This window comes from Panicum virgatum, chromosome 3N (assembly GCF_016808335.1).
Source record: "Panicum virgatum strain AP13 chromosome 3N, P.virgatum_v5, whole genome shotgun sequence".
In the NCBI taxonomy this organism is placed as follows: Eukaryota; Viridiplantae; Streptophyta; class Magnoliopsida; order Poales; family Poaceae; genus Panicum; species Panicum virgatum.
The window spans coordinates 26,579,220-26,645,059 of NC_053147.1; the positions used below are offsets into that span (position 1 = coordinate 26,579,220).

At 45.7% G+C, this 65,840-nt stretch overlaps 5 protein-coding genes and 1 long non-coding RNA gene across 7 annotated transcripts; 3 read left to right on the forward strand and 3 right to left on the reverse strand.

Annotated features, from left to right (window-relative positions):
- The first annotated feature begins 14,752 nt into the window (after positions 1-14,752).
- Positions 14,753-18,393, forward strand: LOC120665412 (bidirectional sugar transporter SWEET1b-like). Its single transcript, XM_039944975.1, has 6 exons — positions 14,753-14,988; positions 15,088-15,124; positions 15,598-15,693; positions 17,189-17,471; positions 17,580-17,699; positions 17,861-18,393. Exons 1-6 carry the CDS (start codon positions 14,952-14,954, stop codon positions 18,104-18,106), a joined length of 819 nt encoding a protein of 272 aa, XP_039800909.1. The 5' UTR covers positions 14,753-14,951; the 3' UTR covers positions 18,107-18,393.
- A 1,918-nt stretch (positions 18,394-20,311) lies between these two features.
- LOC120665413 lies at positions 20,312-27,602 on the forward strand. The gene is made up of 3 exons (XR_005671159.1): positions 20,312-20,599; positions 26,911-26,984; positions 27,267-27,602. It is a non-coding gene; the product is annotated as an uncharacterized LOC120665413 (long non-coding RNA).
- A 1,214-nt stretch (positions 27,603-28,816) lies between these two features.
- On the reverse strand, positions 28,817-32,451 carry LOC120665414 (scarecrow-like protein 1). Its single transcript, XM_039944976.1, has 4 exons — positions 32,323-32,451; positions 29,780-31,236; positions 29,453-29,608; positions 28,817-29,356 (listed from the first exon to the last, which is right to left on the reverse strand). The coding sequence occupies exons 2-4, from the start codon at positions 31,111-31,113 to the stop codon at positions 29,158-29,160; spliced, it is 1,689 nt and encodes a 562-aa protein (XP_039800910.1). The 5' UTR covers positions 31,114-31,236; positions 32,323-32,451; the 3' UTR covers positions 28,817-29,157.
- A 2,575-nt stretch (positions 32,452-35,026) lies between these two features.
- On the reverse strand, positions 35,027-39,778 carry LOC120665415 (F-box protein SKP2A-like). 2 transcript variants are annotated; one of them, XM_039944978.1, is made up of 5 exons: positions 39,562-39,778; positions 38,326-38,618; positions 36,897-37,245; positions 36,676-36,817; positions 35,027-35,763 (listed from the first exon to the last, which is right to left on the reverse strand). In XM_039944978.1, the coding sequence occupies exons 2-5, from the start codon at positions 38,583-38,585 to the stop codon at positions 35,405-35,407; spliced, it is 1,110 nt and encodes a 369-aa protein (XP_039800912.1). In that variant the 5' UTR covers positions 38,586-38,618; positions 39,562-39,778; the 3' UTR covers positions 35,027-35,404. The 2 variants fall into 2 exon arrangements, with proteins under 2 accessions (XP_039800912.1, XP_039800913.1); XM_039944979.1 differs by lacking the exon at positions 39,562-39,778 and adding an exon at positions 39,096-39,459.
- Positions 39,779-47,086: 7,308 nt separating this feature from the next.
- On the reverse strand, positions 47,087-48,104 carry LOC120667463 (protein FON2 SPARE1-like). The gene has a single exon (XM_039947530.1). The coding sequence runs from the start codon at positions 47,824-47,826 to the stop codon at positions 47,440-47,442; it is 387 nt and encodes a 128-aa protein (XP_039803464.1). The 5' UTR covers positions 47,827-48,104; the 3' UTR covers positions 47,087-47,439.
- A 10,394-nt stretch (positions 48,105-58,498) lies between these two features.
- LOC120667706 (atherin-like) lies at positions 58,499-58,915 on the forward strand. Its single transcript, XM_039947727.1, has one exon. It carries the CDS (start codon positions 58,499-58,501, stop codon positions 58,913-58,915), a length of 417 nt encoding a protein of 138 aa, XP_039803661.1.
- Positions 58,916-65,840: the final 6,925 nt, after the last annotated feature.

Consider the following 65,840-nt stretch of genomic DNA (forward strand, 5'->3'; position numbering starts at 1 on the left):
GGTTGATGTTCAGCTTGTACGTCGGGCACCGCCGTGGATGCACAACTGCTGCGTCACTGAGAGGCCGGGATTATCACAACATCCGGGTGCAACCCAGCAGTGCCCCTTTGGCTCAGAGCTAGAGCAATTGCCTCATTGACCCGAGCATCCATATGAGATTCCAAGGATGCAACCTTCCTGTTCATCTCTTCTTGTATGGCACGGAGTTTCTCTTATTGTTCGGCTTTGCTCTTTCGGTGAGTCTTGTAAGAGGAATCTCCGGCCCAAGCAACTTTCCATGGGACCACGCCGATGCCACGGGCTCGTCCAGGGTGTTCCGAATACTTTAATGCCCTTGTCAGCTCATCATTCTCCATTTGAGGCTGAAATGTTCCTTATTGGGCCTCATCTATTGCAGCGACCAGATCGCGGGACACTTCTTGTATATGTTCAGGCACGACCAAACTTCCATCCAACTGGTTTAGTGTCACGCCATTAGCAAATAACCACCACTTGGATATATCCGGCCAATCCCAAGTCGTCGGCCTGATGCCTCTGTCCATAAGGTCCTGCTCCATCTTCTGCCATTTTTTTATTGCTTTCTTGTACCCTCCAGCCCCAAGGTGGTGGGTGTACTTCTTATTTGCTGCATTCACCTTGGCCTGTTGGGATTTTTCTTGGGCTTCCTCTGAAATTTTGTATTGCTAGAACTCCTCCCAGTATGGTTTAACTTGAGGAAGATTGTCCCAGTTCGGCTCCTTATCCTTCTTGATGTAATTGTTGTACAACTTCTTCTCAAAACTTGCAAAGGCAAGGGCCATCTTTTTCAAGGCACATTTCTTCACAAGTTCTTGGTCAACTCCTTCAAGAAGAGTGAACATATCCTTGAGTTTTGTCCATAACATTTCCTTTTGATGTGGAGGCACGGCATGTTGCTGTTCTTCTGGTTTGCTCGATTTCCATAGTCTTGTGCTGATCGGAATTCTCGCCCGAACAATAACCCCACATTGGTTGACAAATTTCGTGCTAGCAGCCTCTGGAGCACTTGGACAGCCCTCCGCGTCCACTTCTGTGACGTCCTGTCTTCCCTCCATTTTATTGGTTGCCCGGCGTCTCCCTTTTGACTGGCTCAACGAAGTCGATGCGGAGGTCGACTAAATTACAGAAAAGATATGTTAATTGCAAAATTAATCTTCCAAAGTCACCATACATAATTAAGATATGTACTGGAACGTGCTGCTGATGGTTGGGCGGCGGCGGCGCAAAGTCATCATCTTCTTCTTCGGCATCTCCAGACATATTGAGGAATGAATCAGCTGTCCTAGCCTCTTCTTCACCGATTGGATGGGTGGTGTTGGCCCTCGTATCTTCGTTTATTGCATCCAACATGTATTGCCTGGCGGCCTCATCATCACCGAAGGGGTCCATCCTTAACTGAAGCCGTAAAAATGTGTTAGAGTATGTGTCCATCCTTAAATGAAGCAGGAGGATTCAATTCTTTGAACGAATATGTGTGTTTGAAAGAGAGAGAGAGAGAGAGAGTGTGTGTGTGTTAGATGGAGAGAGAGAGTGTGTGTGAGTGAGTGTGTGTATGTTAGAGGGAGAGAGAGAGAGAGTGTGTGTGTGTGTGAGTGTGTGTGTGTTTGTGTGTATGTTAGAGGGAGAGAGAGTGTGTGTTAGAGGGGGAGAGAGAGAGTGTGTGAGTGTGTGTATGTTCGAGGGAGAGAGAGAGTGTGTGTGTGTGTGAGTGTGTGTGTTTGTGTGTGTGAGTGAGTGTGTGTGTGTGTGAGAGAGAGAGAGAGTGTGTGTGTTTGTGTGTATGTTAGAGGGAGAGAGAGTGAGTGTGTGTGTGTGTGTGTGAGAGAGAGAGAGAGTGTGTGTATGTTAGAGGGAGAGAGCGAGATACCGAGCATGTGTTTGCGTGTTAACGTGAGTTTGCGACTGAGCGAGAGAAGTTTGTGTGTTAGTGCGAGTTTGCGACCGAGCGAGAGAAGTTTGTGTGTTAGCACGAGTTTGAGACCGAGCGAGATAAGTTTGTGTGTTAGCACGAGTTTGTGAACTCAAGAATTAAACATGATAAATACATGATTATGTGAGTCTAACCATTTAGTGCGTGAGTTACATAAATACATGATAAATATATAAATAAAAGCATTATTCACTCTCTATTTAAATACATGATTAAATAAAATTTTTGAATGACACAATTATACACTACATAAGACATAATAATAGAAATTCTCTCTAATAACGAAATTCTCTCCATTTCCTTCTCTATATCAAATAACTAAATTCTAGATAATATAAAATAATGAAAACAAGAATATGGGCTAGATAACTAAATTCTCTCTAAATTCTCTCCATTTCCTTCTCTATATCAAATAACTAAATTCTAGATAATATAAAATAATGGAAACAAGAATATGGGCTAGATAACTAAATTCTCTCCATTTCCTTCTCTATATGAAATAACTAAAATCTAGATAATATCAAACAATGGAAAAAATTATGGGCTACATAACTAAATTCTCTCTATATTCTCTATATAAATTCTCTCTATATTCTCTAACTAAATTCTCTCCATTTTCTTCTCTATATAAAATAATGAATTCTAGATAGTACTAAATAACTAAATTCTAGATAATAACTAAATTCTAGATAATAACTAAATTCTATAGCTAATAACATATATTGTACATACTAATGTATATAAACAAAATAATTATGGGAAAAAAGAAAAAGGGCTAGCGCACGTCGACGCCATTGCTTACGACGTCGATCGGCGCAGGGGAGACGGCACAGGGGAGATGGCGGCGCGGCGGTGCGCAGTGGAGAGGGTGGCGCAGACGAGGCAGAGAGGTGGCGGCGGCGACGGCGAAGACGAGGTGGAGGCGGAGGCGCGTCCACGGCAAAGACGAGGCGGAGGCGGCGTCGGCGACGGCGAAGACGAGGCGGAGGCGGCGGCGAAGACAAGGCGGCGGCGGGACTGGTGGCGGCGCGACGCAGTAGAGAGGGCATCGAGGCGGACCCTGGTGGCGGCGCTGTGGAGGCCGACCGGCGGTGGCGTCGAGGCGGAGCAGCGGTGGACGACCGGGCGCGGAGGAGGCGGCGGCGGAGGTCGACGATCAGAAGGAGTAAAGGAAGAGGAGGAACAGAGCACTGGGTTATATACCCCAAGCCCTTTGGTACCGGTTGAACAAATCAACCAGTGCCTTTGGGGCGCCTAAGGCACCAGTTGGTAAACCACCCGGTACCTTAGGCACCCATAGGCACCGGTTGGATATCGACCCGGTGCCTTTAGGCCCCAACGGGCGGGAAATGAAAAGGGACTATGGTACCGGTTAATGCTTCAAAACCGGTGCCTAAGGTTTTTGAGACCTGTCTATTTTTAGACTTTTGCCGCTCAAACGATTGAATTCACCAAGTAGCTCAATGGTAAGTCTAAATAGTATGGCCGCCGCGGCTCGAGTTCGACTCCTGCGCATGAATTTTTTTCTTCTCATGCCCTTTGGTATCGGTTGAAAATTTTAACCGGTACCAATAGGTTATTTACAAAATCGAATAATTGAATAGTGAATCATTTAAATGCATAATAACTCTATTAAATACATAATAAATCTTTTAAATACGTAATAAATCAGATAATTGCATAATATATCATTTAAATGCACAATAATTCTATTAATTACCTAATAAATCATTTAAATGTGTAATAAATCTAATAATTGCATAATAAATCATTTATATGCATAATAAATCATTTAAATGTACAATGACACTATTAATTGCCTTATAAATCATTTAAATGCATAAGAAGTCTGATAATTGTCATAACAATCAGAGATAATCATTAATAGCATGTTCACAGAAAATATTACAAGATATAATCATTCAACTAAGGGAATATTAACGATGGTTCGCTTTACAATCATCCCTTCATTATGATCATGACGTGTGTACGGAGCCTCCTCTTCAGCTAAAAGAATACTTGTGTCAACCTCCACAGCGAATGGAGTCATATCTTCAATCTTATTGTATTCTTCTTCATCAGTGACGTCGTCGACTCCCACAATTTCCTTTTGCCTGCCAGAACAATATGGCGCTTTGGCTCATCTCCGGCACCTGGAAAACTTGATTTATTCCTGGACTTGTCCTTTCTCGGTTTGCTAGACATGTCCTGCACATAGAAAACTTGAGTGACATCTTTAGCTAGGACGAATAGTTTGTCTCGATAGCCAAGCTCTTTGAGGTCTACCGTTGTCATTCCGTACTCGTCGATATCGACACATTTTCCTGTCAGTTTAACCCATTGGCAACGAAATAGAGGGATCTTCAATGGCCCATAGTCAAGTTCCCAGATCTCTTCAATGTAACCAAAATAAGAGTTCATTTGGCCACTAGAGTCAGTGGCATCAATACGGACACCACTATTTTGATTGGTGCTCTTGTTATCTTAGGCTCTTGTATAAAATGTGAAACCATTAATTTCATATCCTTGGTACATCAGGATTGAATTTGCTGGACCCCTAGCCAGCCAAGCTAGCTGCTCATGAATTTCATCGTTGATCATGACTTCCTTCTGCAACCAGGTGGCGAATGTATCGTTATGATGTTTTGTAATCCATGTCTCAGACTTCAAAGGGTACATGCTTCGCACAATTTGCATGTGCTCCTCCATGTATGAAGCCACCAAGGCTGATTGTTGCAGAATTGTGAGATGTGCTTTGCTCAACGTGGCATGATCTGTGGCATTTATTGATTTTCTTCCAAGTGTGCCCTTTCCAATTAGCCGCCCCTCATGACGTGATACTGGAATCCCAATTGGGCAGAGTTCTTCCACATAGTCAACACAAAACTCAATGACCTCCTCTGCGACGTAACCCTTCGCAATGCTTCCTTCTGGACGAGCCTGATTACGAACGTATTTCTTTAGGACTGCAAAGTATCGTTCAAAAAGGAACATATTATGAAGGAAAACAGGACCGAGAATACCAATCTCTTTGACCAGGTGAACTAGAAGATGTGTCATAATATTGAAGAATGATGGAGGAAATAGCATCTCAAGACTGACTAAACTTTGGACAACATCCTCTTGTAGCCTGCTTAAACTCAATGGATCGATTGCCTTCTGCGAAATTGTGTTGAGAAAGACGCATAGCTTTATGATTGTTGCTCGAACATTAGCTGGTAGAATACCTCTAAGTGCAACTAGAATCAATTGCGTCATCAACACGTGACAGTCATGCGACTTTACATGTGCGAATTTCTTCTCTTTCAGGTTCAGTAGCCTCTTTATGTTCGAAGAGTAGTATGATGGGACCTTGATACTGTTCAAACAGTAAAACATACTTTGCTTCTCTTCCTTACTAAGAGTGTAGCATGCAGGACTTAGGTAATGATGTCATTTATCCCTTTTTTCTGGATGTAGGGCGGCCCATTGTTTCATACGTTGAAGATCTTGCTGCTCTTCCAATGTATCCTTTGGCTTACCGTAGACACAAGAAAGTCTAGAAGGTTCACACAAAGATTCTTTGTTAGGTGCATCACATCAATGGCGTGTCGGACCACTAAGATTCCCAATAAGATAACTCCCAAAATATACTCTTCTTCTTCCACATAGTTGCACGACCATCATCACTCTGCACTGATCTACTGCCAGGTCCTTTTCCGAATACTACTTTTATATCTTTGACCATTTCAAACACCATTTTCCCACAACCGTGCCTAGGCTCGGTACGATGATCTGCCTTTCCATCGTAGTGAGCATGCTTCCTCCTTAATGGGTGCTTGATCGGAAGAAATCGACGATGACCCATATACACAATCTTCCTACAGTGCTTGAGGTACGTGCTGTCGGTTTCTTCTAAACAATGGGTGCATGCCCTATAACCCTTATTGGAATGTCCGGAGAGGTTCCTTAGTGCTGGCCAATCGTTGGTGGTTACGAAAAGTAATGCACGAAGGTTAAAATATTCCTCTGCGTGCGCATCCCACATACGAACACCCTCTTCTTTCCACAACAATAGAAGATCCTCAATCAGTGGTTTCAGATACACATCTATATCGTTACCAGGTTGCTTCGTGCCGGGGATAAGCACCGGCATCATAATGAATTTTCGCTTCATACACAACCAGGGAGGAAGGTTGTATATACAGAGTATCACAGGCCAGGTACTATGGCCACTGCTCTGCTCACCGAAAGAATTCATGACATCCGTACTTAAGCCGAACCTTATATTCCTCGCATCATTTGCAAATATTGGGAATGTTCTGTCCACCTTTCCCCACTGCGACCCATCAGCGGGGTGTCTCAACATATTGTCTTGGTTACGTTCTTCTTTGTGCTATCGCATCAATTTAGCATTTATTTTGTTCATGAACAAACGTTTCAGACGTGGTATTAGAGGGAAATATCACATCACCTTGGCAGGCACCCTCTTCTTGACACGCATCCCCTCAACGTCGCCTGGATCATCTCGAGGGATCTTATACCGGTATGCATTGCATACAGGGCATGAATCCAAATTTTCATTCTCACCTCGATATAGGATGCAGTCATTAGGACAAGCATGTATCTTCTGTGCCTCTAATTCTAAAGGACAAACAACCTTTTTTGCCTCGTATGTTGTCTATGGCAAGGTGTTACCCTTAGGGAGTAAGTTTTTTATAATTTTCAGCAACTCCTTGAATTCCTTGTCAGATAAACCATTTGATGCCTTACATTGCAACAATTCCAATATGGTACCCAACTTCTTTTGGCCTTGTTTGCAATCTGGGAACAACAATGTTTTGTAGTCCTCCAACATACACTTCAGATCTCTCGATTCCTTTTCTGTTTCGCAAACTTTCTCAGCTTCGCGCAGCATCTGACCCAGATCATCTTCTACAACGTGTCCTTCAGCATCTTCTTCAGGCTCACTCATTGCAGTGTCATCAAAAAAGGCACCGTAATTGGCTGCAAAGTCAGGAATCCTGTCTTCTTCTTCTTCATTATTATCCAGCATAATTCCTCTTTCTTCATGCTTCGTCCAAACATAGTAGTTCGGCATGAAACCACTATTGAACAAGTAATTGTGGATGGTTCTTGATGATGAGTAATCCTTCTCATTCATACAGAATTTACATGGACAACGAACGAAACCACCATACTTGTGTTTCTCGGCCACCTCTATGAATTTATGCACGCCATCAATGAACTCCTTTGAACGCCGGTCGGCCATGTACATCTATTGCCGACTCATCTGGGTCCACAATACATTTATATACATCATTGTAGTGTACAAATAGTTCATTCATACTACCAATTTATAACTAACATTGAATACGCTATTAATAAAACTTAACTACAAAATTATAACTAACATAATTAGAATATAAAAATAATAAATTAAATAACAATCTGGGTTCACAATTCATTTATATACATCATTAAAGTGTCAAAACAGCAGCTGGTACCTTTGGCTAGGACCTTTGGCCCGTTTTTTTTAGTGTTTGTAGTAATGTCTCATGAAGTTGATCAATTGATCAAGGCCACAAAAACTGCATTGCCAGTTGCCACTTGGAGCTACTCATCGCCCTGTTGCAAACTGCACGCTACTGCGGTACTGCCTGCGCGATCGTCAAATGAAGAGATCGAGCAAGGGACTGCACTGCAAGAAACGAGTGAGACATATCTATATCGCTCGCTGTCGCGAGACCGAAACGCCGCGGCAATTTGCAGCATACCACGCGCGCTCGATTCGTCCACGTGCATCCCCTCTGCTAACAGGTTTCTCTCAATGCAAGTGGCGCGGGAAACAGGAAGCAGTACTCGAAGTACTATAGCAGCAGTCTAGTTGATGGCGCGTGTTCGTGGCCAGAGTTAGCGCCCTTGATTGCATGGCAGTGTCAAGCTCCAGCGAAGTTCAGAGTCTCCGTCCTCCAGTGTTCAGTTTGTACTGATGACCATACTTCTGGATCAGCTAGTAACCCTTCGAATCAGGGTGCATTTATGGCCCTGTTTGGATTCGCGTTTCTTGCGTTGGCGACGGCGTTTGAGCGGGATAAGCGGAATAATCCCGCCGAACGCTCCACGGCGAACGCGCGACTCACAGTCACCCACGTTGTGCAGTGGGCAAAAATGAACTGGAGCCCCGCGTTTTGGAAAAGCGGCCGCTGGGGCTGCGTTCGCGTAAACGCCATGCGCGTTCCTGGCTCGCGGAGCCAAACAGGCCGTGTCTTGCTTGCTGAGTTATTATTAAGCTGCTTGCCTGCTTGCATATGTTCATTGCCATGATAGGCATGGAAGCAACGTTATAGGTCTGGAATTTTTCTTTCGGTCAAATATAGCCTAAGAACCTTGAACGAGCTTCGTTTTCCAATGATTCATGGAAAGTCCATATTATATCTAGTGTTGCAACGGATTGAAGGGATATGCGACTCCATAATAGATGCTAGTACATGCGTTTCTCTTCCAAGTGGAGCGCGATACAACCGAAGCAGTCATCAATTAGCAGTTCTCTTGCTTATTCAAAATGGAGTACTAATGATTCAACAAAGTGTATTACTCTTGTGGCTCTTGTAAACTAACCTTTGAGTCCATGGCATTGCAATTGACTGGAACCATGCAGCAGCAAGGCAGTTATACATCCATTTTTTTAAAAAGAAACAAAATATAATTAATATTGGCGATCCATGCAACGAGCAAACACCCTTGCTTATTTCTCGCAAAAAAAAAACACCCTTGCTTATTGGTGAGCCTGTTGTTTCCTCAAGTAAATTAAAAATAATGTAGTTAATCTCATGAATGTACATATTTCATTCAGTCGAACAAGTTTTTGTTGTAATTAGAAGGACATATGCATGCCTGGTCAACAATTTCTCTATTAATACAATTATAAGTAAAATATCATATAATACCATCAATTTGTCGGAAAAAAACTTATATGTGAATGAAGTAATTTTTTGCCAAAGCTTATCCCAACGAAACAAAATACATCTTCTCATAAAGATAAACACAGGTAGTAAGCTTCGTCTGGCAATCTTCTGAAGAGAAATGTTTTTTTTTCTTTTTTAGGTAGCAGAGGGAAAACGAGGCACATTTACTCCCAGCCGGCACATAGCCGGCGTACAGTCAAAGTAGCGAAGGATAATGATGTGCAGTCACGTCAGTGTAGCAGATGGATAGCGGCATGCAATCTTGGTGAGATGCCATACGAACCCTCCAGAGAATTCCTGCGGCGAAGAAAAGCCGCGGCCGTCGTTGCAGTCCAAGGTAGGCGCCAGAATTTGCCGCGCGCGATCTCAAAAGGCTCCCCCGCGCAGTGGTCACCTGTCACGTGTACACTGCGCGCGCGCCGAACTCCAGTTGCGGGCATGCACGATGCGCCTCACTTTTGTCGCGCTTCCTTCACGGCCAAATTATGCGCGGCCGGAATCTCTTTTGGATCTACCAGTTGTGCATTCCATGTCTAGTAGCGGAACTGAAAAAAATAACTGTAAATAAATTTAAAAGAAGGTCAAAACTGAATAAACTTCAATAATTTATTGGTACAAAATTTAAAAAAAATTGTATTAACTAGTGAGATGACCCGCTTATTTGCGCGGCTAGTATTGATATTCTAAATATATCTTGCATTTTTATCTAATTATTATTTATAAATTTAAATCTTTCTCATCACATGCTACTTGGTTCAGTAATCAAGAGTGCTTCTCTGCTGCTAGTGCAGTGGTCATCACATGCTACTTGGTTCAGTAATCAAGAGTGCTTCTCTGCTGCTAGTGCAGTGGTGCCTCCTTTTTAATTTTTTTTTGTCAGTAATGTGGCTGCCTGGCAAGCGCACAGCTATAATCCTGTCACGACTGCCTATCTTCTCGATCTTACCTACTACCATTTGCTAGTAGTAACATGTTTCTTATCTGCTAGTCCTTGCAGTAATATTGCCCACTGCTTAGTTCAACTGACTCAGTTATTCTTTTGTTAGTTTTTCTATTTTATAATTCTCTTGGTCGTATGTTGCTACTATGTTTAATTCTGTCGTCTGTTGTATGGCGTCATGCCTCCATGACCTAGTTTCTGTTGGGGGAACAATCGATCCAAGTTTCTTGCTTTTTGGAAGCCAACAAATCTCCATAGTGTAGACCACAAAATTTTGTTCAGAATTTCAGCAACCTATGTTCATGTTCAAACCTGATGAGCTTACTATACCAGTCATGGCCTGATCAATATTGTCCTGGTTCCCGATCTGCTTGTGGTGTTAATTGTGAGGTGAGGCAATGTATTGTAGCAATGTCGGCAACAAACCTTTGGATTAATGTCAAAGACCCTCCCTCGGCAAGGATAGGGATGCATGAGGATTGCGAAAAAGGGTTAGGTTGGACATGCAGTGGCCTTGTGCTTGCATTGGATCTACGGACATGGGCGTTCAAACATCACCAATAGACAGTAGGTGATGGACAGTCTTCAGACTCTACAGAGGATGAAGAAGCTGGCGGCGCAGCGCTTACCTTGCTCTTAGCCTCCAACTCTGTGATCCTCATCGCTGGTCCAACTTTGGTCACCTTCTCGTCATGATCACTGCAGGCCAGGTGGTAGTCTAATATAGTGCAAAACCTAAAAATATCTTATTTATTTTAACTAATAATAATATAATCATGAAGGTGCATTTGGAACTTTGATAATATGATAAGATATACGTGTGGTAAAACATGTTAATTACTTGTGTAGCTAGTATTCTATAGGTATGCACGATATGTAGCTTGATATGCAAAACAATGAATACATTTATATTTATGAATAGAAATATATTTTAATGGTGCTGGTGGGTAATTTATAAATATCTATATGGGTATTTTTAAGCATTTTTTTTGTAATGACAGTGGTAGGTAATTTTAATTTTTTTTTCTCTGATTAATGTGGGAATTTTTAGACCTTGAGAGCAAATGTGGAGACTCTGTTTGTTGGCCAAATAATAAGATAATAGATTTTCTATTGACCGCGCTAATATGTCTAGTCACGATATATATTATTTAATCATTCGATGACAATTCACAAAATAAAGTAGGAGCGGGAGTCAATATATCTTGTTCATTTTACTTTTTCCTTGGTTTCCTACAAAGATTAGGCTTAATTTAAAAAAAATCGATTCTATTATAGGATATGAAATCAACAATGCTTATAGAGCATACCGTATTAACAATAATATATTTATATAGGTTTAAATTGAAGAAGTATGGACAGAAACCATGGCTTTGATGCTATGCGATCGCATTAGTGGAACATGTGGGTTTGTTGTTACCATCCGTCTCAGCTGTGGCTGCCAGCCTGCTTGCCATCGGTGCCTTAATGTGCATTCGCGCAATGCCAATCGTGAGACGTGAGTCCGCTAGCACCCTTCATTGAGACACTGATGAGCTGTGACTAGCGAGCATCTACACACAGAGAATAGAGAGAACTTCCAAGGCTAGAGATCAGGGTGAATCGTGGACTTTCGAGAAACCGAATCATATTGTGGGTTGAAGTGGGTTAGGTTTGAGAGTTATTTAAAAACTTGAGCTAAAGTTAAGTTAAGATTAAAGGATACTTGAAACTTTAGCAAAGATTAATATGAGATTAAAGAATACTTAAAAACATAAACTAAGATTAAAGGGCACTTAACAAACAATATTTTGTGTGTGTGGGGGGGGGGGGGGAGGGGGGCATGGCCCCTGCTAGCCCCCCTCAGTTTTGCCAGTTTCCGTGTTCCTACTGGAGAAGTAGTTATGTGCATATCTATACATACTATAAAAGTTGTAGGAGTTGAAATCTTTCTCATCAAAATTAAGTTCACCGTACTCCCTACGGAGGTCTCACTTGATAACTCAAAGTTTGATGTAACAGGGTGGAAACTCACAAAATTGATATAAGAAAAACGGTACCACACAAAATTCATGTTTTTCTCACCAAAGCCTTCTACATACCAACATCATGTACCCGCCATATGGAGCACACTCACACGCACAATTAAGGAAAAAAATTGATCGCCACATATTTATTTCCTTATGCACAAATAGAAGATAAATTAGTATAAATGGAGAGGTATAAATTAAGTAGTATAAGTTCTTCCCATATTAAATAAATTGATATCATATCAAGGTGCTAATTGGAGGTTCCCTAATTGCCGCAGAAAACCTTTCGAAAAGCATGACGTCTCCTTATCTTTCATCAACGTACCTATAAAGCCATACACCTCTAACGTTAATCATTTACCTCATTGTTGCCACTGCCGTGCCAAAAAGAAGTTGTTACCATCTGATTTCTTCTTCCTAGATAGGATCTCTCCACCGATCAGAAGGGGGCTAAAGTTGCGCCAAACATCTGATGCCACAAGAGCAATAGGATGTAGGATGTCTATCCAACACCAAGATCTGCCTCCTGCCTACATGATAATTGTTTTATTTTGTTGGTTAGGAAGGAGGTGCTGCGTTGAAATCATATCTTGGGTCCCGGAATCCTACATCATTCGCGTTTCACTGGTCGTCGTCACCGGCGTTTCCCTGTTCTCTCCGTCCCTCCTATTGTCGCACATTGCATGGTCGTCGGCACCAGCACACATTATCCTAGAGGTCAGCAGCAGTCACCTATCCTAATCCCATCATGTTGTATTGATCATGATGGCTGATTACACATATTTTCACAAATATTTATTTAGTTATTTTACCAATCAATTTGGGTAATGGTGATACCCATGGTTTTATGAGTGCTAATTGGATCACACAAAAAAGATAGGGACAAGTCAGCCTGCGAAGGGAGCAGTTGTTTTTCCAAATCAGCATCCTTCAATCTCCGTGATTCATCTATATTTGGTTACTTTCCTTCCTCTATATTTATAGAATTGATTTCTTTCCTTCCTCTACATGAAATTAAGTATTGCCTACACGCATAGATTTGAGTGGCTCTAAATAAACTCATGTAAACTCTAATAGGTAACAAACCAGGCCAGGCATTCCTTCCTATTAAGTTGGCTCACCCCAATTTGTTGACTAACTAATTCTGTAAATAACCACGTGAAAATAATATGCTTCCATTTGCTTTTAACTTTTTAAACTAAAAAAAGTTATAAAAAGCTAGGATAGCTGAGCTTTTCAGTTATACATATAAACTCAGTTTTAGAGAGCTTTTAACTTTTTTAAAAACTACGCAAGAAATTTAGTGTTTGTTTGAACTTCTAGCTTTTTATACTAAAAAGCTAACCACAAGCTCAAATAAACAGAGCCACGAACCCTGTGTGCTGCCGGGCCACCCTTTCCCCGCTCTGCTAGTGCTTCCGCCTTCCAAACGATTCCATCCAAAGTTTGCTGCACCAACACTTTGGGACTGTAGAGATCTACAAATTTAGATTAGAAATTCTAAAAATCGATCTTAAAATGGAATGAGCTCATATTTTATTTTTTGAGCTATAAATAGTTAATGGCTGAATTGTCATTGGGGCCATGATCCATTCATAGGACACCCCTGCCTACACTGCCGTAAGTATATGACCTTTATTTTCGACAGAATTGGAAAACCCATGGACTCCTATTTGTCACGAACCAAAAAAAAAAGCCTGCAAAATGACAAAAATGGCAGGAACCCTGGACTGGATGGAGGCGATCGACATTCCGGAACGGATAGCATCGCCACATGGACCTGCGGCTGTGCCTTAGCCTACGATCTAGATACCGCAGATCCCCGTAGCCGTTGATGTCTCGGGCATTGCAGCAAGTATATCCTCTGTTCACTGCTGATGCATGCACGTATGGGTATGGCTCGCTATCGACGCGTCGTTCCGGCGCCGTTCGTGTCGATCGAGTTTGACCCCATCCTGACCGACCTCCTGTGCATGTAATGTGTGCCAGCATGGCGACATCAGAGACATTCAGACTTGTGTAATGCCGTGCTGGCGTTGCATGGCGGCGCCGTATTGGTCGCCCACGTACGTGGATCGACGTGCGTTGAATGGCCGTGTAGCAGGAGACTGATGATACACCAGCAGCAGAACACTACTACTCCAACCTGTACTGTGCCGGTTTACAGCTTTGACCCCCGTTAAATGTTACTAGCCGTTGGAACTGGATGCTCTCCGGAACCTGTTCCACATTGAATACTGAATCATTCATTCAGGAGTATCATGAGAAATCATCTTGATTGAGGTTTTAGGTATCATTCAAGTCATCAAGTGCCAATCCCAATCAACTGCGCCCAGAACACTCTGCTGCTCCGTCGATCGGTAGCTAGTGCCGGTCGGTATCTTCAGAAGCTTCAGAGGCTACGGATGGACACAACTGGGAAAATAGCATGATCGATAAAGCTAGCAACAGGTAGATTCTTCATTCTTCTTCCCTCCTTTTGTGAAACAAAAGCGCCTGCATGCTTAGATCCTTCCAAAGGCACCATTTGCACCAAGCAAACAAAAGCAGACAGCATTTACCACAAAAAAATTACAGACAAATCACACAGGGTTAAAAAGAAATTAAAGTGTGAAGTTCGTCAGTACGTTCCCTGAGCTAGTGGCCCGAGTGCTGGACGAACGTGATTCGAGAATTCTGTGATATCTGTGGTGGGAACACCGGGATCTGATGGCGCGGGAAGCCGCACTGCTCACTGTCCCGGCGCTCCACGTCTGTGCTTGGGGGACTCGTTTTCAGATGGTGGTCAAGATAAGAACGCAATCAATGGGCGCAGGCAGCGGGCACCCTACCCTCGCCTGCCACCAGAGAGAGGGAGAGATGCCCTCCTCCCTCCAACTCTTCCTATATATACATGCAGCCAACCGTCCATCCACACACACACAGACACACACCATTGTCATCTAGCTGTTCTTGTTGGGCAGCTGAACACCCTGCTGGGCACTGCGCATCTCCTGCTCTGGAGAACAATTCTCAGTTTGTCTTGCCTGGTTTTGCTCTAGTTGTTCAGAAGGAAAAGGTTTTACAGGTGCAAGAGCCAAGAGGTTGTTGAGATAGGGTTTGAAGACATGGAGGATGTGGTGAAGTTCATCTTTGGAATTTCTGGTGAGAACGTCGCATGCAGCTCCTCTTGTGTCGGCATATATTCGGGGATTTTTTTTATCTTGTGGGTTTCAACTTACAGTGTTCTGTTTTTTTTTTCAGGAAATGTCATTGCTTTCTTTCTCTTCCTATCCCCAGTGTAAGTACTGAAGTAACACCCCTTCTTTTTTTTATCAATTTTTGCTATGAACAAGAGAGGGTAAAATCAGCGTGATAGTTTCTTAAAAATCAGAGTAGTAAAAGGCCCAATTAAGTATTTATTTACCTCTAGATTGTAGCTTATTAGACACACAAACCACATGCAGGCACAACATTATTTTTGCACCTAGCGAAATAAAGAAGATAGTATGAACAAGCTGCTTCATGCATGACTGTGTAGGGCCTATGCGTATCTTATTTCGTCGCTTCATTTATTTGATTATTTAAGCTGGAAACTTCCAGCACCCAAAACACCGTGTACAATTTGTTCCCAGCTTCATTCAGCTACGTAGGCGTCTCTTTCTGTCCATTTCTGATACTCAGTTCTTCCATTCGAAACACGTTGCTGTCCTTCTGTTGTTAATCTCCATTGATGCGAGTTAACTGATATGTGAAAACCCTTTTTTTTCACAGGCCTACCTTCTGGAGGATAATCAAAAGAAGATCAACAGAGGACTTCTCAGGAGTGCCGTACAACATGACGCTCCTCAACTGCCTCTTATCAGCTTGGTAAAAACTGCTGCTCACGATTAATTTCCATAGTGTCCAACATAGCCGCGTCTTACGGTCATTATTAGGTGGTACCACAAAATTACCCAAGGAATATAATAGCAGAACATTAAAAAAGGTGCAGTTATCTATTGTAACCCTACATGAAACTTGGGAATTTACTGGGGGTTTTGCACAATTTCACGTAAATCATGGCCCGTAGAGTTTCTAACGATGAAAGCCTTAGGGCCTGTTTGTTTGAACTGCATCTTTTGAGCTTTTCTAAAAAGCTATTGTTGGCTTTTTGGTTCTAAAAATTTAATACTAGCTTTTCGAAGATGCATTTAGCTTTCTAGGCTCAAAAGCTACGAAAAGCTCATAAAACTGAGCTTTCTAGCTTTCCATATAAATTAAGTTTTTCTAGTCTACAGCTTTTCAAAAGCTGTACTAGAAGTTTCGCTGTTCATTTGAGCTTCTGGCTTTTCACGCTGAGAAGCTGCCAAGGAGCTCAAACAAACATGCTCTTAGTTTTAACACTATGAAACCTGTCTCATCAATCCTAAACATGTAAGCTCATCATCAATCCTAAACATGTAAGCTCATTAGTTTTAACACTAAAATATTTTGGCATTAATGTACGTTTATGATGTCCTGGTATGTGGTATCATAAAAATTTTAGTGGTCAATTTTGTTGCTTGTCTAGAAGGGGCAGCATATGAGTCGTGACTGTCGCGCATCTGGCAGCCAGTAGGCCATCCCAATTCCCACAGGATTTAGGATCAGGGGGTGTTTAGTTTTAGTGAAAATTTTTGATTCAAATGTCACATCGATTGTTTGACTAGATGTTGGGAGGGCTTTTCGGGCACAAATTAAAAAATTAATTTCAGAACTCGCTTGGAAACCGCGAGACAAATCTTTTGAGGCCTTTGACTGCATCATTATCACATGTGGGTTACTGTAGCATTTATGGCTAATCACACACTAATTAGGCTCAAAAGATTCGTCTCATCGTGTACATCCAAACTATGCAAATTAGTTTTGTTGTTTAATTATATTTAATATTTTATGCATGTGTTAAAGGAGAGACAAAATTTTGACTAAAAAATTTTGAGAACTAAACGGCCCCTTAGAAGGTCACCAATCAAATCGAAGATGCGTCCCTGTCGTCGTCTGAATCGACCCCTGCTGACCAGCCACGTGGCTCTGAATCGACCCGAATTCCTGGACGACGAACTGAATTTGTCACCAGCAAAAAATCAAAAACGGAAACTGTAAAGTACTATAGTATTTTTGTTTATATTTAGTAATTATTGTCTGATCATAAGTTAACTAGGTTCAAAAAATTCGTCTCGCAAATTATAGACAAACTGTGTAATCAGTTATTTTATTTAGCTAAATTTAATACTTCATCCATGTATTTAAAGATTCGATGTGATGTGAAATTTTATAAAATTTTGGAATTTCGAAAGGAACTAAAGGGATGTGCTGACGGCGGTTCTGCTGTGTGTGTGTGCAGGTACGGCATGCCGTTCGTGTCCCCGAACAACCTCCTGGTGTCGACGATCAACGGCGCGGGCGCGGCGATCGAGGTGGTGTACGTGGTGGTCTTCCTGGTGTTCGCGTCGAGCCGGCGGACGCGGCTGCGGATGCTGGGCCTGGCGTCGGCGGTGGCCGCGGTGTTCGCCGCCGTGGCGCTGGTCTCCCTGCTGGCGCTCCGGGGCGAGGGCCGCAAGCTCCTCTGCGGCATCGCCGCCACCGTCTTCTCCATCTGCATGTACGGCTCGCCGCTCTCCATCATGGTACGTACGCGCGCGCATCCATCTTCTTCGTTCTGATGATGGCCGTGCCGCCGTGGTGTGCGGTGACATGATCGGTCAGTGAACACCCGAACGTAACTGTGCTCGCAGAGGCTGGTGGTGAAGACCAAGAGCGTGGAGTACATGCCGTTCCTGCTGTCGCTGGCGGTGTTCCTGTGCGGCACGTCCTGGTTCGTCTACGGCCTGCTCGGCCGCGACCCCTTCGTCGCGGTAAGCAATTAAGCAATTGCCTGTAGCTTCTAGGCGTTCCTGGCTGCGTCGGTTAACGTCTCGCTGTCCCGGCCTCTGGTTGCCCTTGACCTGCCGGAACAGCCACACTGACGCCGGATGGTGCGTGACGTAGCATGCGTGTCTCTGGTTTTGGCGTGCAGATCCCCAACGGGTGCGGGAGCTTCCTGGGCGCCGCGCAGCTCATCCTGTACGCCGTCTACCGGAACCGCGGCGGCAACAAAGCCGGTGCCGAGCGGGGCGGCAAGCAGCACGCCGCTGACGGCGCCGACGACGACGTGGAGATGGCATCTGGCTCCGACGTGAAGGGCAGCAACAATAAGGTCGCCGGCGACGTCGACGTCGACGGCGCCGCCCGCAAGGAGGATCGGACCGGCTGGTCTAGCTAGGCATGCAGTTTGCGGTCCACGGAATCTGCTTCCTGCTGATTACTAGAGAATAGCAAGCACGTGTGTTAGCTACCGTACGTCTCGAATTTCTTTTCCGGTTTCTCTTTCTCATGTGCAAGTGCAAGCTTTTTTTTTTTGGCTCTCTCTCCCCCTGCAAATCGACTGTTCTCCTCTCCCGTGATACGGGAGCGCGTGTACCAATATGTATCATGTAACGTGTCGGTATTGTTATTAGTACACATGGAAGAAAAATTAGAGATCAATCAAGCGGTCAATGGCTTCAGTTCTGTCGGCTGATCCCAGTCGCTGTTCTTTCTTCGATCCAGCGTCGACCAGAAGGCAATGCCAATGCATTGGCATCCATGAAGTACTTTGCAATGCAATGAATGCAAGGGGCGGTAGCAACTAGTTTTTTTTTTTTTTTTTTGAGTGGAAAAGAGCGGCAGCAACTAGTTGAGAGAGTGGCGTGCAGGGTGCTCGAGCGTTCCTCTTGCGCTTGCTGCTTGCCTTGTCTGCTTCGTGCTACCTGTTTCCTGTTTCAAGTTTGAACTTGCGAATCCGGAATGTCTCCCCCGGTCCCCCCACAGGAGGTCCCCCATGATGAATTTCTGGGTGACTGCACCCATCCAAAGTCACGGTCGATTTCATGTGACGGGTCCCACACGCCCACATGACTCCGCCCCATCTTTTCCAGCGGCGCGACCCCCCGAACTCCCTTTCCCCTTCCTCTGGCTCGCTCTCTCTCTCTTTTCAAGATCCAGCGACTCCATGGCGACGGGGAGGTGGGGCTCGGGCCGCTCGGCGATTCGCACGGCGGCGCGGAGGCGAGCCGGTGGCGGGGCGGCTGCCACAGCGAGGCTGCGACGGCGGGCTCCCCAAGGCTGACCTCCGCGAGCGGCAGCCCGGGCTCCCCGGAGCTCAGCGGACCGGCGGTGCGGTGCGGCAGCCCGGCTGCGGAGTAGGCGCGGCGCGGCAGCCCGGCGGCCGGGAGGCGCGACGGCCCGGCGGCGAGGAGGTCCGCCGGCTTGCAGCGCGGCAGCCTACACTCCGAGCTCTCGCCGGCGTCGGCGGGCTCGTCCCCCGGTGTTCGCCTCCGACGGCGGAGGCGGCGAGCCCCCTGGTAGCCCCGAGGTAGCGCCGTTTTTTTTTATCCCCAATTTTTTTATTTTTGGATGCAAAAGTTTTTTCCCAATTTTTTTAAAAACTTTATTTTCTAAATATTTGTTTATTAAAATATTTTTGTTCTCTCTCCAAAATATTTTTTTCTTTGAAAAAAACTCTTAAAACTTTTTTTACCGGAGCTTTTTCTGTTTTTTGGATGAAAAAATTCTTGAAATTTTTTTTGCGGTTCAAATTTCCCTTGAACTTTTTTCTGTCTCTTGAAAAAATTTCTTTTTGAATTTTTCTCTGAACTTTTTTATCACAAAATAACAAAAAAATTGCTAGAAATGAAAAAAACACTGTCAAATATTTTTATTCATGTATTTTTCATATGAAATACCTCACACAGAAGAATTAGCAATGTTAATAGCTGACGATTTAAATCTAGAAAAATATAAAAGAGACATTATCATCAGCACTAAACAAAAGGGCTTAAAACATATAACTATATTTCATCCAGCATACATGGCGCTCCAATATCCTTTACTTTTCCCCTATGGAGAAAGAGGCTTCTAACTAGGCATTCCATACCACGACAATCAAAATGATATAAATACAAATAGAAAAAGAAAAATAGTTACAATGCACGAATATTATAAATACCAGGTGCACTACAGACCAAATCAACATAATCCATTTCTATGTTACGGTAGATTATCAAAGCAAGCCATAGTAGATGCTCGAGCAATGGAGGACGAAGATAGGTTAATGTTTATTGCTAGAAACCAAGATAAATTGCGAGCTGAATATCTACAAGGTATCTATGATGCAATAGAAAAAGGATTTACTGAAAGCAACCAAATTGGCAAAAAAACATTGCTACCATCCAGTCATACAGGATCAAAGCGTTATATGATCCAAAACTATCATGATGGCATAGCTATTTGTCGTGTATATGGACCTCCAGATCTTTTCATAACATTCACATGTAACCCAAAATGGCCAGAAATAATTCAAAATATACAACATGGTACACAACCAAGTGATAGACCAGATATTATCGTACGTGTATTCCACATGAAGGCGTCCTGCATCTTCCCATTCTCTGGCACCATATAACGCCACGTCACGAGCTTCCTGCGAGCCGTCGGATCGTCGCTTCATGTATCGTGCGTCTGTATCATAGGCCACGCGTACTAAGGCTTCCGAACTCTTCCAGACGTCGCTCGAACAAATCAGCGGCGACGTAGTAAACCAAACAGCCAGGTCCAAATAGAACCAAAATTGCCAAAACTGACGGAAACACACCGGCGACGAAGAAGAAGAACAAACAAGCAATCGAAGCCTCGGAAGGAACGCACCAGCGATGAAGAGGAGGAATCAAATCAAAAGGTACGATAAAGACCTCAAACTCCCCCATCTATTTATCCCCAAAGAACCATTTTGTCGCGATACCTTTGTGCCATAGTTGTCGGCGGCCGCCTCGGGCGGCGCGGGCTGCGGGGTAGTGACGGTCTGCTTCGGTCGCGTGCGGGTAAGGCCACCAGCGACGGCCGCGACCGCTGCGGGCGAGGTGGCCGTCGATCTTCACCTCTAAACAGATTGGCGCCGCACCTATCTCTCCGTTTCTATAGAAACCACGCAGCCTGTACTTCTCAGATGAGCAAATGGGCTAGCCCATCCCCTTGCACACCTCCGTTATCCATTCGAAGAAGACGACAAGTCGACAAGCAGTGTAATCAGAGGCACACATGGAGGAAATAACTGGCCAACCTTAACAGCTACGCCTGGGCTAAGGATTATAGCAGCTGACTATACGTACCATGTGAAATAGAGCACATTAGAGTCCAAAATTGAAAGGGAAAATGTGAGGGATAGCAGTATGATATCAGGGAGAGTAGCATAGAGATTGCATACTTCAAGATTTACATTTGCAGAAAGCCAATTTGGGCACCGGCAGCTGCTGTGCTGTGTAAAACAGAGGGGTAATATGAGGGAGATGATAGAGCAGATAAAAGTATTGATGGGTCCGTCAGTTAAAAAAGAAAGAGAACCAACTATTTAAGATGACTGCCACCATAAATTAGCTTCCCAGAATAATTTATGTGCAGTTAAAAAATTTCTCTCATAAATAAAAAAAGTCCCACATCAGTTACAACATATTAGCACAGCTAGCACTACTACCAGAAATTAGCTTCTCAGATTAACTTATGTGTAGTAAAAAGATTTATGTTACGAATAAAAAAACCAATCAATGTAGCAACCAATTCTTAGCGACTACCCCTAAACCTAAACACACTGCTATAAAATATAGGAAAGCCCCTTAGAAAAAGTAGACATTTATACTACATCTCTAAATATTTGTCTGATATAATCATTTTGGTCATCGAAACTGTCCATGGTACTTACAATCTTCATTTACTTACTATTAGTTTCTTTGTTGTGTGCAGGGGAAAATATTAAGCAAACATAATAATTACTGCCTACTACCTACAAATACACACAGCCACAGATACATATATATACGTGTGCACGCGCACACATATATCTACGCACATACATACACATATATAAGCATATATACATACATATATATATATATATATTCTCATATATAATATACATATATACATATTTGCCTATATACATACCATGCCTCGCCAAAAGAGAAAATACCAAGCTATTGGCACTAGAAATATTGAACCAGAATGCAAAAAAAGGCGAGAAGAGAGAACATCATTGCTTACTAGAAAAAGGAAAAATATGGTCGACCAAGATAAAGACACAGCACATAAATCCCAAAAAAAAGAAAATGATAATGAAAGAATTATATCGGTCAGTCCTGAATGCCAACCTATTAGTACTATGCATGTTGAACCAGAATGCAAAAAAATGCAAGAAGAGAGAAAATCATCGCTTGCAAGGAAAAGGAAAAAAATAAACAACGAAGATACAGACACAACACATAAATTCCAAAAAGGGGAAAATAATAAAGAAGGAATGGTATCGTTCAGTCCCGAATACATTCAACACTTAAAAGAATCTTATGACGATCGATCATATTTAGGCGAACCAACTTACCAATGCAAACATTGTAATGCTATATTTTGGTACAACGAACGAACCCAAAGAGAAAGCAAAAGGAATAAAGAAATAATATACACTAACTGCTGCAAAAATGGTAAAATTAAAATACCACCATACAAAGACCCACCAGAATTGCTAATGCGCTTAATCAATGATAAAGATAATCCATTATCAAATCACTTCCTACAAAAAATAAGACACTACAATAGTTTATTTGCATTTACATCAATGGGTGCAAATATAATAAAAGACTTGAACAAAGGAGAAGGCCCATATATATTTCGTATCAACGGCCAAATACATCACCGTATAGGATCTTTGCTTCCTGAAGAAGGTCATTTGCCACAATATGCTCAATTATACATATTTGACACACAAAATGAAATTGAGAATAGAATCAAAGCATTGCATAAAGAAGACCCAACTGAAAGTGATATAAATCCATATATTGTAGAAGAGCTCAAAAAAATGCTAGACACATACAATCCTTTAGTAAAGCTATTTCGCCATGCACGTGACTTGCTACATGAACATGATGGTATTGACATAAGCATACGTATATTAGGTGCAGGCAAAGGAGATGCAATACAATATGAAATACCTCACACAAAAGAATTAGCAATGTTAATAGTTGACGATTTAAATCTAGAAAAATATAAAAGAGACATTATCATCAGCACTAAACAAAAGGGCTTAAAGCATATAACTATATTTCATCCAGCATACATGGCGCTCCAATATCCTTTACTTTTCCCCTATGGAGAAAGAGGCTTCCAACTAGGCATTCCATACCACGACAATCAAAATGATATAAATACAAATAGAAAAAGAAAAACAGTTACAATGCACGAATATTATAAATACCAGGTGCACTACAGACCAAATCAACATAATCCATTTCTATGTTACGGTAGATTATCAAAGCAAGCCATAGTAGATGCTCGAGCAATGGAGGACGAAGATAGGTTAATGTTTATTGCTAGAAACCAAGATAAATTGCGAGCTGAATATCTACAAGGTATCTATGATGCAATAGAAAAAGGATTTACTGAAAGCAACCAAATTGGCAAAAAAACATTGCTACCATCCAGTCATACAGGATCAAAGCGTTATATGATCCAAAACTATCATGATGGCATAGCTATTTGTCGTGTATATGGACCTCCAGATCTTTTCATAACATTCACATGTAACCCAAAATGGCCAGAAATAATTCAAAATATACAACATGGTACACAACCAAGTGATAGACCAGATATTATCGTACGTGTATTCCACATGAAGCTAGAAGAATTAATACAAGATATCTGGTCTGGATACCTATTCGGCTCTATATTAGCTATTTTATATTCAATAGAATTTCAAAAGCGAGGGTTGCCCCATGTTCATATATTAGTAAGGGTAGATAAAAGAAATACTGAAATAAACGCAAACATAATAGATTCATGGATATCAGCTGAGATTCCTAACCCAGAGGAAGACCCTTTGGGATATGTACTTGTATCTGAACATATGATGCATGGACCTTGTGGTGAAAAAAATGAAAAGTGTCCTTGTATGAAGAAAGGAAAATGCTCAAAATTTTTCCCTAAAGATTTCAACAATCAAACAACATTCACAGATAATGGATTTACTCTATATCGTCGACGAGACAATAACATATATGTGCGCAGAGGAAACCATAATTTAGATAATAGATGGGTTGTTCCATACAACTTACATCTACTCAAAAAGTACCAAGCTCATATAAATGTGGAATATGTAAACCAAAGCAAATTATTAAAATATCTCTGCAAATATGTTCACAAAGGCCCTGATCAAGCAACAATAATTTTCCAACAAATTAGAAAAGAAGGGAATGCAGCTTCAAATGAACAAGGAAAAGATATAGATGAGATTAAAGAGTATTTAGATTGCAGATACATATGCGAACAAGATGCACTATGGAGATTGCTAGAATATGACATACATTACCATTGGCCTCCAGTGGAACGACTTCCTGTACATCTACCCTTACAAAATTTGGTAAAATTACATAGACGAACAAAATTGAGATCTATTATTAGAGATCCAAAATTTCAAAAAACCAAATTAACCGAATGGTTCGAAGCTAATAAATTATATGAGGATGCAAGAAAATTAACATATTGTGAATTTCCACAAGAGTGGACATGGAATGACAACAATAGAACATGGACTAAACGACAAAAAGGTTTCAAGATTGGTCGACTATACTATGTCAATCCAATAGAAGGAGAACGGTTCTATCTACGAATGCTACTCATGATAGTTAAAGGAGCAAAAAGTTACGAGGACATACGAACATACAATGGAGTAACATATGAAACATTTAAAGAGGCATGCGCAGCACGTGGCTTACTAAAAGATGACAAAGAATGGTATGATACATTTAATGAAGCTGCTAACTGGGCAACTGCAGCACAACTAAGATATCTATTTTTTACAATGCTAGTATTTTGCAACTTACAAGATGAGCAAAGATTTTTTCATGAAAACTGGAAAAAAAATGGTCGATGACATTGAAAACTATTTGGCCAAAAAATACTATCCAATAATACATTCACCAAATGAAAAAGAATTACAAGAATTATTATTAGATGAACTTCAACATATATTTTCCAAGAATGGAATTAACATGTACAATTACAACCTACCACAAAAGTCCACCCAATATACATTGGATACAAACAACCAATTAATCCAAGAAGAGCTAAATTATGATTGCAATAAATTGGAAGAAGAATCTAATATCATGTATAGTCAACTAAATGTTGATCAAAGAAATGCTTTCCATGATATCATAAATAGTGTCATGAACAAACAGCCAAACCTTTTCTTTGTTATAGGACATGGTGGAACAGGGAAAACATTTCTGTGGAACACAATTATCAATTACTTGCGAGCACAAAGAAAAATAGTGCTCACAGTCGCCTCATCAGGAGTTGCATCATTGCTACTACCAAATGGTCGTACCGCTCATTCTAGATTTCGAATTCCTATAGATGTAGATGAATTATCAATATGTGATATCAAAAGAGGATCAAAACTAGCTGACCTTATTGCAACAACCGATCTAATCATATGGGATGAAGCTTTAATGACAAATAGACAATGCTTTGAGTCACTCGATAGATCAGTAAGAGATATATTATCAGAGAAACAAGAAAATTTGCAAAACATACCTTTCGGAGGCAAAGTAGTTGTACTAGGAGGCGATCCGAAACAGATACTACCAGTTATAGAAAATGGTACAAAAGCACAAATAATAAGTGCCTCTATATTTCGATCATACCTATGGAGACATACAAAGAAGATATACTTACATGAAAACATGCGTTTGAAAAAAATAGCTATTAATACATATGAATACAAAGAATTAAATGATTTCAACAATTGGATACTAAGCATAGGCAATGGAAATGCCCAAAACAACTCTGTGTCTAACGAGGATGATGATCCAGACTACCATATTGTTGAAATTCCTGATGATTTATTGGTTAAATCTACGGACAACAAGATAAAAGCATTGGTAGATACAACATTTCCAGACTTCAAATCAAACTATACCAATATTGAGTATCTTAAAAGTAGAGCAATACTAGCAACAACAAATGAAATAGTTGATGAAATAAATGATTACATGCTAAATTTAGTACCTTCGATCGAGAAAGAATATTATAGTGCTGACTCAATATCTAAATGTACTGATACTTGTAATGATGCAAATATACTTTATCCCATTGAATATTTAAATACCCTAAGTGCAAACAACTTTCCTGCACATATATTGAAACTCAAGATAGGTGCTCCCATCATGCTGTTAAGAAATCTGAACCAAAGCCTAGGTTTATGCAATGGCACAAGATTGATAGTAACAAACTTAGGCAACAATGTTATAGAAGCTATTATTATTACAGGCACACACATTGGAGACAAGGTATACATACCTAGAATAAACCTGACAACACAGGGCTCACGATGGCCATTTGTTCTATGCCGACGACAGTTCCCAATAAAAGTTTGCTACTCTATGACAATAAATAAAAGTCAGGGACAAACACTATCAAATGTAGGAGTATATTTAAGAAAACCAGTATTTACACATGGCCAACTATATGTTGCAGTATCAAGAGTAAAAGATAAACAAGGCCTAAAAATATTGATAGAAAATGAGGATGGAACATGTGGAAACAAAACTACCAATATTGTCTACAAAGAAATTTTAGACATAGTATGAAATATGCATTTCCATTCAAAGTTTCAATATCATCACTCTATGAGTTATGGGAACTTCAATATGATAAATTTGTTAAATGCAATATTCATGCTACCATGTATACTAAATTTATAGATACTATATGCTATACACTTCCTGCTTTATCAACCCACATTTTCCTTCTTTACCTTTTTATTAATGTCAATTTGCACCACATATGATCTGACCAAGGATATTGCCTCTGAAATCCAATGGTTATGACAAGACATATATAACAATCTCATAATCATTGTTCAAATTTATTAAAGTATTGCTGCAGAAAAGTCCTTTTTATTTATATGAAACTATGCCTCTATGCTGACTGCTTCATCAAATTCAGGTCATACAGGGGAACACATGTAGTCGTTCAAGATTCACTATTTCTACCAGGACTGCTTGGATTCAACCGATCAGGTATCTGTGTTCTACCAAATTTCTGATCCAAATGCATAGTCAGTTCATGCTATAAGTAAACACTTTCCATAAATTATTGTGGCAATGCTAACTTTGTACTCCTGTAATCTGCATCCAATTACAAATCATAGCTGCCATTTTAACTTCATAAGATTGGCCCAAACTAAATAAAATACCTTCTTCGCTTGATACAAAAAGAAATAAGGAATACAACTGTGTTTATTCTGTTTATTACAATTATCTTTCATACTGATACAACCCTGCATTACACCCCGCTCGCAGGACTGCAGCAGACTCACTTAGTGCATCAACGTTGCAACAAAGATTCCTTGCAAATTCCATAGCAATGGGAGTAATCATTCTGGGCTTGTTGCGGGCATTTATTTTGTAGCATTACATCAGATGCAATGATGAGTTCTCTTTTGAAAACACAACTGTTACCTCAAATTGCAAAATGTAAGTTATAGTTAGGCTACATAATTGATTCCATCTCCAGCCATGCAAAACTGAATCTTGAGTTGCCACTAATGTTTGAAACTGACCCTGGAAAGAGAACCTTGGGCTCCTATCTGTAACTGCTGGTGATGACAAAATTTTTCCCATACTGTTTTGATTTCATCTGCAAGCTTTGTCTAACTAACTAGATTAAACATCCAAACTATTGGTGGTGACCATCTAACTCGGATACATGTGTAAAAATGTTCAGATTGTTGAAGCCCACTAAGAAAGGGGCCCTCAGGCGCGGCAATGCCGCGCCATCTTTCTAGTATCTACTGAAAGTCTGAAACGAGGGATCAGTGTGCAAACCGCCCTCCGGAGAGACCTGCAGCTGCAGTGTGTTTTAGTCGAAGCCTCTGACATTTGCAAGGTCGAAACTACATTCTGAATCCATCGCCAGTCTTCGCTGAAATCCAGGGTTCATCAAACCGGTGGGAACCGGTCCGGTTTGACCGGTCAAATCGGTCCGGCCCGGTTCTGGTTTGGACTGGTACCAAACCGGCCTAAATTTAAAATTCAAATTTAAATTCAAAAAAATAAAAAATTCTCAAAAAATTCCTAAAAATACTTCAAGGTGCGACGAATCTAATGGTGTCAAATTTTCTCAAAAATTCGTTCATTTAGTATAGTTTGCGAGGATTTGAAGTTAAATAAAAAAAACGTGCATACAAATACAATGTAAAAGTAGTAAAAAAAGAATTGGAGGGTTCATTTAAACTAAAATATGTTATACAAACATTCATTTAGTATACTTTGCGGGCATTTGAATTTAAACCAAAAAAGAAAAAAAATTAAATTTGGCTGGTTACCAGTCAAACCAACCGGTAAACCGGTCAAATCGACTGGTATACCGGTACGAACCGTTTGCACAGAGGATTTTAAATTCAAATTTAACTTCGACCGGTTTGGACCGGTTTCCGGCCAAACCGGTCCGGTATACCGGTACCGGACCGTGCCGATTTGGCCGGACCGGTCGGTAACTTAAACCCTGGTTTTAGCAGGTAGTGCATAGATATGAACGAGCAAACCACTGCATTCACAACCTCACACGTCACAATGTTGACCCGCACAAGCATTCAGATTCTATCTCATGGATGGTTACGTAATCATCCCCAGAACGAGCGAGAGCGCGTGCTTAATTGACTACAATCTGCCAAACTTCGGCACGCAATTTTTGTCGCAACTGTTTGGGCCGTGTGCCATGGCTGGTGACGTGGCATCATAGTGTTTTAGCTCTAGAACCCACCTGCCATAGCCTTGTTTTTTCCCCCGCTAAACTTAAGGTGACTAGTTGGCAAGAGATATGGAAGAGTATAGATGAGAACCAAACAGCCTGCAGGATGACGAATTGTTGTTATTTATCCCATCATCTATCAGCTACTAGAGCATCCATACAGTATTTTATACATGAAACAATGTCGACACATTGCGATTCTACCCCCTCCAAAAGAAGGGCAAAATTCAAGTACACCACAGTGACTCTACACAATTGTGTACAACGCACAACAAATATTTCATCTAACAACCTAGGCAGATCTCACAAGTCTACAAGCAGCACGCTAAGGTCAGATATGACACATGAGTATATGATAGGTCAACAATACGATGGTGGAAATCTCTTCACAGCCCTTGCACCAGGTGCGCCTAAAATGCAGCAGTGCTAAGATCCGAGCTTCTATTGCCATGCCGACGAGACGACGAGCGTCTTGTCTCCCCAGCCGAAGTGGAGGCCATCATGGACCTTCTCGAACCTGTACTTGTCACAGTATGATTTTAATAGAGACTTTATGCCATCGATCACATTAGTGTTGAATGGGGACGGCACAAAACCAGCCATTGTCAGCCTTGCTCTCCATTTCCCAGCCACTTCATACCTGCAGCATAATAGCATTTTTTTTGTAAGTAGAATTTAGAAGTTGGAGTTTGCACCGTGCAAGAGACTGACTCCAAAAGAATCCTTTAAGTATTACCTTTCCACACGGTCAGGACCTTCACAAGCTAAGATGTTGACAATTTCTCGTGCGAGACACTGCCTCTCCACATTCATTCTATCTGGGCTTTCCCTTGGAAGGGTTGCATCTAGTGAATCAAAAAGTGCTGAGTAATAGTCATAGACCTCCCGGAACCTGTGTCAAACAATAATGCAACTTAAATGAGGAATGACTTAGATACTAAGCCATAATGTAATCCTAAAGTTGAAAGGCAATATTTCCTTCACAAACCCTCAGCAAAAATAGTCCTAGTTCCTTTTCACAAAGTGTACTATGTAAGGTAAAAAATTGCATGAGAGAAACAACCTTGCAAGGAATGGGGTGGTGTTAGTGTTTGCATTCTGCTCCACCAATGTCACTAGTTTTGGTCGGAGACCCTTTACCATACGGAGGAGCTGGTCCCTTTCGTTCACCATTGAGACGCTTTCATCGGGCAGGTGGTGCAGCAGAAACGCAAAGTTAACAATGAGGGCCTCACCAGGACGGCAATCTAGCATTCCAGGTGTCACATCCTCAATGTTAGAAGCCACTGCCCTGAACTCAAATGGGACCCCACAGTCCTCTGCAAGCTTCTCAAGTCGCTGCCCAACAACCTTTAGTCCTCCAACAGCCCTGTTAACTGACTCTGGGTCATCGACACCAGTTATCCTCAAAAGACGTGGCTTGTTACTGTTATTCCGTAGGAACTGGATCAGCGTTATATATTGGCTACCCTGGTTGATGTCGAAGTCAATAATGTGCACAACCTCTTCACCTTTGCAGGCTTCAAGAATAGCATAGTTAGCAGCCATGAAGCCTAGCCTGAAGCATGGGCAGATCTCGAAGAGGATCTGCATAGCTGAAAGCTGGTACAGAGTAGGAGCCTCCTTGCACCTCAGAGCCCTGTAGATCCCTTTTCCTGAAGACTGTATTGTGGCAGCAAGGCCCTCCACAAGATAGGCTGCAATTCTCTGAGAAGGGTCTCCCTGAATCGCAACCTTCTGTCGTAGTTCTGCTATGATTGATTGTGCTTCGTCGACATTATATTCAGATATTGCTTCAGCGCAGTCAAAGAGCAACTGTTTTGGGGGCCGTGCTTCTCCATTATTGCTGTCAGGACAACAGAGGCTTGATTCTGGTGATGACTCTTTTGGAGAGTCCAGACTCCTGATATTCTTCATGGTATTAGTCCAGTCATTGTTCTTCATGTTATCATTCCACTCATCATCAATGATCCCCAACAAATCAGAAAAGATCTCATCACCATCATCGAGTAAAGCATGCTCAAGCTCCTGAAGCTTTAGCCTCATCTCATCTCCATCAAACTCTACTTCAAGATCGGAGGTCTGGTTGTCTGATAAAGATTGGGAGTTCTGCTGAGATACATTGGAGATTGTTGGAGAACATGTTGCTTCATTGAAGTGACACTCCACATGGCTATCAGTATTGTAAAACGAGTTCTGAAATACATGAGCTGCTGTCCCGTTGAAACCAGACTGTCTATAGCCCTCAGATTTATATGGTTGAGGTCCATGATGAAGCAATTCTTTGCCAGAGGCAAATCTTTGTGCAGGGAAAACTGAGCCTGGTGGGTCAAATTTGTGAATGTAAGGAGTTTCTGCACAGGATGCTGATGGGTCTGCTTGCCTAATGAAAGACATTATTTATCTCACAATTCTCAGCCAGCCAGGTCAATTTATCACTTTTGAGATCTGAGGTATAAAACAGTGAATGTGCAGCTTCCACCGATCAATTCTCAATTCAGCACGAACAATTCCTAACACCTGCAGTTAGAAAAGAATAAATAAGAAATACAAAAGGGTGCTTATGGTTTGCTCCGGCATTCTTTTATTTTGTTTCAGCTACCTTTGCTACCATCAAAGGCTTATTAGTCATAAGATATTATTTCTGCTGGTTATATGTGACCACGTATAAGCACAGCAAAAGACACCTAGTAATACATCGTCATCTTGAAGTCTTATTCATTCGACTTTGTATGACGACTGCTGTCACAGCTGTACTGGCAAAGGAAGTGGATCGATGAAATCCAACCATCCATTATGAAAACAAGCTGTCCACATCATGTTCTTAAAAATTATGAAAAAGGGCAGCGCACCCCGAAAAAGAGTTGCTTCTAAGACTTGGTAACCTTATCCCCCAGACCTGCAACGTTGACTAACTTGGTGCACTTGCAACGAAAATCAAATCGAGTGGGAAATATGTACCTAAAGGCTGAAACTAGGCACACATCTACTGGGCATATGCGTATTCAATTATAGTATCCATATGCCCGGACTACATACCCAAGACGATATTGCAGATGGAACAAAAACACAGCTGTTTAAATTATAATTTCATAAATAGATGATGTGAAAGGTAGACCACCGAGAACCATCTTGTATTCTCCGAGATTATTCTGGTGGTGGTGGTGCGAAACTAAGCACTAAACGGCTACAGAAATCGGACAAGGAAGAAGAAAGATCTCCCACGAAGCCTACAGCTAGGACTCGAGGCTAGAGACTAGTTTTTTTTTTCGTTGAGCCAGGAGCAAAGATCAACAGTTGAGTCGGCGAAGGTGAAACCATGGGCGTTTCACTCCGATCGAGCCGCCCTGCGATGCTCCGATCCCACGAGCGACACCGCCAGTTTCTCCCCTCGTTCCGATCAACACAGCGCCCTCCCCTAGTTTAATCATCCCCCTCTCCCTCGAAGCCGCGGAACCTCGCCCCCCATCCCGGAGCATCACCGAGAACGGGGCAATCGTGCGGCTCGCCTGCTACCAAACGAGCGAAGCGGGGCGGGCCCAGGAAAGGGGGAAGGACGAAGATGAATGATTTCGCCGGAGCAGAGGGGGAGCAAGATACACGTACCTCCACGAGGACTGGCCGGTGCAGGACGGCGGAGCCGGGCGCGGCGAACGGGGGAAACTGCCTGCGCGGCGGCGGGGTGAGACGGGAGCGCGGAGCGGGAGCGGGAGCGGCGCGGGGGGGGGGGGGGGGGAGGGGGGGAGGAGACTTGCGGGGGCGTGACACAAGAGGAGGGGACGCGACGAGGGGAGGAAACGGTGGGCGCCGGCTCGTGGGTTGGGTTAGGGCCGTGTTCGGATGAAACCAAAAAAATTTGTGATGGAATTTTACTAATTTAAAATACTAACTGAAGTTTATTTATAAAAATTTTTACATAAATGAGGTGTAAATCGCGAGACGAATGTAATGATGCTAATTAATTCATGATTAGCGAACGGTTACTGTAGCATCACTGTTGCAAATCATGAATTAAGTAGGCTCATTAGATTCGTCTCGCGATTTACAACTCATTCATGCAAAAAATTTATAAACAAACTTCAATTATTACTTTATTCATGTGTCCAAACATTCGATATGATATTGTTTTTGTATTATTCATGTGTCCAAACATTCGATATGATATTGTTTTGTATTTACGAGTTTACGGGTTGTAATCTAAACAGTCACCGTGTTCGGCAGGCTGGAGCGGGAGACTGGAGCTGGAGTGGTGTGAGAGAAAAATACTGTTACCTGGCTAGTGGCTGGAAGCTGGAGGCTGGAGTGGTGTGAGAGAAAAATACTGTAGGGCTGGAGGACTGGAGACCAACCCAACACGGTGAGTGCTTAATGGGGAGCGGGTACAACACCGAGGCCCCACGCCCGCCGCGGAGCGCGACGCGGCACACGGCACACGGCACGCGGCCTGTGCTACTGGCCTAACCCAACCAAAGATTTGCGGAGCGCGGCGCGGCACACGGCACACGGCACGCGGCCTGTGCTACTGGCCTAACCCAACCAAAGATTTGCTCCCCTCGCGGCAGAAAAGCTCGGCGATTTGGCCCGGATTTCACAGGAAGCGACACGATTTTTTGTAGGGGTTGCTGGGAAATTCGCGGGTAGGATCCGACCGGACCCACGTTGTGGACGCCGTGGTTTGGTGAGAGAGCCTGTACTTGCTGCTCCAGCCGTGGACCCGGTACACGCATTGACTGGGGCGCGCACGGTCATTTTCTGCGTAGCAAACTTCACACAAGCACCCTAGAGCGGCATAGAATAGTACTAGCACTAGCAGCTAGCATGACCCGGGAGCGGGCTGCCGATTGTTGACTTGCTTGGCACGGGCGCACCACCGGTCGGTCTGGTCTTATCCGGAATGCCCGCCCAGTCGGTGGGGGCGTCGATCGGAGACCACGCCGTCTGGTCACGCGCCGAAAAGGAGTAGGAGTACGTGCTAGCCTGCTAGGAGTATTTGTTTGATGCGTGGGAGTGGACTCACTAGTAGGGGTCGCTTTTCGTGGCAGTAGGTGAGCCACCAACCAGGACCCGGTGCCGGGAGCGCGCGCTGCCAACGAGCGAGCGGCAGCAGCAGCGGGATGAAGCGTGGGTGTCCGGGGTGATCGGGTCGTCGGGCCGGTTGGTGCGTGCGAAACTGCGAGCCGTGGTGGGGCGCCGCCGCGGCGACCTCTCGTCGTCGTCGTGCCGGCACGTGATGCGTCGGTGCGCGGGCGGGGGGCGCGGTCGGCGCCGAACTCGCGCGGAGATTCGGCCGCCCACGGTTCGGGCGTTCGGCGCGGTGGCGCCAGCGGCGGCGGAGTGGGGGTTGCGAGAAGCAAATGGAGAACTGCGTGGACATGACGCGCGATCGCGAGGCCCGCGTCCCGCATGCGACCTTGTAATTGCTTGGCCCAGCGCTTGCGCTGCTGGGCTGGGTGTCGCCGTCCCGGGCCACCTATGGGCCCGCCTCGGTGCTTTATGGGCCGGCTATGCATGGTGTGTTAGTACAGAAGTCCTTTGAGATTTCAGTGAAGTGCTTCCTCTCTGAATAGAAACTCAATCAAGAATCATTAACTCCAGGGATCCATGTCGATGCCACGCCTGGAAAACAAAATTGTGTGGTTTGTGCTCACAGTTTTACGTTCAAGTTGCACTTCCGGTGATAACTGGAGTTCACTACAACGGTGCACATACAAAGCCGTAGGCCGAGATAGCGAGTCAAACACAGGGTCTGCCGACTGCCGATGCGGGGACAAGCATCACACCCGCAATGCAAGCCCCGATAGGCTTCGATCCCAAAATACAAAATGCAAAAATTTTATAAATCGCTTCCATGGTGTACTAAATGTAGTCAAAAAAATAAATCGCATTACACAAATGGACTGTAAATCGCGAGACGAATCTAATGAGCCTAATCATGACGTGATTAGACACTAAATTACTACAGTAAACATACTCTAATGATGGATTAATTAGGCTCATTGGATTCATCTCGTAGTTTACAGATGAGATCTGTAATTAATTTTATGATTAGTCTACATTTAATACTTCAAATATTAAAGATTTTCTTCCATAAACACAAAAATGCAAAGCGCCTGAAACCATTTTCCACTAGGCGTTACCGTCACCTTTTCAGCGAGATTGCAGCAGGATAGCGGGGGATCGACGACGAGACAAGAATGATTTGACTTCTTTCAACTAGTACCAAGGTTCCAGTATTTATTTTTCTTTGGAAAGCGTAAGATTGCGGTATTTATGGCCTATAGCAGAGAATTTCGGACTATGACTACAAAGGTAACAGTTCAATACATCAAGCACTTTTCCATTTCCAAAATTGTCCTGCAGAACCATACCTTCGCCGTCAATCTTCAACTGATCTGCCATTCTACCTCCAACCCTACAGAACCCATGGAAAAAATACACAAGAACCATCACTGAAAATCCACTAGATACCACAACATTTCTAGTCAATGTCCGGGGTGGCATTGGAGTACATGCAACCCTCCAGAAACTCCCCACTCCATGATTAGCACACGAAGTCCTACAATAGCAGTGTCTCATTACACCAAAGTTCCGAGTCTATGTACACAGAGAGCTTCCTCTAGGCCGGGAGCACGGCACCACCATCAGGCAAACGCCGGACGTTCTCCAGAACCATTCGCCATAAACATCCTCAGTACGCATGGTTGGGCAAGAGGGCTCGCCCGGCACGGTGAGGATGCAGGGCGCAGGCGCAGTGGACCGATGTGAGGCTGAGGCAGCCGCTGATGATGAGGGAGTGCCTGTCAGGGCAGGTGTGGAGTGCCGGGAAGGAGTTGCAGACCGCCTGCACCGCTGGGGGCGTCAGGGCCGTGCACTGGCTGATGTTGAGGTTGGCAAGCCCATCTTTCACAGCGTCCCACCTCCCGCACTTGCTCTTCACTCGGCTGTTCGCAAGGGAGTACATGGCACGGTCCGTGATGTTCTGGCAGAAATAGAGGCCTAACGACCGCAGGTGCGGGCATCCATTCGCAAGAGCAACCACGCTCTCATCTACGATGAAGAGTTGAAAAAGATTAGGTTTCAGATACTCAATGCTCACTACAAGAATAGTCCTGTAAAGTACTTAGCCAGAGAGTCTGAAATAATGGCAGCAAACATTGACATATACTGAAAACAAACAAGTTTACTCTTTTATTCAGTGATCAACTACACTAGAAATGTGCTCGAGAAAAAAAAAATTAACTACACCAGGAAAAACATGTTCAAGAAAAAAAAAGGAAGAAAAACAACCACACTACCACGTGTCCAAAGTCCAAACATAAGATGTTCAGTGGTCCCAGAGACCAAGCAAGCATGCTGACATGAAAATATGCTCGCTCTATGATATTTGCACAAGTGCAAGTGTAACAAGTGTGTGTATGTGCATGCACCCCCCATGCAAAGAGCCGATCATATTTTCTCAGACAAAACTGTGTCTCAGGAGTCAGGACTGATGTTTAAGAAATGATGTGTTGGGGACATATGATGGATTGATTGTGAGAATCGAATAGAGCACCATATTCCAACTAAAATATGTTTTGTTTCATATCAAATGACTGAAGTAAAAAACGTGGGGAAAATTTCAAGATAGGATGCACCGTCTTTGATCCCCAGCTACACCTCACCATGGTTACTCCACAAACTGTGCTCCTACAAGCATTTAAGATAAGCTTCCAAGTTCAAAACGTGGCTGCTGTGCTCTAATATACCAAGGCAGGCAGTACTGCGAACGAGGCTTCTAAGTTGCAGAACACCTTGCAGAGATGGCTGATGGCAAGCCTTCTATACTAAAACCAACCTGCCAGTAAGGGCTAGCTACTGCCTACTGTCTGTTTCTCCAACGATGAAAGAAGGTGCAGAGTCCATTGTCCATATTTGTCAACCGCCAAAGAGAACTAAGTTACAAAGAATCAGATCAAATACCTGTTATAAGAACACAACCACACAAGTCTACAGCTCTGAGATCAGGACATCCTGACGCTAAGCTGGTCACTCCCTTATCTGTAATATTGTCACACCAGCCTAGGTTCAACGATTGCAGCTGCCCACAGTTCTGAGCAATGGCCTGCATCAAATTTATAGAAACTAAGTAGACATTCATACTAGAAAGCATGGTAAGTAAATCTTGAGATAATAAATAGTACCTGCAAAGCGCTATCACTTGCAGCCTTCCCACATCCACACAAATTCAAGCACTTCAGGTTTTTACAGCGGCAAGTAAGGTAAGTCAAGGCAGTGTCACTGAAATTGGAGCATCCGCTAATGTTCAGTCTTGTAAGCCGCGGGCATCCATGGGCCAATGCATACAAGGACCGGTCACTAAGCCTGAAGCTTCTGCTGAGGTCCAACTCACGTAGATCATGACAGTAGTTGGCAACAACCTCTACTGCACTGTCTTCAAGCTGAGGTTTGTTTTGGCGAAGAGTGAGAACTTGCAACTTTGTAAACTTGTGAGCAAGAGATATCATTAAACTATTCATGTTCTGCTTGCACCTGCAAGAGATACAATTTTCAGGTCAGCCAACTATGATTTGGTACACAAACACCGAGGGTTTGGCTGTTAGGAGAAAGCAGGAAGGAAAATGACATCTTGAGAGAGGGGAGAGACAGTTGACAAAGGAAATTGAATGCAAACAAGAATGTGCAGGAACTACAATAAATCATCCAGCAGCAGAAGATATTGTTGTACGATTGATGTTCCACCCACATTGCGTTGAGCCTCCAGGTCAATAATGGATTAGCAATTTTGCTTAAAGACAACTAAAATTTGTTTGAGTAATTTGATACAGTTGTATCTTTTGTGCAAGCTGAAAAAAACTATTATATTATATGTAAGGCATTTCTTGACTTAGTTTTCTCCACTTGTCACTCATCTTTTAAATCAAAGAGTGCAACTTTGTGGTTTGGAAAGTCAGACAAATGATAGACTGCAAGGTTTTCTCCGAAGGAAACCAAAGGGAAAGGCAATCAAGAGAGTATCGTTTCAAAGTTTCTTATGGAACAAGCATGTGGATAAACATGGCATACAAGATGGCAAGTTGCATACACTAAAGCAATATCGGAGGAGCCCATTGTTGACTTGTATAACAGAACTAGAAATGTTTAGGTTGCTTTCAGAAGCAAAAATAATATATAAAAATAAAGGATAAGGTGGAGAGTTTATGCTTTTAACTGTCAGAGCAACATACAGCGAAACATGAAAAACAAAACAAACAAAATTTCTTAACACTTTCCCCTGAAACAGAATACTAACATGTCTAATTGGTTGCAGCACATTGTAGGAAGGATGAGAATATCAATTCAAGATGGATAAGTTTAGCATACTGGGTTAGTTGATTTTCATTTACAGAAGACATGATTGAATGATAGCACAATGGCCTACAGGGAACGGACGACATACTTGGAAGAATTTAGTAGGAGTATCACTAAATCATTTAACATTTTGAAATCCAACAACTAGTATGCAATCTTTTCAATCATCAAGCATATTCAACCCATTCTGCCAAAACTGACTCGTAGGTGTAAATATGGAGTTGATCGAAATTCAGAACACCAGGGTAGAAACTTGCTCACCATGAGAGGGAAAGATTAGTGACTCCCCATCCCAGGGCGTCACGCCAGCCCGTGCAGACACCAGATGCCACAATGACCATCCTGTCATCTCCAACAAAAGATAGTATCCTCAACAGTAGCTCCACTGGAAGGTCCTTCCATCCTGATAATGTAGGCAATGGATCACCACTTTCAGCCTGCCCCCTCTGGTTGCTTGAGGAAACCATGAGGCTGTTGAACCATGCATCCAATTCACCGTTCCCAGGCCTCCCGCTAACCATTTTTTAGATTATAGTGTTTAAAGCACCAAGTTCCTGCAATCAGAAGCCAAAATACATAAGATGGCAGATTTGAGAGTATCAAAGCCTGGAGAAGTGGAGCACAACTACAAAAGGGAATGATAGCTCCAAATAGAAATTATCACTAAATCTGGTAGGTCTCCTATGTGAAATTTGACCAAGGTGGCGTTTCTAGAGTAAGGCGCATAAGAAAACTAGAATCTAGTAACAATACAGTTGGAAAGGCAACGGCAGGAATGAAAACACTGGGCACTAGATTAGATATGCAAAGCACCCATGCCTTCTTATGAACTAACTCGAAATACCCGCGTTCAGACCAAAGTTGGTCTGAACATCCATATGAGGAACTCACAAAACACTACTCGAGATCAAGGTGGTTTTCATGGCAGAGAAGACAAAAGTACGAAGCTACAACAGGGCGGCGACCTGAGACTAAGAAGAATGCACCGAACACTGGTGTCCCTGCAATTTGCAGCCGGGCTTACAACTTACATAGAACTGCGCCAAACATCTTCAACTCGATCTCCCAGGAAGGTCATAAACCTCGCTAGGCGTGAGGGCAAAGCACGAGGGGAGGGAAACACGGGGCGCTTTCTCAGGGTCCCCCATTCCCCTCGTATTTCCGGGCGCCCAGAACAACAAAGCATGCGAGCGCCACTCGGGACGCCGAATCGGAACTAGAAAATCCGCAGGAACCGAGGGCCCGGGGAACCGACCCGCGCAAGGCCATCGGAAAGCCGGAAATGGATTTGGGGAGGAACGATCTTGGCAGCGCCGCGGTGCTGGCCTCCGCAGGGCCAGCACCAGCTACAACCAGGGCCTCGGTGCTCGCAGCGGACGAGATTGACCCTCCGAGGGATTCAATCTCGGCGCCCGGAATGCTGAAATCGCAGGGGGATTGGCAACGGGAAAAGATCCCCAAATGGAGAGAGAGAGAGAGAGAGAGAGCTGAGCTCACCTTTGCCCGAGTCGATGTCCAGCCGAGGCTGAACTGAAGGACCGGGGAGGCCTGCTGGGGCTATTTAAACAGCGACGCTTGCGGCCGCCGCCCGGCGCCCGCTGCCGGTCGCGGACCCGATCACCCGGAAAGCTGGGGAAGAAATTGATTCAGGACGGAGATGCACGGGACTGGAGGGGGGTGAAACGCCGACCACCCGTGGCGTGTGGGGGGCTGGGGGCTGTGGGCTCGGCTCGGGGATCCTTTTCCTCGCGGGGCCGCTGGGAACGCGGATGATGATTGACGAGGGAGGATGGCGGGAATGGGATGGGCGCCGCGGGGGCTCATCGCGATTCGCGAAGCTACGGCTCGTCAGGCCGCGTGGCCCCCGGCCGGAATAGAATAGCCTTATCCGCCGCGCGCCGGCCGCGCAGTCTGCCGGCGCGGGACGACTCACGAGTCACGACCGGACGAGGGAGGGGGTTCCCGGTTCCGTTCTTTTTTTAACCCATACCGACGAATCGTTCGGGAAGCGGACAGAACAGGCGGGCGACTCGTCGTGATGGTTTCGGCCTTTCGGGCCATCTCCTCGACGTCCAGCCAGAATGAAAATAAAAAAGTAGCTCGGCCCTGTGGGCTAGAGAACCCCACGCCTGCTCGCCAAACACCACAATCTCTTCCGCTAATCCGGCCGCTCGCTGCCAGGTGACGCCGGCAATCTATCTACTGGTCACGAAAGCAATCCCCAGTCCCCACCCCCTCCCGTGTCGGCTCTGCTCTCGCTGCCCGCCCGGTCGGCCGCACCGCACCGCTCGTTTCGACTGCCGTCGCATCGCGCGGGCCCGGATGCAATGCAAGATCCCCTTGATCAAACAGTTCCAGCCCGGTCCGGCGGCCGCCGCCGGTCCCATCGGGGCCAGCCGGCCAGGCCGGTGCGCGCCGTGGTATGCGCGGCGGCGTAGTGTGCCGTGGCGAGGGGGCCACGAGACGCCGAGCGCCGGCAGGCGAATGAGCGTCGCCGCCGCCGCCGGGACGAGACGAGGTCGAAAGCGACACGCTCCTAGGGTGCTATCCGGCGAGAGAAAGGGAGGGATGGATGACGACAACGAAATAAAAAAAAAGGAACGAATCGTGGTTTTATTTGGGAATTGGGATGACGAGGCCCGCTGTGGCAACTTCCTTCCCTGTCGTCGTTGAGGCAGCCGGGACGCGCGCTCTCCGTCACCGCGTGACCATCGAGAAGACAACAGATCTTCTGCACACGGATCAGGAAAAGAGAACAGGGGCGACCACTGCCCGCTGGCCCCGTGACGTAAGCACGGACCAGATTTTCAATAATGCATGCTTCAAGAATGGAAGTCCTTCTCGGACTCAACCGCGTAGAAAGAAACCCGAATCGGCGGCTCTCCTCCTTGTTCTGCACACGGATGAGGAAAAGAGAAAACAGACGGTGGCGAAACGAAACGCACGTGCCCGGCCGTCTGAAAGGAATGCGCCGAGGCGAACAAGATGCAGCAGCAGCTGCTGCCCGTGTCGAAACTCTAACGCCTCGCCGGCGATCGTGCGTGCATAAATGCTTTGCGTGCGCCCCCCCCCCCCCCCCCCCCCCCCCCCCGACCGCCACACAAGACACGCGAGCCGCCTAGCGGTGGCCTCTCTCTTTTCTTTTTTCTTTTTTTTAATATATGCCTCTTTGTTGTTTGTCCAAGGCTCCAAGCCTCATTCTTTCCTCTCAAGTCTCAAGTCTACGCCGAGTACCAGCTTTCCTGATCTCTTTTCTCCGACGAAGCACGGCGTGGCGACTCGGTCAGTCAGGCGGACGGCACCGACGGGGCGGCCATCCGAATCGGCACTCGGCAGCTCCGGAGCTGCCAAGTCTGGCTCACGATCCATGACCTCGTTCACTGGCCCCACCTTGTGCACTGATCTCGTTCTTTATTTAACCCCAGGACCTCATCCTCCGATCCAGGCCTATCCTGTCCAGTTGACATATACTTAATTCTGGTTTCCTGAACTTTCCTGCCGACTTTCCGGCAGGGGCGGAGCCAGGATGATGATTTTTTCATTATTAGAGGGAGCCAACTATACAAATTTATATAAAAATTTAATTAAAATTTAAATTTGTAGTGTAAATTTAAGGATCATAGGGGGCCAGGCCCCTGCCCGCCCCCCTGTCTCCGCCCCTGCTTTCCGGTGACAACCGGGTCGCCGTCGACGATGTCCCTGCTCCTGGCTCCATGGATCATCTGCCCCTAGTCCGCTGCAACTTGCTCCGTGTATGATGTGGCGCTGATAAACTGAACCTCTCTTTTTTCCTAATGGAAGAAGCCTCGATTGAGTGTGAGCAGCAAGCAGCCAACGAATTAATAAACTGTGATGTGTAGCCCTTTTCTTTAGATAATGGAAGAGGTTTGCGTGTCTAAGTAGTGAACTGATACGCACTGGCACGGTGTCAGTTTTCCGGCCGTGAATCGTCGGTGAAGTGTGAAGCCCACGCTTGGCTCCACAGCCTCGTTGGTTGGCCTTCGTCATCTCCATCAGCGTCAGGCTCACAGGAAGCGCGCGCCGCTAACGGCTCGCCGTGGAGACAGCCGGGTCGGAAGGATCATGGGTAGGCCCGGCTTTGACTTGATTCCTCCGCCTCTGCTTTCCGGCAACCAGTGGAGCCGTGGAGGGATATTTCTAGCTAGCAGATGGATTTCACCGAAAACTTTGTCAGGCTCAGCTCGGTGACTGAAAACACCTTCTGCCTTGTTTAGATTATAAAACGCAAAATATAAAATTTTTGTAAATTATTTGCATTGTGTACTAAATGTAGTTAAAAAATAAATCGCATTATACAAATGGACTGTAAATCGCGAGACGAATTTAATTAGACTAATTATGACGTGATTAGATACTAAATTACTACAGTAATACTACAATAAACATGCTCTAATGATGAATTAATTAGACTCATTAGATTCGTCTCGTGGTTTACAGACGAGATCTGTAATTAGTTTTATGATTAATTTACATTTAATACTTCAAATATTAAAGATTTTTTCAAAAATACAAAAATAAAAAATACAAAGTAATCTAAACACACCCTCCTAATATTACGGGGCTAGCTACTGAGGCTGACGCTTGTATGTCCTCTGAAAAGGATCGCGCGGGCCATGCGCAACTTGCGGCCCTGTGGTGTGTGGGCACGCCGGCACTGGCTGATGGATGAGTGCACGGACGGCCAGTCGTTTTTCTGCCACAAGGTCCCCAAGAACGAGACGACCGTGGCCCTGTTTGTTTCCTGTAGCGCAACTTACCCTACAAAGGAATTTTGAATGTTCAGAGTATTAAACAAAGTTTATTTACAAATTTTTTTCTTGAATGATTGTAATTTTTCGTGACGAATTTAATGACGATAATTAATCGATGATTGGCTACAGTGATGCTATAATAACCATCCTCTAATCGTGCGGTCAAAGATCTCATTAAATTCATCTCGCGAAGTAGTACCGGGATTGTGGAGTTAGTTTTATAAACTTTCTTTATTTACTACTTCTAATTATTGATTAAAATTTGTACTACTTGTGCTACAGACTAAACCAAAATTTGTGCAGCAACTAGTAAAGGATGATATAATGATATGGACGTGCTGGTTGTCGGCGTTTTGCTAAGCCTCCTTCAGAATCTTGGATACGGGCTTTGGTATTGCAATTTTTGGTACGTGCCGGCCCACTAGGTTTCTTCTTGGCTGCCGGATCGGATGTGCTGCGCATGGCCCAATGTACGTATTTTAGGCCCATGTTGACTCTTGGTAGCCGTACTTCGAACTTGAGGGACCGTAGGGCGTGTTTAGTTCGTGAAAATTTTTGGGTTTGACTAGTACTTTCATTTTTATTTAGTAATTAGTGTCCAATCATATACTAATTAGACTCAAAAGATTCATCTCATCATTTCCAGCTAATTTGTGCAATTAGTTATTTTTTTAAACTACATTTAATGCTTCATGCATGTATTCAAAAATTTGATGTGACAAGGAATCTTGAAAATTTTTTGGAACTAAACAGGGCCTAACTAGCATAATGGGGGACCTAGCATATTGTACAACGTATGCAGAAAACATGTATTTGTGGTACTATGACCACCAAACACAACATTTATTCCACAATACTGCAAAATACTGTGGTATGAGATGGTGAGATGCAGTGGCGAATCCAGAAATTCTTAAAGGGGGGCTGAGGGGCTAAGGGGGGGCTCCATGGTGTTTTTGGGTCTAGGGGGGCTGGAGCCCCCCTAGACCCACTGCTGCTTCCGCCACTGGTGAGATGGGCGTGTTGCATGCTATAGAAACAGTGGCACCGGATATCTTCGCCAAGCATAGTTAGACGCTTAACATAAGAATAAGCGATGGTTGAGGCTAAGCAAAACTCTATTCCCATTCATTTTTAGTGTAAATTTTGGTTGTTGATGGATAAGCAAAATCTCAATCCACTGAAGAGGAAAAAATCACTTATTTTATGCCATTTATTAGATCGTTATTTGTTTCAATGGAGTTAAGTGTGTAATATCATGGAAAAAGTTCAAATTACTCCCCCAAAGTATCATCAAAGTTGGATAACCCCCTAAACTATTTCTTGGTTCAATTTAACACCCCCCAACTATGTAATTTGATCCAATTTATCTATTAATAAATTTATTTTTTTGTTTATCGAAGCACAAGTGGAGTTTTAAGTTAAATTTAACAAAATGGTAGCGGAAATCATAAGGTCTTTTAGAAAATATTTCAATATTTTTTATTATTTTCTATAGGATCCGACATTTATTAATAAATTAACCCTTATGATAAAAAATATAGAAAAAATAATGATAAACCAGTCATAATATAGATATTGTTTGATATATGTTGTGGTAACAACTACAACGCTAGAAAATCTTAGATTGAGATTCCACTTGTGTGTGGAGAAAAGAAAAGGATAAATTGTATTAAAGGCTAAATTGAACCAAATGATATTGTTTACGAGGCAAATGAACTAAAAAATAATAATTAAAGGGACTATGCGGACCCAGGGGTGGTAAAGGGCCTTAATTTTTTAGCTAGATAATCTAAGGGCCGAGCCCTAAAAAGATAGAGCCATAATCTTATTCAATTTTGAGCTAAAAAACTGAAGGGCCAAATAGGATTGTGAAGGGAGCATTACGGCCATGGCCTATTACCACCCCCGTCCTCGGCCATACCCGAGGGGAGTATATATTAGCTATATGTATCATGGATATATGTCACATCCAAGATGTTGAAGCTGAAATAATATTTAATTTTATTCCATCACTAAAGAAAGTTAGACATCTAAATCAATCCCCTAACTTGCACACTGAGCATGAAGTACTAACTAAGACAAATGCAATGACCTGATTAATCAGACAGGTGAGTGATAACGGCCTAAAGTTACAGTCAAGCAAATCTCTTCCTCTTCTACTCCCTCCGTTTTTTTACATGTCGTCATATTAGGTTTGTCCTAAGTCAAATTTAACTAACTTCAACCAAGTCTACATAAAAATATATCAATATCTATACTATCCAGCATATGCACTATCAACATATACTTCATGGTGAATTTAATAAAACAAATTTTGTATTATAAATGTATTATTTGTTTCTATAAATTTATTCAAAGTTTGTTAAGTTTGACTTAAGATAAACATAACACAATATATAAATAAAAACCGAGAGAGTATCTAGCATACCGAACCCAAATGTGTATGCAAGTTTGCAACGAAGGACGAAGATATTATATATGAAGGATCCGTCAAGTTGCGGTGTTCCCCGTGTTGACGTCCCAATCTATAGATGGCCGTTTGGCCAGATGCCCATGGGGGCCCGAGACCCGGCCCAATTTAGCCCGACTCGAGCACGATCCGGGCCCGATTATTATTGGGCTCCGGGCGGCACGGGCACGATAGCCGGGCCGTGCCTAGGCCTCACTGTCAGCCCATGGACGCGTCCAGGCACGGCCCGAAAAAGGGCGGCCCGATCGGCCCGATGGGTAGCACGATAGGCCCGTTTAAATACTATATTATCCATTATCAAACCCTATTTAAACATTTTCGGGCCGCCGGGCTGCCAGGCCAAACGGGCCGGCCCGGCCCGATTAAATCAATTTTGGGCCGTGCCTAGGCCGGCACTTCAGCCCATGGGCAGGCACGCCACGGCCCGTTAATATTTTCGTGCTTAAGCGGGTCGTGCCTAAACGGGCCGTGCTTAGACGGGCCCGTGCCGGGCCGGGCCGGGCCGCCCGTTTGGCCACCTCCCAATCCAACCGGGTGTATCTATCTTGTTTTGTTTCTTTTTTTTTCTTCTGTCTATGGTCTCCCAGGAGGACTGTAGTCTTATATTCTTCTGCTACATCAATAGAAACTCGCACTATCTTGTGCGGTTCGTTTAAAAAAAAATCCATCAACTCCACGCCCGGCATTCCGGACAAGCTACTAGCTGTGTTTGCTCGCTCGCTCACGTTACCAGCTGATTAAGCAAACATCCTTTGATTATGCTTGCTTCTTTACTCTACGTACGTTGGGACCTGCGCATCGGCACCGCCTAGCTGCATCAGAAAACATAATGGAATGACTGGACAGTACTGCACACTCAGTTAAATGGAGGTAGTTGCTGTTGATGACTGATTAAGCAAGCTTAGCGAGAGGTTAGCTGCATGCTAATGAGCATTCACCGAATTTTCTGGCGGCGCATGTGCTCGGCGCTCGCCGACTGCGTGTTCTTGCTGCGTCTCCATGATCCATCATCCATGGTCCATGCATGTGCCGATGCGCGTTCCCTGATGGAAGTGGGCGCCAAGTCAAATTAAACCCGGCTTATTGTATTGGCTCTCTCACAGCTCACAAGCTCGGTGCCAAAGCGATCGTGGGTTTCCGGACCTGGGAAAATGCCCCGTTCATGCGTCGCGATCTGTGCCATGAACCCGTATATTCCGCGACGGGCACGCCGTGCCGTCGCCGCTACTCCGCTGCGCCCGTTTCACAGCGCGTACGCCTCACTTGACAACCTGACGCGCGCAACTCCCAAGGAGTGAGGGCAAAACCGGTGGAAAATTACGGTTTACTACTGGTGTAGCTGCGGGGTGAGCTGCTAGCTGGATGATGAGCCTATGTTATCCACAACGGCCTCGAAGGGGGAAAATAGGTAAATACATACTCCTATATCATCTCTCACACAGATATACACACTGTTCTTATTCATGTCGATATTTTGATCGATGAGCAGGGGAAAAAAAGAATGAGATTGGGATGGAAAAAAAGGAAACCAAGGATAACAGTATCCTTTTTCTCATCAGCATAACTTATATGTACTGTATTTTACTCCCTCCTTCCCCGTTTATAAGGCATGGTGGAACATGACACGGTCTTCTAAACAACACTTTGACCATTTATTTATCATATATTATATCACTTTTGATTATAAACTTATAATCATTGTAAAATATATTTGATTATGAATCCAATCATATGAAATTTGCATTATAAAAATAAAAATTTAATAGTCAAATTATTGGTCAAAGATGACAAGGTTTGAATCTTGATATACGTGTATGCCTTATAAACAGGGAAGGAGGGAGTAGCTAGCTAGAGATTATCCTCTCTCTCTTTCGTTTCACTTGCTTTACAGCTTTGAGACCAAGATTATTACATACATGAACACACGATTTCCAATGAATACGATGATCACACCAACAAGCTGGCTTGCTTCCACACCCTCTACAATCAAAGAATACATACCGGACTCCAAAAACTCGATTGATCAACACAGCAAGACGATGTGCGCCACTCACCAAGGAATAATTCGAATCAGCAGCTTCGACTGCCATGAGAAAGTACTCCTCCTCGATCCATGCATGTGCTGCCAGCATCTCAGTGATGCAAGGGGTTCGGGCCCGTGGGCACCAGCCTCTTCTCCACGCCGTACCGCGGATCGATGCCCGCCTTTCCCTGGCCTACCGCGGACGGTGGGATGATACCGTCCCGGTTCCATCGGTGGACATGGTGATGCTGATGCCGATGGTGGTGGTGGTGGTGACGGTGGTTGTGATCAGTCGATGAGGAGGCCGCAGCGTCGTCGGAGCTCGTCGCGGCGAGCAGCATCTTCCTTGCCGGGACGACGGCGACGACCGAGCCTGCTGTTCGCCTCCCCAGCAAGCCACCGCAGCCAAGGCGACCGCAGCCGTGGAACGCGACGGTGAGCACGGCGAGCCACAGGAGGACGACGACGGTGGCCGCAGCGGCGTCAGGTCGTCTCATGGCGACCGCGCATTCTTCTGCCGGCTGAGAGGATTCATGGATGGAGGCGGTCGGTCGAGGGTCGTGGCCGAGCTAGCTACCTAAGCTGTTATAGCATGTGCGCCTTGTAGCCACCGGTTGATGAGGAGACGACCGAACGGAGAAACTAGCAAAGGAAGCAAAGCAACAAGGCTGTAATGCAGGTACGTGGTAGCTTGCCGGGCGATCGAGTTGGTGGTAGGCAAAGGCCAGGAAGGCGAAAGACGAGAGCGAGACGGAGGGGTTCAGAGTTGCTTGGGACGTGGTGGTGGAGGGCGTTAAGAAGGGTGGAGTTGCTTGCGTGGGACTCCTATCGCTGGGCTCGATTACACAGCTGCTTGCTTGATGATTGCGTAAATCTTAGGGCCCGTAATTTCTTCAGGCGCGCGGAGTTGACCCTCGGGGCACCGAGGGCTGATGAACCTCCTGCTCGCGTTGGACGCGCTAGCAATGCAAGCTGTACGTAAAGTGTAAGCAAAACTAGCGCGTGTGTGATACGTTAGCTTCTGAAGCCGTGCGCGCCTTGCATGAACTACGAGCACGTACTCCGGTAAAAGCAAGCATTTATTTATCGAATGACTAAACAAGCATTCACTACTTGGCAACGAAGATTAAAGAAAATAAGAACGCTGCTTTCACTTTCTTTATACATGTAGCGCCTGGAAAGAAACTATGGACAATCAAAAGAAGGAACACACTGTATAGAAAAAGAAGAATATTGATGTGAGAAGGGAAATTAATATCATACTTTGTGGATCATATCAATGTAAAGAGTTTCAGAGGGCTGACCAAAGGTTCTGTATTTTTTATTCCCAGAATGATGCTTCAGGTACGAAGTCAAAATTCCTATTATATATAAGGCTCAAACATCATACAGATGCAACAGCCTTGACTTGCTGCATTTCATATTGGCCCCGTTTGGTTTGTAGCGTGCTAATGAATAGTGACATTTTGACCGCTAATTACGGTGTCAAACAAATCCAGTTTACCAAACCAACTTCAGAACCCCGCGCTAGTGACCCTGAAGAATCTAATGAGACCTTTGACCGCGCGATTAGAGGATGTTTACTGTAGCAAATCATCGATTAATTACCGTCATTAGATTCGTCGCGAAAAGTTATACCCATCTCTGAAAAAGTTTTGCAAATTGACTTCATTTACTACTTCATGCATAGAAGATTCTCTTGTAGAATGGAATAGCGCAGCGTGAACCAAACGAGGCCATTATTTTGAATATGCATGTGGTGATGAGAGTAAGACCACAAATAATTATCGGAAGACGTACATCAATGCATTAATTCAGACAAGATGTAAGTGATCACCTCTCAGTCCTACTTACCATGTCACCCTAAGTTCCTTTCCTAGCTGGAAATCCTCTCGCTCCCTCGCGTCGCCCCCACTAGGCGACCGAGGGAGCCCCTTCACACCGCCGCTCCCAGCCCCCGCCGCCGCCTCCCCCCTCCCTCGCTGTCGCCCGAGCGGGCCCTCGGAAGCCCGGCGGCCGGCGAGGAAGGCGACGGCGGGGCGAACCAGCCGGTGGGGGCCTCTAGCACGGGGGCGGGACGGCGTCTGCGGCCATGGCCGGGCGGCGGGCAGGAGCCATAACGGCGTGAATCCGGCCGACTGCGAGAGGATCCGGTTCTCCCACCACCGGATCTGTTATCTCCGCCCCTCTCCCTCGAGCGACGGGTGGCGCGGAGCGGTGATGGCGTGTGGTGGCGGCGATGTCCGGCATAGGGCGCGACGACGGCCTTATGCTGCAACACCGTCTGAGGCGGGAGCTGCGAGAGCCGCGGGAGCGCTGCGGCGAGAGCTGCGGCGGGCGACCTGATGGGGCCGACATCACGGCGGAGGGCAAACTGTGACTGCTGTCTGACCGGCCTGGGGTCAGCGGCGCGGCCTCTTCTGCTACGCATGAGTAGAAAAAGGAGGCCGGCGGCGGTGGGCTGGGCCCCACCGGCGGCATGGTGCGGCCCTTGGGGGCTGTGCAAGCACGCGTTGGTGCGCCGGTTTAGGCCGTGAAGGGCCACGCTGTGGAGGGCTGCGGCGTGCGTGCAAGGGTGGCCGCCACGAGTGAGGAGGTCCGAGCGACGGGCGCAGTGGAGTTGGAGGTCAGCGGCATGGTACGCGGAGGCGCGGCGGCGGCGCCGCTCCGGATGGGCTGCCGTGTCAACGGTCGGAAGTGCCAAGCCATGAATGTGTAGCGAGGGTTTGGAAGCTCCGGGCGAAAGCCCTTGCCGGCATTCTTGCGGGTAGAGATGACGGCGGAGCCCTAGGGCGTCGTTTCCCTGTTGGGGGCGTCATCTTGAAGAAACAACCTTGTTACATGGGGTTCTCGGGGTGAAAACCCGGTCCAGTTCCTGGACGAGCGACGGCGGCGCCTTTGGCGTCGTGTCCTCCTTGGAGGCGTCGTGTCCTCCTTGGAGGCGTCGTCTTCTGAGGCCTATCTAGACTTTCCTAATCCATTGATTCATCGGCAGCTTCGGACGGAGTTGGCCTTTCTGCCGCGTGGCGAGCTAAACAGGTGTTGCTGAGCTCTCGTGGGTGCCGTTCGCAGCTATGGTGGCGGCCGGTGGTTGTAGCATGGTTGTCGGTTGTGGCAGCTTGCAGCGGACTGCGGTGGCTGTCGTTGCTTGGCAACCGTCAGTGCGGCGTGGGACTGCGTCGAAGGAGGGCGCTGGCGGCTTCGGTATCATGGGACGACTTGGCTTGCAGCGGATCGCGGCGGGTTGCTCAGCTTGGCTGGGTTTCCCGGTGCGGTACATCATCGAAAGATGGTGCAAGCGACTTCTCCGGTTTCCTGGCATGGTGGCGGAGGTTATGTGCACGGGTGAAGCAAGTAGGTGAGGCCGGACTACGGCGGTGGCTCGGTTTTGATGGGCACGTGGACGTGGGGCAACATTGCTCACCACCTCGACGGCAATAAAGAAAACAAAATCATGGCGTGGAGTACTGTGGCGGACGTGGCAAGGCCCCCGCGCGTGATGATTCTTCGAGGCGACGATAGCGAGGTCCAACGGCGGAAGTGGTGAGGCCCCCGCGCGTTGTGTTATCATGGCGGTGACTGCGAGGCAGCCTACGAGAGGTCTGATTTCGGTGGTATCACTCCGTCAGGTGGTCGGTGGTGTTGCAGCAGCACTGCGACGATGGATCCCGCATGGCGGCGGTCTTCCCGGTGCGCTGTGCATCTTTCGATTCTATGTCGACGCAGGGTCACGTTTGGAGTTCTCGGCAACTACATGAGCGTGGATGGTTTCGGTGAGCGCCACGAGCTCTGCTTCTACTGAATTTGTCGCGTGGAGTTGCTGTGGAGATGAGTTGTGCGGCTGCGTCGATGCTCCAATCCGACCGGCCTGATTTGTTGAGTAACGTTGAGTTCGGCGTGTTGATGCCCAATCCAATCCAATCCAATCCGCTTGTGTTATTTTTCTTTTTTTCTCTTTTTGTTGCCTGGTTATGGCTGTCTAGGGTCGTAACCTTGTATTTTTCTACTATAGCAATAGAAGCGCAATCGTCGAGTGCCGTCCGTTCAAAAAAAAAAAGATGTAGGTGATCCAAGTATGCCTTGTATCTCCAAACAAAAGTACCCTTTTAAGATGTAAAATGAAGACATCTATTATACATCCGAAACCGAAACCATGGCAACATACAGGTTCATTCTCTTTTCTTCTTGTTGTTGGCTTTTTTTTTTGGGAAAAGTCCGGTTGACACTCTTGAACTATCATAAAAGTTTGATTTTCAACCTTCAACTACGAAACCGGATAACAGAGGCCATCCAATTGTTCAAACCGGATAAATTTAGCCCCTTAGATGGTTTTGAAGGTGGTTTTCCATTTTGTGAGAATTAAAACTATTTAATTTTAAACTAAAAAGATCATAAGTAATTCATTTTAAATCAAAAAATTATGAAATGGGTATTAAAAGTTTTCTACAAATGTATCCTATCTATTGGCACAATATTTATCAATTATTCAAATCTAATTTTTTTTATATTCAAAATATTTGTTTTCTTGTAGTTATAACTATGATTTTTGAATAAAATTTAAATGGAGCAATAATAGATAGGTTACTTTTTTTAGCAAAATTTCGGTACTAATTTCATATTTTTCTAATTTAAAATGAATTAATTTTATTTTTTAGATCTAATTATATATTTTTATTTTCTTTAGAAAAATGCAAACTGCCTTCGAAACTATCCCAATGGCCAAATTTGCCCGATTTCGACAGTTAGATGGCCTATGTTATTCGATTTTATAGTTGAAGGTGGAAAATCAAACTTTTGCGATAGTTGGGGGGAGGGGGTGGTAATCGGACTTCTCTTTTTTTTTTAAACAAAACTCACAGCAACTTCGCGCATAGCTTTTACAGAAAAACTAATCGAGCATGCCCACATTGCGCAAGCTTAATTTGAAAAGCGCGAGCTGCCTACTTGCGTGTGCTGTGCTGCCAGAACCGGAATCCTAGTCCTTGAGCTCGCGGAACTGACGCAACGGGTTAGAGGAAGATGGCTTCACCCTGCCTGCCATAGTGCCATCTTCAGCGCCAGGTCCAGCTTGCCCTTTGAGGCTGCGCTTGATGACTCCGGGAAGGTGGAGGCACGCCGTGGATTCACTGACTTGCTAAAGGCAAGTCAGAGAATCACTTCGATCCGTCCCCGGTCGTTTGTTTGCAGATGGATGGATGGGATCAGTGGCGAAGCCAGCCCAAAAAATGACCTAGGGCAGAGTTCAACATCAAAATTTTCGCACGGCCAAAGTGATGCGCCGAAGATTGCTGCCCGATTGCAAGCGCCCGCGGCAGCGGTGCACGGGATCCGCTGACGCAGCTGGCGGGTGTTGAGTTGGGGTTGCAGGACGGACTGACGGACGGACGCGGAGCGCCATCGTGCAACGACAGCAATGCGTCGGCGTGAGTGCCTGAGCGGGACTGCAGGCAGGGGGGTGGATGGTGAACTGCCAAAGTCGCCAGCGGCGTCTGGTGGCAAGAAGACACAGCGTTGGGCTGGGGCTAGGCTGAACCTCTTAAGTGGCTACAGCCCACTCGACCGGACGGCCCACGAGATCACGAAGTCCTCTCGTGCAGTGCTCCATTGGCCCAATCTGAGTCTCGCAACTCTTGGCAGTAGATGACTGTCGTCCTCACGTTCGGGGGAGGGGGGCGCCATCGCACCGTCATGAGCCCCGGTCGGAGTTGAGAACGGGGGGATATTGTCAGCACCCACGAACTGGAGGAAGCATCTACTACTATGGACAGCCCCACCAGAAAGCCTAGTGTTAGTTTTGGTGGCTGCGAATGGGTTCGCTAGATGTGCCTGCGCGCACGTATTAAGCCCAACCCATATAAATGCAAGAGAGTTGCTGGTTAAAATACTAAGTGCGTACGAGGAGGAGTATCGAACAACTTATATGAACTCTTACTCTTTACTCAAGTAATTTGTCCTTTGAAAGTTAATTCCTTGTTCTCCTCTGTTCTTCTTATGTTCCTCAGATCCATCCTACTTCTTGTTCTCCGCTACCTTTGTTGTTAACAGTATGCTCTAGATCTCGTCTAGAAGCACCTAGGGCGGCCGCGCCGGGCTCGCCCTAGTGGTGGCTCCGCCACTGGATGGGATCCATTGCTACAGCACCTACGCTACAGTGCACGACGAACAGTAAAAATCGGCACAGTAAATAACGTTTGGCTACTGTTCATCCAGACACAATTTACTGTAGTTTTTGCTGCCTTTGCTTCAGCAAGTCAGACAAGCCGGACCGGTGGAGGCAGCCCTGATTGCTGCTCTCTTGTCCTTGCTCTTCTCAAATTTTGATGCAAAACTTAACTGAAGCCGTGGCAGCAGTTAGCAGTATCGTTTTCTGCAGAGGGAAGGCAAAAGGCCGCACTCCGAGGCCCATTTTTTTCGTTTTCTTTCTTCGTTCGTGTGTGTGGTGGCGCTTGGGGGGTGGGGGTGGCTCCATGGATACGGTGGATTGTGGTGATTGCACGGCCTGGAATTCATGATCGCGGAGTGCTCTGTTCAGGGCATAATCATCAGAGCGCCGGCTGTATGAGAGAGATATCAGTCTGTTACGAAATCTTTGCAGCCATGGGAGTCAGCTTACACTAGCAAGAGCTCCATGCTCGATCCAGGGCAGATGGTCATATAATTCAGAGTTTTGCTCCCTGGTAGTTTGCAGCAAGGTTTCTACGCACGTTTTACCTTGATCTGCTGGCAGATTTGGAAAGAAAGAAACGCCAGAATCTTCATACTGGAAGCATATGCAATCCCTCAATTGTCGATCACTATTAAATCTGATGCAGGGCCTGCCCTATAATTTCAAGGATCCTTGGGCAAGAAAAAAAAGAACCCGTTGAACTAATTTATTGTCAAAATTACAGTATATAGTATGAAAAATAAAAAAATATTTCGCAATATATGTGTAGCTCATAAAATATATCAATAGTTTAGAATAAGCAATAAGCAATAAACTTACATATGAGGTACACATATATGCTTATTGCGAAATAAGCAATAAGCAATAAACTTACATATGAGCCGGCTCTAAATAAAAATAGTAACTACTCGCAAAAATTATTTCGCAATATATGCTTATTGCGATCGTGTGCGTGTCTGTTGTTCGCCGTTCTTGCCGTTACCGGTCGCCGAGTGAGGAGCTAATCAAATCAACGTCGGCGTATCCTCTCCTCAGCTAGAACCTAAAATACCATGAGCGCGTGAGCAAGGTGCCAGGGTCACGGCGGTGGCAGGAAAGAAAACAAAACTTTGAAACGTGCCTTCGCTCCACAGACGGTTAGGTTATAACCTGGAAGACTTCTCTACGGTTGTACGCCATGGCTAGGAGTGGCAAAGGGCAACAAACTTTAGCCTATATAGTCCAAGAGCCGAGCACTAAAAGAGCCGATCTTTTATCTTATTTAATTTTGAGCTAAAAATATATAAGGATTAGATGGATCGTGAAGAGAGCAATAGAGTTATGATCCGTTAACACTCCTAAATCATAGCCTCATGAGCTGTTTTGTGATAGTTATTATACTAAATAGAAAATTGTATATCCATATTACCTATATGGTCTTGGCCCCTGGTATGGTCTTGGCCCCCGGCTCCATCGGTCGCACTGCCTGCCCCTCTTTTTAGAGCCGGCTCTACTGAAGTTGAACTCTGGGTGCTAGCAGGGCCAAGAAGTTAGGTTGTCTTTTTTTGCGAGTAGTTGTGTTCTTCTCCTTTCCTGTCTTTTCTTTAGCCTTTATGTAACAGAAGCTGGACAGCCAAAGATGCGCGTGTTCGGACACTGCAGTACATTGTAAAAACTTTTCTTCTACCTATCAATACAAAGATACGCAGTTCTCCTACGTATTCATACAACCTATGAGATAGATTTGGCACGGCGATCTTGTCTGTACCGAAGTAGCAAGAACGGCCTGACAAGATCATGCGCAAGCAAAAAAAGCAGTGTATGGTGATGGTGGATCATCCGGACGTGCTCTCGGCGTTTTGCTAGCGTTTATGGTTTCCGGTTCCCAAAAAAAAAAAGCGTATATGGTGTCCGCTTTCCTCATCCAGAAACAATATCGGATACGGGCTTTGACAATTCAAACGCTGGCGCGCGCCGGCCCACCAGGTTAATCTTGGCGGCCCAATGTACATCATTATGGGCCCATTTTGGATGTTAGTGGATGGGCTGCGCCGCTGCTGTGCGGTAGATCATGAACAGAACAGTTCCATGTCTTGCATTTTTCTGGTCTAGCCTGTGTATTTGTGTACTCCATGTGTAAGGTGTGTAGTATGTGTATACTCCAGACATATTTGTAGTATGTGTGTACTCCATGTGTAAGGTGTGTGCCTCCTTGGACGGGGGACGACTGCTGAGCAAGAACGTGCGCACGCACAGCTCCGTCTTGACCTAGTGACCTGTCCACCTTACCGGTCAGTCACAGCTAGGGTGGTAATGGGACATAGTCTTAGTAACTTCTTCACAGCACAACAAAATCTTTAAATTATTTAGTTTAAAATTGTATAAGATTAGAGCCCGGCCCTTTTAGAACCAGACTCTTAAATTTTCTAATTCAAAATTTTAAGCCCTTTACCACCCCTCTAGTCACAGCCCTGCCTTGCGGGTGCGGCGGCCAGTGGGCGCCCATACCGCTACGGCGAAGGCGCCACCGCCCCCCTCCCTCCCCCACCCCCCACACACACAACTCAGCCTCTGCGCACGCCATGCCGCCGGCATCATTTATAAAAAAAAGAAATCTTGCCGCATCGCCATTCTAATCAGGGGGAGTTTAGTTCCCAAAAAATTTTGGGTGAAAAGTTTTAGATAACATTTGACCACTAATTAGAAGTATTAAATATAGATTAATTATAAAACTAATTACATGGATGGACGGGAATTTACGAGATGAATCTATTAAGACTAATTAATCTATCATTAGAGGTTGATACTGTAGCACGACATTGTCCAATCATGGTCCAATTATTATTAGACTTAAAAGATTCGTCTCGCAATTTCACCCGAGGGTTGTGGAATGAGTTTTGTTAGTTATCCACATTTATTACTCGTAATTAATGGTCAAATATTATTTGTTAATGTAGCGCTAAAAAAGTTGGAAACTAAACAGCGACGCCGGCGGGATAGCTAGCCGCTGCGTACGTCCACGTGTGGCCTGGCCTACCCGCCTACACCCTGGGTCCGTTTCGTCCGTCCCTACTATCGGCCATGTTTGGTTAAAATCACGAAAACTTTTGCACAAAAAGACGAATGCATGCATGAAGTACTAAACGAAGTTTATTTGCAAAACCTTTTTAGAAATGGGTGTAATTTTTCGAGACGAATCTAATGAGCCAAGTTTCATCATGATTGGCTACAGTGATGCTACAGTAACCGCGCTCAATCATCCTCCAATCGTATGGTCAAAGACCTCATTAGCTAGAGCAACTGCTACAGTACCGCAGTTGTGGAAGTAATTTTGTAATTAGACTTTATTTAATACCACTAATTAGTGGTCAAAGCTTCATTTCTCTCTCATCAAAACTTTTCTACACTCTAACCAAACATCCTCTGCGCGATCCTGCGGCCTTGCCGGCAGCAGAAAGCGGCCATTGCTCCTCCCGCATCCGGCAAGCAGGGCACCGCCACCGGCCACCACCGGGCGTCGTCGCCCCGGCGACAACTAGCATCCCGCTCTTGCGCGTCGGATCAGGGAGGGGAGGCAAGGAGCCAAGGGCGTACAGTACGAACGACGCGTCAAGAAGCCACGCCCGGCGCGCGTCGTCAGGTGATCCACAGTGCCTGTGCTCGTCCGCCGCCGTCGGTGCTCCGCGCGCGACGAGCCGACGAGCCTCGAGTACGCGCACGAGCGGACGAGGCAGCGAGCCAGCGTGACAGCGACGAGACGACAGACGGGACGAGCGGACGCCGGCGACGGGCGTGGTGCGCGATGCTTGCTGCAGTACATGAACTCGCAGTACATGATTGATGGACGTGGAGGGTAGTACTGGAGACTGGCAAACGGCAGTGGGAGATTGACCGGCAGTAGGAGTAGTACAATCAACGGGGAGCCGGCCCCACCGCCTGTCGCCGGCCGGTCCGATCCGTCAATGCCCCCTGCTTTACCTGTCCCCGTCCTTGGGATCTCGCTCGCCGCACCCCTTTCACTTTTCACCGCAGCTTTCGCACCAGCCTCGGGAACAGGCGGGCGCCCCCCGACGAGCCGCACAGCAACCTAACACTAGCACTAGTTTATCCCGCGGCGTACCGGGGGCTACTCGCCTCCGGAGAGAAACGTTAATGATAATAGCCAGTGATAGCTAATTCCTCCGTCCCAGTATGCTAGCATTCCAAGGATTCAAAAGCAAAAATAGTACAAAGAGAAAATGACGTTTCTGCCCTTGAGGTGGGTGAGAGGACAACCAATGTGCTCGGTTCTCAGGGATGCCGCCGCACCTCCCGGTGATGCCGGCGCCGCCGCACCGCCCGTCTCAAGGATGCCAGTCGCGGCTCCCGCTGGACTAGCCAACGCTCCTGCGTCTGTCGTCGCCGCACCGGCGCCTGCTCCCCCGCGCGCCGTCGCAGCTGCTCTCGCGGAGCACGCCGGAGCGGGAGGGGAGGATGGCGGCGCAGTGGCTCCCCGCGCAGCGGCCAGGGTAGGAAGGGAGGAGGGCAGCACGGCGGTCCCGGCCTCGCGCAGCAGCTGGGGCGGGAAGGAAGGAGGGCGGCGTGGCAGACCCCGCACGGCGGCCGGAGCCGGAGGAGAGGAAGGTGGCGGGGCCCGGCGGCCGGAGCCGGAGGAAAGGAGGGCAGGGCCGCGGATCCCACGCAGCGCCCGGAGTGGGAGGGGAGGAGGGCGCGGCGGCGTGTAACATCCAAAAATTCACCAAATTAAATCACACACTAAATTTGTTTTTCAAAAGTTTTTCGTCGTTGAGCTCAAATCATTTTTCCTGCCCGATCTCCCGATCTTCCGAAAAATCCGATCCCGACATCCGAATCCATCGCCGTCCCGTCTCTCTGTTCGCCCTTGACCCGCGCGTCACGCCCGACCGGCGCGTGTGCGCGTCCGGCCACGGTCGCCGCCGCGAATCTCTCTCTTTTTCTCTCTCTCTTTCTCTTTTCTCTTTTCTTTTTCCTTCCCCTCTCTCTCTCCTTCCTCCCTTTCCTCCATGCCGCGCGCCCCCGAGCGCCGCTCGGCACTGCCCGCGCGCGTGCACGCCGCTCCCGGCTTTCCCCCTGGCACCCTGCTCGCCTGCCCCGCATGTCGTGCTCCCCTCCATGCGCCACACACGCGGCACGCGCACGCGCGCGCTCCTTCCCACGCGTGGACCACGCGGCCGAGCCACCCGTCGCGCCGCTCGCTGCACCGCCCGACGCTGACGGCCGCCCTGCCCGCCTGCCCACGCGCCGCGTGCGCGCAGCACGCGTTCCACGCACCCGACACTCGCCGCGCCGGCCGTCGCTTCGCTTGGCCGCACAGCGCCGCCGTCTCGCCGCCCGAGCCGCACAGGCCGCGCGCAGCGACGCCGCCGGCCGCACAGCGCCCCGCCTCGCCGCTCGAGCCACGCTGCGCGACGCCGAGCTGAGCAGCCAGTCCCTCCACGTGCTCTCCCTCCCCTGCGCGCTCTTCCTACCCAAGCTGTCACGTCGCCGCCGCGAATCGCGCGCCGCTCCGCTCCGCGATGCCGAGCACCATTAACGCTGCCCCGCACCGCTCGCCGGCCTCTGTACCGGCCACCACCGCTCCGCCGCCTCTCTCGGCCTATAAATAGGCCCCTACGCCGCTTCCTCACCGCCACGACGCCGACCGCCACCTCTAGCCTCCTCCCCGAGCTCCCAACGCCGCCACCGCCCACCATCGCCGCCGAGCCCCGCCGGCCACCGCGGAGCCGCCTCCTCGCTTCACCTCTGCCCAAGGTAAGGGGCGCATTAGGACCCCCTTGACACCCTTCCCCTTTTCCCCCAGCTCCGGGCCGCCGCCAAGCTCCGCAGTGGCGCCGCCACGGTCGCCGTCGACCGCCGCCGCCCGCCGCCGTGGCCAAGCCCCCACGAGCCACCTCCGCTTGAGCCGCGGTCGGGAATCCACCCCCCGTGCCGCCCTCTTCTTTTTCCCCCTCCTCCCGAAGCGCTGCCGAGCCCAGGCCGTCGACCTCAGGCCGCCGCCGGAGCGCCGCCCCCTCCCCTGTTCCACGGGAAAGGGGAGGAAGAAGACAGGCGCTTTTGCACAAAACCCCCTGCCTTTTTCTCTATTCTGTTAAGAAACCTCCCTCCTCTTTAATACTTTTGCAAAATAAACCCTCTCTTTTATTATATTTCAAAATAAACCCTTCCCCATATAAACATATTTTTAAATAAACGCCTGACCTTTTTCAGAATAACCCGGTTAATTTCTAAAATACCAATCAAGCCCCGCCTTCTCAAAAATAATTACAAACAAGTCCCTGACTCCTTATTCAACCCCTAAACCTCTATGTAACCCATCATTTCATGCGCCAAACAATCTCTGATCGATTTGAAACTTTACCATGCCATTTCTAACATAGTTTTGGCCATGCCATTAGGAAACCGCCCAAAAATAGTGCTCCTATCTCCATATCTTAATTGTTCCCGATTCGAGCTCAACGATAAAACTTTTATTTCTTTTTCTTGATTGTGTATTTGTTTGTATGTGTCATAGATGACGGTGTGAACGAGGGAGAACCCGTCGACGAGCAGAACTGCGAGCAAGCGAACGAGGACCAGTTCCGCGACCCCGAACCCGAAGGACATTACCTCGATCAGGACTTCCCGGAAGGCTTTGAAGACGGCAAGTTCAATCCCATCCTTTGATGCATGTTTTGTCCCAGTTTTACAAACACAATCTATTGGCCTGTTTTATAAAACTACATATATTTTGCCTGCTGAAAACATGGTTGGATAGCCACCCCTTGATTTGTTATAACCATTCCTTGACCACCTAGATTAATGTCTGCATGTGAATTGTTTGGACGTTAATCGCTGCTAGAACGCTTAGGACCTTAAGCATGATACAACTTGTTTTATAAAAGGAAAATGCGTGAGTGTGTGGGAAGGAAAAAATATGGAATTTTTGAAAGATAAGCTTAGACGGATGGATGGCACTTCTGTGTGAATTGCCAAATGGTGTGCTCGTGCCTGTGTGGTTGAGCAAGGAAGGGAGATATCCATCTTGTCACAATTAAGGACCGAGTTGGTGTGTCATCTCACCTAACTCCACTATCGTGCAAACCACTCGACCGTTGTATGGGCAACGGTTTAGTATAAAACCCACTAGTTAGTCTGATAGCCATCAGGAGAGCTGAGAGCAACTGGTGATCAAGGAGAAGGGATTTGCTCTATGTGACTTATGCCCCGGTTAAAACCACTGTGATAGGTCAATGACCCCTTGGTGGATCCCGTGATGGCTAGTCAAGTCTAGCTAAGGTGGGTAATGGCTTTGTTGGGATCTACGCCGACACTAAAGTGATCGAGTTGCGGTACCCCGCTTGTGGGTAAAGTTGCACACCTCTACAGAGTTAAAATCTATTCGAATAGTCGTGCCCACGGTACTGGGCGAGTTACGGTGTGGTCACATAACTAGTGTTTCTTTTGGGAATGGATGGGTTGGCGTGAGTTGTTTTAGGAAAGGTGTCCGGCAGTCGTGCCGTGTGCTACGGCGGATGAGGAGTCTGGTAGCAACTTAAAACTAGGATCCTGTGTGGATCAACACTACGTGTTACTTGGTACAAGAAAACTTTCTTTGAAAATCCTTTCTTTCAAATGAACCACTGCATCAAAATTAGCTTTCCGCAAATAAAATCCTAGCCTCATCCTTGATTTACCCTGTGCATTATATTCTGTTGTACCCCCCCCCCGTGGGTGTGGTTGTGTTATCGCCATAAATTAACATGATTAATTTATGGGTCGTAAGCAAGATGGGCTTAAAGCAGAAGATCAAGAAGACTTGTAAATCGGCTCCTGCGTGAGCATCTGGGCCACATAGGCCGTGTATCCTTAGATTTAGTTTAAGATTAGAGATAGAGTCTAATCGGGACAAGATTAGTTTAGATTGTTTCTCAAGTCTTCGGACTATAAATATGTACCCTTTGCTATTCGTAAAGAAGAGCGTCATCACGTCTCGCAAACAACAACTCTCGGCGCATCGCCACCCCTAACCCTAGGGTTTCATCCAAGTAAGTGCCATGCGATCAGGGCAGTATTGTTCTTGCTTTTACCTTGGTATTACTCGTACTGAAGCATTTTTTATGGCGAGTAATGCTAGTTATCTTGATGTTCGTAGCATGGCTTTTAGTAGATATGTTGTGCTTCATTGCTTATCATCTACGAATATCATGTTGTCTCTGTGCAGTCACGTTTCAATCTTATGCTAATTCTCATCGCATAGAATTAGTTGCACAGAGATAACACCCTGCTTCTTTTAAGTTTAATAGATCCGATCTGTTATGGTTTGCTCTTATTCTTGAGAGTTGGCGTGATATCTGCTAGGTTAGGCCTTGCAAACGGATTGGATGATCTGGTGGTGTAATAGATGCTCTATCTTAGCCTTGATAGGGATTGTTCCGGGAATCGGCTCTTGCTAGTTCTTAGGCCTCTGTTTTGGGTTATGGTTTAGTTGTCACGTGTAGGATGTTCCGATCTAGCGGTGAAGCTGTTACCATCGTAGATTAGATTAATTAGATTTAATTGAAGCAGTTTCATAGTTATTTGATTTATTCATCAATATCTGGATAGATACAAATCCCATCTGACACCGGGACTCGATCGGCTCTTTAAATCAGATGCAAGAGTCGTCCCGGGGAGCCGACCACGGCTCGGACTTATGTTTACACGTGTCTTTGTATGCAGGAAACTGTTCGGAGCACGTCTGCACCCTCCTGATCGGGTATAGGTCAGGTGGCACGCCCGGCTTTCACACATTCTCCGGGCGCGTGACGGAATTGCTGGCCGTCGACGAGGGAGCAGTGCCTGCCAGCGCCCCAGCAACCTCCCGGCTCTTCGTGTTGCCCGTCGCTGCTCGCCGGTGGGTTTCGACTGACAACAGGTTGGACTTGCTGAGTATGTTTGTACTCACCCCATTCTTAATTTTTATAGAGGAAGACCCAGACTTCGTCCCCGAAGACGTCGAGTAGAGGTTCCGTCCTGCACCCAACCTTGCCTGTGGATAGGGTCACCCGCGGGAAGTTTCGTATGGCGCAAGACTCTGATGACCCCCTCTTCGTAGTTAATATCGTTGTGTGGGTGTTAGTTGTTATCCTCGCGATAGTAGCGCTTCACTGCCCACTTCCGCGTAGAGTTGTACGGTGATGTACCATCTGATGTAATAAAAGTATTATCAGTCTCCTGGGACTGATATTGTATCACTTTTAAGTCTTCTCTTATGAGGGGACGCTTCACGGCGGATCCCGCGCAGCAGCCGGAGTGGGAGGGGAGGAGGGCGCGGCGGCGGATCCCGGCGGCGGCCGGAGCAGAAGGGGATCGGAGGAGGGTAGCGCGATAGACCCTGCGCGACGGCGGGAGCGGGAGGGGAGGATGGCGGCGCGGCGGATCCAGCGGCGGCCGGAGCGGGAGCGGCGTTCGGAGCAGGGGCGGCGAGGCGTGCGGGCTAGGGGAGCGAGGAGAAGGGTGGTAGGGAGGATAAGGATGGACTGGGACCCACGTGAGCCTAGAAATGCTTACATTGTGATAAAAATTTTGAATGCTTGGAATGCTTACATATTGGGACGGATGGAGTATTTAGTGTGCTGATGTGGAAGTAAGAGAGAAAAAAAAGACTATTTGATACTATTAGATCCATATGCTTCTCTCACATATTCTTGAATTATGTTAAATAGATCAGCTATTTGTTTATCACTAGTGACTACTCTTTTTTTTTGTCACATCAAATTTAGCTAGCTAGCTAAATACCTGGTATTGCGGACGCCCTACACAACGTGCTCCGGCGACGGGTTGGCGCCGTCGTGGACTCGTGGTGGCAGCCTCACATGCCCCTGGCGCTTTTCCAAACGCTTGCTCGTGTGTACCCCTCTGTCCCAAAATAAATGTAATTCTTTGACTCTTAGAAACTGTGTTTGACCGCTCGTCTTATTCAATTTTTTTTACAAATATTATCACTTTTTGTTATGACTTATTACATCACTAATGATATTTTAATAATATTTTATTTATCTTATAATTTACATAAAAATTTGAATAAGACGAGCAGTCAAATATAGTTTCTAAAGATCAAAGAATTGCGTTTATTTTAAGACAGTGGCAGTACAATCTTCGCCACTCCGTTCTGCCGGCGGCCCGGCGCTTCGGCCTCGGGCTCCGTAACCCTTTTGCCCTAACAGCAGTGCCCATCGTGACGCTAGGCGCTTGTCTTGCCCTCCTCGGATCCGAGTCCGAGGCCGTGTTTGGATGAATCCACGAAAACTTTTGCACTAAAAGACGAATGCCCGCATGCAGTAATAGATGAAGTCTATTTGCAAAATCTTTTAAGGAATGGGTGTAACTTTTCGAGACGAATCTAATGAGTCAAGTTCTATCATGATTGGCTACAGTGATGCTACAGTAACCGCGCTCAATCATCCTCTGATCGTGCGGTCAAAGGCCTTATTAGCTAGAGCAACTGCTACAGTACCATAGTTGTGGAGGTAATTTTGTAATTAGACTTTATTTAATACTCCTAATTAGTGATCAACGCATCGTTTCTCTCTCATCAAAATATTTTCACTCCACAACCAAACATGACCCGAGGCAGGCTGCTGCAGCCTGCAGACCGGAGCCGCTTGCAGTTGCAGGCTTTGCAGCTCGCTTGCTTGATCCACTCGCAATGCCCTCGTTTGGTTCCAAGCGCTAGGATCATAGGGCGCTTCTTCTAGTCTCCGCATGAAAGACTAAATAAAAATCTATTTACAAATTTTTTTTAGAGATGAGTGTAATTTTTCACGACGAATCTAATGACTGTAATTAATCGATGATTTGCTACAGTGATGCTACAGTAACCACCATCAAATCGCGCGGTCAAAGGTCTCATTAGATTCTTCAGGGTCACTAGCGCGGGGATTCTAAAGTTGGTTTTGTAAATGTCACAATTGACTGACACACTGTAAACCATCCAATGGCAGAAGCTCGGCGCAGGGCACGATCAAATCGGCGAGCTGTGGCCGGGCGTCTGAAACTCCGAATCTGCCGCGATGGATCCAGTCAATTGGAAAACGTTATCCGTGGCTTCTGCTGTCAGGTCCGGGCAGGGCCATGTGTGGTCTTGTTTGGCATTTTTCAAAATTTGCGTTTTTCGAAAAAAAAATATCGCATGCATAAAATACTAAATGAAATCTATTTGTAAAATCTTTTTAGAGATGGATGTAATTTTTCGCGAAGAATCTAATGACAGTAATTAATCGAGGATTTGCTACAGTGATGCTACAGTAACCATCCTCTAGTTGTGTGGTCAAAGGTTTATTAGATTCTTCAGGGTCACTAGCGCGAGAGTTCTAGAGTTGGTTTTGTAAACTGGCTTTGTTTGACACCGTAATTAACGGTCAAAATATCACTATTCATTAGCACGCTAAAATCCTAGCGCGAACCAAACAAGGCCAAGTGTTTCGACCTGGCTCTCTCTGCTCGGCTTGGCTCGAGTGATTGGTCTTGTTTGGATCACACTAGAATTCAGCGCGGACGTTTCCCGAAAAAAGAATCTCACATGCATGGTGTACTAAATGAAGTCTATTTGCAAAACTTTTTCGTGGATGGGTGTAACTTTTCGCGACGAATCTAATGGCGGTAATTAATTGATAATTTGCTGTAGTGATGCTACAGTAATCATCCTCTAATCGCACGGTCAAATGCCTCATTAGATTCTTCAGGGTCACTAGCGCGTGGTTCTGAAGTTGGTTTTGTAAACTGACTTTGTTTGACACCATAATTAACGGTCAAAATATCAATATTCCTAATACGGGGAGAAACCAAACAAGGCCATTAGCGCAGCGCGCATGCATTGCCTTTTTGCATCACGCTATAATTCTAGCGTGCATGTTTCCTGAAAAAAGAATCTCACATGCATAGTATACTAAATGAAGTTTATTTGCAAAACTTTTTCATAGATGGGTGTAACTTTTCGCGACGAATCTAATAACGGTAATTAATTGATGATTTGCTACTGTAATGCTACAGTAACCATCCTATAATCACGCGGTCAAAGGGCTCATTAGATTATTTAGGGTCACTAGCGCGGGGTTCTGAAGTTGGTTTTGTAAACTGGTTTTATTTGACACCGTAATTAGTGATTAAAATATCATTATTTAAGCACGGGGAGACACCAAACAAAGCCCATGTGCCTGGGTTTTAGGCGCCCAAACCAAGGGCGTGTTTAGTTCCCAAAAATTTTCACCTCGAAATTTGTGCCTCTCTTTTTAGACACGTGTATTGAGTAATAAATGTAGTTAAACAACAAAACTAATTGCACAGTTTGGATGTACATGCGAGATGAATATTTTGAGCCTAATTAGT

Bases quoted from the DNA above. Each gene is read 5' to 3' on its own strand.
- LOC120665412 (XM_039944975.1), top strand. From the start codon at position 14,952: ATGGAGGATGTGGTGAAGTTCATCTTTGGAATTTCTG. The intron at 15,125-15,597 runs GTAAGTACTGAA...TTTTTTTCACAG, and splicing joins TTTCTCTTCCTATCCCCAGT to GCCTACCTTCTGGAGGATAA. The intron at 15,694-17,188 runs GTAAAAACTGCT...GTGTGTGTGCAG, and splicing joins AACTGCCTCTTATCAGCTTG to GTACGGCATGCCGTTCGTGT.
- LOC120665414 (XM_039944976.1), bottom strand. From the start codon at position 31,113: ATGTCTTTCATTAGGCAAGCAGACCCATCAGCATCCTGTGCAGAAACT. The intron at 29,609-29,779 runs GTTGTTTCTCTC...TGTTTGACACAG, and splicing joins ACCACCCCATTCCTTGCAAG to GTTCCGGGAGGTCTATGACT. The intron at 29,357-29,452 runs GTAATACTTAAA...ATTATGCTGCAG, and splicing joins GGTCCTGACCGTGTGGAAAG to GTATGAAGTGGCTGGGAAAT.
- LOC120665415 (XM_039944978.1), bottom strand. From the start codon at position 38,585: ATGGTTAGCGGGAGGCCTGGGAACGGTGAATTGGATGCATGGTTCAAC. The intron at 36,818-36,896 runs GTACTATTTATT...AATTTGATGCAG, and splicing joins CAAGTGATAGCGCTTTGCAG to GCCATTGCTCAGAACTGTGG. The intron at 35,764-36,675 runs GTATTTGATCTG...TCTTCATCGTAG, and splicing joins TGGTTGTGTTCTTATAACAG to ATGAGAGCGTGGTTGCTCTT.
- LOC120667463 (XM_039947530.1), bottom strand. From the start codon at position 47,826: ATGAGACGACCTGACGCCGCTGCGGCCACCGTCGTCGTCCTCCTGTGG.
- LOC120667706 (XM_039947727.1), top strand. From the start codon at position 58,499: ATGCCGCGCGCCCCCGAGCGCCGCTCGGCACTGCCCGCGCGCGTGCAC.